Raw genomic sequence first — 72,089 nt, forward strand, 5'->3', positions numbered from 1 at the left:
AGTCCCAAAGGTGGAGACTTTATGAGCATAAAGGACTCCATGGACCTAGATCTGTCCCATTTCAGTGATATTTGTGTTATAGATCCATAAAGTTTCCATCTTGGTCGTTGATATGAGGTCATGCTTGAATTATGAGCTTTCTAGAGTTGGGAAATGGAATGTTATGGGTGTTAGTGACTTGTCCAGCCATACAAAGGCTTAAAGTCACCAACTTTATGGATTAAGAGGCTTAGAAATGGTCAGATCTAAAAGTTGGACGTGGGTCTTAACTGTTTAAGACCTCAAGAGCTAAGGAGTCTGAAACTGGGAGTTACGTTGGGCATAATCCCAGTACGCGCGACGTAGGGGGTCGCGTTCCCCGTTTCTGTGAGGTCGTCGGGTACGCCCAGCGTATAGGCTTGGTACGCGCAGCGTAACCCGGAGAGTTAACTTTTGTTGACTTTTAGGGTTTGGTCAACAATTGGACTTTTGGGACCATTGAGGGGTAAAATGGTCTTTTAACCTTCTGAGAGGACATAGGAAGGGATTAGTCTAGCCTTGAGAGTCGTTAATGATTTGAAATAATTACTTTATGTGATTAGGCGGGGCTAGGTCGTTGTTTCGAGATTCAGGGATATCGAGCACGTGAGTTACTAGACATCATACGAGGTGAGTCTTCTCACTATACTGTACCTGGAAGGGTACTTATGTGTGACCGGAAGGTTTTGTATGCTATGATGTATGTGTTATATGCGGTTATGTGATATGTATGTGCTATGTATGATTATGTATGATATGGACCGGAAGGTCAAGAGGTTACGGACCGGAAGGTCGATACGGGTAGGACCGGAAGGTCTACCGGGATTTGGGACGGGAGTCCCCTGAGACACATGGATCAGAAGATCCTACAGAGTTGTGGCATGTGGTATTTTGGGGAACTCACTAAGCATTTATGCTTACAGTTGTTATGATATGTGTTTCAGGTACTAGCGAGGACCGTGGGAAGGCGCCGTCATGATCCGTACACACTTATGGAGTTTATGTTATTGAGATTCTGGGACATGTTTTTGTTATGACACAGTGACACATTATGTTTTGTGATTATCATGTGAATGAAAGTATGATTTAAAAATGAAAAATTGTTTTGAAAATTTACGTTGTTGCAAGTTGGTATCAGAGCCTTGGTTTGAGGGATTCGGGTGCATCTTCGGATGGATCTGAACTCAAACTGAGGAATTGAGAAAGTTTTTCATAAAATAAACAATTTTTCTAAAAGAGTAAAAGATTTTGAGAAAGGCAGAAGGAAGCAGTGTGTACGATCAGCCAGCGCCTGAACGGTGATTTCCCAAAATACCCTTACATTACGTGTTATGAGATATGTTATGATAAGATATGCATGATAGAGTTGGCTAGGTATTCATATTAGGACTAGAGTGGCCTGATTTTGGGATGCCTTAGCCTAGGAAGATTTTTGCTGCTATGTGATGCTTGAGAGTGAGTAGATAGCAGTGAGGAGCTTATAAGAGGTCTACCGAAGGGTAGCCTACGCCAGCGAGATGTAGGGTACTTGTGATCTGGGATCCATGGAAGAGGACTTAGAGTGAATGTTGTTGCGGTGTGGACGGTAGTATAGGGCCCGTACTACTGAAGACACTGGAGCAGTGCGCACCCTAAGTAAGAATCCTTTGGGTACTAAGGAACAAGTAGGGTTGAGTTATCGAGTGCGAGTATGCTCGAGCGAGTCTCTAATATTATTATGTTGTATTTCAGAGACATCATGGTTGGGACACGCCACAGACCTGAGGTGAGCATCCACGATGAGGTGGCAGCGGCGATTCGAGCCGAGATTCCAGAGATGTTTGGGTCTATCAAGACCACATTGATTGAGACGTTTGATGAGCGGTACGCAGCGGTGACTGAGGCTGCGGCTGCTGCAGCTACTGCAGCTGTGGCTGCTGCCAGACCTCAGGGAGGTGACTCGTTGTTGCTTCGAGAGTTCAGCAACACGAAGCCACCAGAGTTTGATGGGACGCAGGATCCGATCGCTGCGATGAGATGGATTTCTGATATCGAGGGATGCTTCTATACGTGTTCATGTCTGGAGCATCTGAGGGTACGGTTCGCGTTGAACCAGCTCCGCTTGGGAGCGAAGGATTGGTGGAAGTCGTGACGGCGAGCTTCACTCTTGCAGAGATTTCAGCGGTGACCTGGGAGAGGTTCACCACCATGTTCAGAGACGAGTATGTTCCCCCGGTGGAGAGGGAACAGTTGGTTCAGGAGTTCTTGACCCTCAAGCAGGGTACTGATTCTGTTACGGTGGTTACCAGGAAGTTTCATGAGAGGGCGATGTTCTGCCCTGAGCAGGTGTCTTCTGAACAGGCACGCATGAGCCGGTATTTGGGCGTTTTGAGGAGGGACATTCGAGAGTTCGTGTCGAACTCGACTTACCGGTCATTTGCTGAGCTCCAGGCAAATGCCCGGAAGAGGGAGATTGAGTTGGAGACTCAGGCCAGGAAGGAGGCCGAGTCTCAGAGGATGGATCGGCGGCCGGCACAGTCTCAGCCGGCAACCAAGCGGGCCAAGCCCGCTGATACGAGATCTGGAGGCCAGAAGGACCGCACTTGTAGGAAGTGCGGCAAGGGACATGATGGGGTCTGTCGATCGGGTGCTTGCTACAAATGTGGCAAGGAGGGGCATATCGCCAAGGATTACCCCAAGGGATTTATGGTTTGCTTTCATTGCAACCAGACTGGCCATCGGAAGGCCGAGTGCCCGCAGTTACATCAGGGATCAGCACAGGGATCTGCACCTGCTGCTAGGGTTACCGAGGTTCGGCCAGTAAAGGCTGAGGCACCGAAGGCTCGCGGGAGAGCTTTCCAGTTGACAGCGGAGGAGGTCCGTGCAGCGCCCGATGTTGTGGCTGGTATGTATTCTTTATTTATTTATGTTGAGTTGAGATATTGTGCTTATATGATGATATGCGTAGGTACTTTTCTTGTGAGTTCTGTACCTGCCTTAGTGTTATTTGACTCGGGTGCGAGTCGATCGTTCATGTCGATAGCGTTTAGTCGGCACATCAGTAGCAGACGAGAGGCGTTGAGTCGACCTCTGCGAGTTTCCATAGCTGACGAGCGAGCGGTATATGCTACGGAGGTGATACGAGGATGTGTACTCGAGATCTTCGGTGTTGAGTTCCCGATAGATCTGGTCCTGATAGCGATGGGGGACGTGTGTGTCATAGTGGGCATGGATTGGTTGAGCCGATTTGGGGCTGTTATAGATTGCGAGCGATAGTTGGTGATGATACGAGACCCTAGTGGGGGAGTACTTACGGTGTACGGCGAGGGTACTCGTTCTGGGACAGCGTTTTGTTCGGCTGCCAGAGCGAGGCAGAGTTTACAGCATGGTTGCAGTGGGTTTGTAGCCTATGTGATGGACACACGAGGGGCCGCTGAGGGGCCAAGTTTGGTGGATGACGTTCCGATAGTGCGCGAGTTCCCGGATGTTTTTCCCGAGGAGTTGCCGGGTGTGCCTCCCGAGAGGCAGGTAGAGTTCCGCATTGATTTGGTTCCGGGGGCAGCGCCTATCGCCAAGGCGCCTTATCGCCTTGCGCCGCCAGAGATGCAGGAGTTATCCTCGCAGCTTCAGGAGCTGCTGGGGAAGGGGTTTATTAGACCGAGCAGCTCCCCCTGGGGAGCACCGATCCTTTTTGTCAAGAAAAAGGATGGTTGACACCGGATGTGTATTGATTACCGGGAGTTGAACAAGTTGACGGTCAAGAACCGTTATCCATTACCGAGGATCGACGATTTGTTTGATCAGTTGTAGGGAGCGTCTTGGTTCTCCAAGATTGATCTGAGGTCTGGATATCATCAGATGAGAGTGCGTGATGAGGATGTCCAGATGACGGCGTTCAGGACTCATTATGGGCATTATGAGTTCGTGGTGATGCCTTTCGGGCTCACCAATGCACCAGCAGCGTTCATGGATCTCATGAACAGGGTGTGTAGACCGATGTTACATCGTTCGGTGATCGTGTTCATCGACGATATACTGGAGTATTCGAGATTTAGAGAGCAGCACGAGGAGCATCTGAGAGAGATACTCGGGGTATTGAGGACGGAGAGGCTTTATGCCAAATTCTCCAAGTGCGAGTTCTGGTTACGGGAGGTCCAGTTCTTGGGGCATCTCGTCAACCAGGATGGGATTTTGGTCGATCCAGCCAAGATCGAGGCGGTTATGAGGTGGGAGGTGCCAAGATCACCCACCGAGATCAGGAGTTTTCTGGGATTGGCCGGCTACTATTGGAGATTTATTAGAGATTTCTCCAAGATCGTCGTGCCTCTCACCAGGTTGACCTGGAAGGGTGTTGCTTTTTCATGGGGTCCGGAGCAGCAGACCTCGTTTGAGACACTTCGCCAGAAGTTATGCGAAGCCCCTGTGTTAGCCCTCCCGGAAGGGATGGAGGATTTTGTGGTGTATTGTGACGCGTCGATATCGGGGTTGGGTGCAGTACTTATGCAGAGGGGGCATGTGATAGCGTATGCATCGAGGCAGCTGAAGCCTCATGAGACGAGATATCCCACCCACGATTTGGAGTTGGGAGCAGTGGTGTTCGCCCTCAAGATCTGGCGTCACTATTTGTATGGGGTTCGGTGTACCATATACACGGACCACAAGAGCTTGAAGTATTTGATGGATCAGCCCAATCTGAATATGCGTCAGAGGAGATGGTTGGACGTGGTAAAGGATTACGATTGTGAAATCCTGTACCACCCGGGCAAAGATAATGTTGTAGCTGATGCGTTGAGTCGTAGGGCGGAGGGTGCCCCGATTCGAGGCACTTGTATGAGATTGACAGTGATGACTCCGGTGTTGGACACCATTCGGGAGGCCCATGCAGAGGCTGTGAGACCGGAGAACCGCAAGAGGGAGCGGGTGATCGGGCAGGTGCCTGAGTTCGTTACCGATAGTCGAGGGCTGATAACCTTTCAAGGTCGGATTTGGGTGCCGTATGCAGGCGGGGCACGTACCACTTTGATGGAGGAGGCGCATAGATCGAGGTTCTCGATCCATCCCGGGGCCACGAAGATGTATTTGGACCTGAAGAAAGATTATTGGTGGCCCTGTATGAAGAGCGATGTCGCGTGGTTTGTCGAGAGGTGCTTGACCTGTCGCAAGGTTAAGGCCGAGCACCAGCGTCCGCATGGCAAGTTGCAGCCGCTTGAGGTTCCCCAGTGGAAGTGGGAACAGATTTCCATGGATTTCATCACCAAATTGCCAAGGATCGCGAGGGGTGTCGATGCAATTTGGGTGATCGTCGACCGGCTGACGAAGAGCGCGCATTTTCTTGCTATCAGTAAGAGCTCTTCTGCTGAGAGGTTGGCAGAGTTGTATGTGAGGGAGGTGGTATCGCATCATGGGGTACCGATCTCGATTGTGTCAGATCGAGACGTACGTTTCACTTCCATGTTCTGGAAGAAGTTCCAGGAGGAGTTGGGTACAAGGTTGCATTTCAGTACCGCCTACCACCCCCAGACGGACGGACAGAGTGAGCGGACGATTCAGACGCTCGAGGACATGCTTCGAGCATGTGTGTTGGACTTCGGAGGAAGTTGGGACACGTACTTGCCGTTGGCTGAGTTTTCCTACAACAACAGCCACCATTCTAGTATTGGTATGCCTCCCTTCGAGTTGTTGTATGGGAGGAGGTGTCGGACTCCCATTTGTTGGGGAGAGGTAGGACAGCGTGTGATGGGTAGCACTGAGATAGTGCTGCAGACGACAGAGCAGATACAGCAGGTTAGACAGAGGTTACTGACGGCTCAGAGTCGTCAGAAGAGTTATGCAGATCGGCGACGATCCGAGCTGGAGTTCCAGGTGGGGGACTTCGTACTCCTGAAAGTGTCCCCTTGGAAAGGAGTGATCCGATTCAGGAAGAGGGGCAAGCTGGGGCCCCGGTACATCGGTCCGTTCATGGTGACCACGAGGGTGGGCAAGGTAGCATATCGGTTGGAGCTACCTGCGGAGTTGAGCCAGATTCATGATACCTTCCATGTGTCTCAGTTGAGGAAGTGTATAGCCGACGAGTCGGCAGTGGTGCCGCTGGAGGACATTCAGGTGGATGCGAGCCTGAATTATGCTGAGAGGCCAATCGCGATTGTGGATCGAAAGATCAAGGTTCTGAGGAACAAGGAGGTGCCCCTGGTTCAGGTTCAGTGGCAACATCGGAGGGGGTCTGAGCTGACCTGGGAGACAGAGTCAGAGATGCGGGAGCAGCATCCGGAGTTGTTTTCAGCATGAGACTTCGAGGACGAAGTCTGGTTCTAGTCGGGGAGAATTGTAACATCCCGAAATTCAAGTACAACTATTTAACACTTCTCTTTTGTCAAGTTGTCAAGATTAGCCCTTGAGTGGAAATTGTAGCAAATGAGTACGCTGGGCGTACTCAAGAGTACGCTGCGCGTACTCATGCCCTTATTTTGGACGCGGACTCGCCTAGGTACGATGGGCGTACCCAGGGTTACGCTGGGCGTAGTTGGCCCAGGTGCAAAACCCTAATTGTGGCTTGAGGGCTATAAAAGGAATGAGATGGTCTTGTCCCCAGCCACCATCCCTCAGAGAGAAACCCTAGAAGAGCAACTTTATCGTTCTAAAGCTAGTGTGTGTGTGTTCTTGAGCAAGAAAGTGCCTTTGTGTGTTAGTAAAGAAGAATAGGAGGTTCTTATGGAGGCTAGAAGTTGGAGTACAAGCTTGGATCTGAGTTCTACAGAGGGAGGAGCTTCACTTGGAGGTATAAAGCTCAAAGCTTTCCTTGTTATTTTTTATTTGTGCTTTATGGACCATTTCTAGGGTTAAAGTCCCAAAGGTGGAGACTTTATGAGCATAAAGGACTCCATGGACCTAGATCTGTCCCATTTCAATGATATTTGTGTTATAGATCCATAAAGTTTCCATCTTGGTCGTTGATATGAGGTCATGCTTGAATTATGAGCTTTCTAGAGTTGGGAAATGGAATGTTATGGGTGTTAGTGACTTGTCCAGCCATGCAAAGGCTTAAAGTCACCAACTTTATGGATTAAGAGGCTTAGAAATGGTCAGATCTAAAAGTTGGACGTGGGTCTTAACTGTTTAAGACCTCAAGAGCTAAGGAGTCTGAAACTGGGAGTTACGTTGGGCATAATCCCAGTACGCGCGGCGTAGGGGGTCGCGTTCCCCGTTTCTGTGAGGTCGCCGGGTACGCCCAGCGTACAGGCTTGGTACGCGCAGCGTAACCCGGAGAGTTGACTTTTGTTGACTTTTAGGGTTTCGTCAACAATTGGACTTTTGGGACCATTGAGGGGTAAAATGGTCTTTTAACCTTCTGAGAGGACATAGGAAGGGATTAGTCTAGCCTTGAGAGCCGTTAATGATTTGAAATAATTACTTTATGTGATTAGGCGGGGCTAGGTCGTTGTTTCAAGATTCAGGGATATCGAGCACGTGAGTTACTAGACATCATACGAGGTGAGTCTTCTCACTATACTGTACCTGGAAGGGTACTTATGTGTGACCGTAAGGTCTTGTATGCTATGATGTATGTGCTATATGCGGTTATGTGATATGTATGTGCTATGTATGATTATGTATGATATGGACCGGAAGGTCAAGAGGTTACGGACCGGAAGGTCGATACGGGTAGGACCGGAAGGTCTACCGGGATTTGGGACGGGAGTCCCCTGAGACACATGGATCGGAAGATCCTACAGAGTTGTGGCCTGGAAAGGCGTATGTGTGGCATGTGGTATTTTGGGGAACTCACTAAGCATTTACGCTTACAGTTGTTATGATATGTGTTTCAGGTACTAGCGAGGACCGTGGGAAGGCGCCGGCATGATCCGTACACACTTATGGAGTTTATGTTATTGAGATTCTGGGACATGTTTTTGTTATGACACAGTGACACATTATGTTTTGTGATTATCATGTGAATGAAAGTATGATTTAAAAATGAAAAATTGTTTTGAAAATTTACGTTGTTACAGCACGTCATGGAGTGCCTGTTTCGGTAGTATCAGATCGAGACGTCCGGTTCACTTGCAGGTTTTGGAAGCGGTTCCATGACGAGATGGGGACTCGTCTCCTTTTCAGCACCGTTTTCCACCCTCACACGGACGGGCAGAGCGAGAGGACGATTCAGACTCTCGAGGACATGCTTCGGGCATGTGTCCTAGATTTTGGTGGCAGTTGGGATACGTACCTTCCATTAGCGGAATTTTCGTATAACAACAGTTACCACTCCAGTATAGACCGGCCTCCCTTTGAGATGCTCAACGGGAGGAAGTGTAGGACCCCAATATGTTGGGGCGAGGTCGGTCAGAGAGTCATGGGGAGCACTGAGGTGGTGCTTAAGACCACAGAATTGATACAGCAGGTTCGTAGCCGGCTCCAGACTGCTCAGAGTCGGCAGAAGAATTACGCCGATAGGAGGCGTTCTGATTTGGAGTTTCAGGTAGGCGATATGGTCCTCCTGAAAGTGTCACCCTGGAAGGGTATCATCAGGTTCCGGAAGAGGAGCAAGCTGGGCCCCAGATTTATTGGTCCCTTTAGGGTTTTGGCCCGGGTGGGTCGGGTTGCTTATCGGTTAGATCTTCCAACAGAGCTTAGCCAGATCCACAACACTTTCCATGTGTCTCAGTTACGAAAGTGTTTGGTGGATGAGTCAGCAGTTGTACCATTAGAGGATATTCAGGTTGACAGCAGCCTGAATTACATCGAGATACCAGTTGCGATCTTGGATCGGAAGACGAAGACCTTGAGGAACAAGGTGGTTCAGCTAGTGAAGGTGCAGTGGCAGCACCGGAAGGGTTCGGAATGGACATGGGAGACCGAGGAGGAGATGAGGGAGCATTATCCGGAGTTATTTTCAGATTCAGTAGCAGCAGACTTCGAGGACGAAGTCTAAGATAAGTGGGGGAGAGTTGTAACGCCCCGTTCCTGGTATGCATTTAAAACGTTATTTTCTTTTATTTTAGAAGCTACTCGACGAGTCAGTGGCCCTAACTCGTCGAGTAGCAGCGAATTAGCACATGAAGTAGGTGTGGCGACTCGACGAGTCCATATTTCCGGACTCGGCGAGTCCGCCAGTCTGGATGAAGCCCTAATTTTAGGGAGTGTACCCTATTTAAACACCATTATAGCCCCAAACCAGCCTCCTTCACCTCTCAGAGACTTATTCCCGAAACCCTAGCCTCCTAGAAGTGTGTGTGAGTGATTTTTGCCCTTGTGAAGGAATCTTGGTGCATTGTTGAGCAAGAAGAAGAAGGAGAAGGTAGAAGAACTCAAGGAAGAAGAAGTAGATCCAGATTATACTCCTCTTTGGCCATCCTTTCTGGTAATAAAGCTTTCATCTTGGTTATTGTATTGCTAGATCTAGTTTGTCCCCAAATTGATGGTTTTGAGCTCAAAAACCCCAAATCCCTAGTGATGAAGCCTTGTAATCAAGCCATATCTCGGATCTAGCTTCTCTTGAGTTCCAGGAGCTCAAGAAGGCCACCTTTTGGCAGTCATGGCCTTGTTCTAGACAAGTAACCCCCATTATAGCCAAGTTTGAGTGTTATTGCTTCATTGCATCATAGATACACGTAAAGTTAGCAACTTTATGTGTTCAGATTGTCCCAAAAACCCAGATCTATGAATTAGATGCACTGAAACTGATTAGAATCGATTGAATAGAAACTGCATGCAAAGGACTCGGCAAGTCGTTCTTCGGACTCGACGAGTCCGATCGCGAGTCTTAGATTCCCTGATTCAGTAGTAGCGAGTCCGTTAGTGAGTGGAGTAAAGACTCAGTGCGTTAAGACATGGATCTGAGTGTAGAGGGACTCGGCGAGTCCAAGGCAATCTCCTTACCCGTAAGAACAGACTCGACGAGTTGTTCATACAACTCGGCGAGTCACAGACTGGACGCGTTCATATGATGAAGGAGGACTCGACGAGTTGTTCATACAACTCGGCGAGTCAGATGAAGGTTGACTTGATGTTATTATAGAAGGAGAACTCGTCGAGTCTTCGCTAAACTCGACGAGTAGAGTCGGGAAGGGGAGTAAAAGGAAAGATAGGGACTCGACGAGTTGGCGGCCCAACTCGGCGAGTCAGGTCAACAGATTGTTGACTTTGACCAGGGGGTAAAATAGTCATTTTACCCTAAGATTAGTTATCAGTGTCTGATTAAATGTCTTTTGGGAATTGTAGCCGGGGAGTTACCGGAACAGCAGTCAGACAGTTCCCGAGGAGCATTTCAGCAGCCAGCCTTACGAGGTGAGTTTTCCTTCCAGTAGGAACGGGTCTACGGCCACAATGCCTGCCCGTTTAGTTAGCAGTAGTTTCGGACTACAGTCTGATGCAGTAGTTCAGTATGCTTGGTGTCTTTGTGATACAGGCATGGTATGTGTTATGTGTTCCGGACTATGGTCCGATACAGTATGCAGTATATGTGTTCATATTATATGTTATGATTATGTTATGTTATGTTCAGTCAGTTCCGGACTTCGGTCCGATGCAGTTCCGGACTTCGGTCTGATGCAGTGGGCAAGGTCCTAGTTAGTTCCGGACTTCGGTCTGATGTAGTGGGCAAGGCCCTAGTAGTTCCGGACTTCGGTCCGATGCAGTGGGCAAGGCCCTAGTCAGTTCCGGACTTCGGTCCGATGCAGTGGGCAAGGCCCTAGTCAGTTCCGGACTTCGGTCCGATGCAGTGGGCGAGGCCGAGTATGTGCTTTATATGTTATGGTATGGTATGTGGTAGTTTGGGGGAGCTCACTAAGCTTCGTGCTTACAATTTCAGTTTTGGTTTCAGGTACTTCAGCTAGCAAAGGGAAGGGCTCGGGATGATGGCATGGCACACACCACAGTTTTAGCCTGGGAGTTAGAATCTGATATTTTGATATGATCTTGACACTAGTTTTGATTTGATAAATTTATTATGACATTTTGAGATACACGATTCATGGTTTTATCTTTTAATAATTGATATTATGGTTTAATAAAGTTTTTAAACAAAAATTTTGGGTTGTATTTTTGGGATGTTACAGACTCGACACTAGTTTTAGAAGGGAAGATGAGGTGTGTACAGTCAGCCGGAGCTTGGACATGAAAGTTGTTCCTAAAATACCCATGTTTATTGTGTATATTTGTTGATACGAGAATTGTTAGAAATTCATGCTAGTGGATAGGTTAGGGATCTTTTAGGAATTGCATGTTAGAGTTACATGATATTTTTGATGCCTTATAGCCTAGGTATTTTCTAATAGACTGATTGTTTGACTGTTGATTGCTTTATGTTATATGAAACTAACATTACTACTGTAGTTGTCTAGTGTATGCATCATGGTTGTACATAACTAAGATTTAATAGCCCGAGAATGTTTGATTTATCCTTATTTCCCATTACTTGTCTGGTTGTGGTCTTAGGGTATGATCAATTATTCGACTGTCTATCGAATCCAGTGTTATGTATGATTAGCATACACAATGTGACTGCAGAGTTAGTGAAGGTTTCAAGAGTTGGGTGTGGATTGTTAGAAGGTCAGCGATAGTGACGATTCGATAGTTAATCTTGAGAGAGTAAGTATAGGGAGTATGTGTACCCTAGTTTCTTGGGGCCTATTGGCCCAAGTGATTCGTGAGATACTTCGAGACAAATACGGGTAGGTGTGGAAGGTTGTATGGGCCCATACTACTGGAAGCACAAGACCCATATGCGTATCAAGGAAGTCACGAGTTCTGAAGGTTGGGTGGTTGAGTAATGATGTGTTAGGGTTCGTTATAGCCCAACCTCATGGTGTCGGTCTTTTGGTCATGGATGCTCTCGATTAGGATGGAGTTGGTGCTTGTTCGGGCCCAAGTGGCCATGACAGTTTAGGCCTAAAGGGTACATATATATACATGTTAGTTGATATTAAGGTGTCGAAGAACTTGTTAGAAGTAGTGCCAATATGAGTCGTGGGACTCTTGTAGGAAGCGAATGTGATGATCGACCTTAGGATTGCAGCCCGAGGATGGGCGGTCGGCCGATGAAAGGGATGTCGTCCGTTACGATGGGGTTATGTTCTTCCAGCCTCCCGTGTTTGAGGGAAAACGGATTGGATGTGTGTCAAACGATAGATGAAAGAAAGGGAGGGTGTTCTCCACATCAGTTTCTGTCGCAAGGGGGTATTGTTCAGGTCGTGGTGAATTGTTTCTGTCTTACAACAAGGGAATATTCTAGGCTCATCCCTTCTTTTGGTTCGGTGGCCTAGGTGAAGGTCATGTCGCAAGTCGGATATGTGACGCAGTTTTGAGATGATCATGGTGTATCCGAGGAGGTTCGAGATGTTCTTGATTTGGAAATGAGAGTCTTATTATATTCTGAGTTTGTCAAAGTTTGAGCACCTATAAGGAATTCTTGAAGCTTCAGGGGAGAATAAGGTTGTGGGTAAATTCTTCAATGCAAGTTTTGGTTATGTGAAGTTCGGTTCGTAAAGTTTCTTGTCAACCTCATGCATTTGAGTTTTGTTACTAAAAAACACCTGAACAAATCAAATACATGCATGGTCTTCGAACCATAATGCATGTGATGGAATCATGCTCAAATGCTTGATGTTCAAAGTTCAATTGCTAAAAAGGTTTCAATGTTCATAAAGGATTTATTCACAAAAAGATATCTAAAACTTCTTTCTGTCCAAACATGAATTTTTTCAGAATCCCAGTGATATAACAAGATGATCTGGAAATTCTATGTATTAGTTCATTTTTCTTGATTTATTGTAATTTGCAATTAAAATAAGGGCATAAATCATATAAAATACTTCCTAAGGCCCATAAATTTTAGGAAACCTCTGAGATGAACTATTCAACAAATAAACACCTTTCTAGGAGTTTGAGCAGTTTATACAACTATTTGCTATTAATTTCAATTTTATTTTTGTTAAACCAAAATAAATAACAAAATCGGGTTATGAGTTGTAATAACCACATCTAATATTTTTCTCAGCCTATTTACTACACATGACACTTACAAATGTTTTTGGGAATTTTCCATGGCATTTTTTCTATTTTTCCGCGATTTAATGTATATTTAAAGTTTTAAATTGGGGAAAAATAGCTAAACATATAAAAAAAATTCATGGAAATTTACTAGAACTTCCTTTCTGATATTAAGACAAATATAAAAAGTTTAACCATTTTATCTACTTTTTACTAATTTTCCACGAGTAATGCTTATTTAAGGAAGTAAATAAGGGAAAAATAGATAGACTATTCTAAAAAATATAATAAATTACCAGGAGAACCTTTATTAAATTTAAACGAAGAATAAATTTTTTGATGATTTTTATTTCTTGTTTAATGTTTATTTTTAATTTCTTGGTATTTAACACGCTTAAATTATACAAATCGGGCTTTACTGATCATAAATGACTTTTAATAACTTTCCCAGTTTATGGACATTGTAAATAAGTTATAAAATGTTTTTAAGAATTTTTCATGACAATTTACTATTTTTCCGTGATTTTATGATTATTCAAGAGAAATAATTGTGAAAAATAGTTAGACGTATCAAAAATTACTAAAATTTTATATTGAGGTCCTTGACTTCAGTTAAAACTGGAATAAAAAGTTTGGAAATTTTAGACATGTTTTGGTTGGATTTTGAATAATTAACCTTTGAAACACCTCCTAAAATGTTATAATTATATTAAAATTAACATTTCAAAAATGGGAATTTCCACTTAAATTTGTTATTTGACAAATTGAATCATGGAAAACTAAATTTTACAGAAAAATGTTTGTAACTTATACAAAGCCTAATGTTGACACAATATTGGCATACTTCTATGTAAAAATTAAGTATACTAGTGTTAGATTTCCGCCTAAGGACCCACTAGTGTTTAATATTATCGTAGGGCATTGGTAGTAGTTCGAGTGGAACACCAATTCAAGTCACCGCTAATACAATCTTGATTTATAGTGAGTATTCACAACCCCTATTTTTGGGTTTTACGCTTTGGGGTGGAAAAGCATGTCGTATAATCAAATATGTTCATTGTACTTGTTTTAAATTGTACCAAATGTTATTGCTATGCATGTGTATGAAAATATTGATTCATGAGGCCTTATCACATCAAGTCCCTGAATATTTCACACAACTCGTTAACTCTTTTAAGTCAATGGTCATTATAGATAACGCTATTTAGAGGTAGACAACTCCTCACTCACCCGTTTCGTGGAGTGCATATTACCATATTCTTTCTTTGTTAGCGATAGACATAGATTTCAAGAGGGCACCCTCGGTCATTAGGTTTAGTTGTGAACTCATGGTTTAATCACTATGCATATACGAACGTATTTCTCATGTAGCAATGAACTTTGTTTCTCATGTTAGCAATGAACTTTGTTTCTCATATTAGCAACAAGCTTTGTTTCTCATGTTAGCAAACAACTTTATTTCTCATGTTAGCAACAATCTTTTATTTATGTAAACCTATTCTTGATTAAAAACTTGTTATGTTATAAACATATGAACTCACCAACTATATGTTGGATTAGATGTCTAAGCCCATAACTATTATTGGTATGTACTCGACCCGAGAGTAGCATGGTCCATTTGGGTTGCATAACACCAGGACAATTTGTTAGGATGGACTCTTGAGAGAAGGTTATATATGATTTATTAATATATTATAAGTTCTAATATATTAATATGAAATCATATGTTTTAATTAGTATTGATCAAGAATTAATTTGGAATTAATTTAGTGATCAAAAGAGACTAATTAAATCTATGGGGACTAATTATGGTAATTAGTTATATTTATATGTGTTGGGCTTATGATTCATGTTGGACCAAGTTTATGTATGGATACATATGGAGTTCGGCCACATGAACCATGGATCATAAAACCCATGGGTATGGATTTTGGTTTAACCCATGACCCTTGGAATCCTACATATAAATAGGCCACTCCATAGCCAAAATCGTGACTTGTAGTTCTTGGAGCTCATGGAGTTGATTTTGGTGTGGAAGGAATTCTCTCTCAAGAGCCACCTTTGTCCTAGGTGAGTTGTGAGCCATTTGAGGCATTCATACTTTTGGTGCTAAGCTCTTAAGGCCAAATACAACAAGGTTTCAAGCTACATAAAAGGTATGTCATCCCAACTAGTATTTCATATTGATTATGTCAGTTGCATGCTAGTTATAGGCTTAATACCTTGGAAACATCATTGCATGTATAATTAGTGAAAACATAGATCCAAGGTATTTAGGGTTGTATGTGCACCATAGGATGTTGTAGTATACAAAGCCCAACAGTGGTATCAGAGCCATGGGTTGTTTTCAAATTATACTTGATGCTACTTGCTGAAAAAAGCTGAAAAAATCAAATTTTTTGTTGTCTGGATCGGGGACTCGACGAGTCCATTGAGTGACTCGACGAGTCCATGTGTAAACTCATCCAACTCGTCGAGTTGGTTCTTGCACTCGACGAGTTGGAGCCCCTGATAGCATATATTCGAGTTTTTTGGCCTGTTTTGGATTAGAATCATTACCACAAAATTGTTTTATTCATAAATTTGATTTCGATGTTATGGTAATGATGATTCTCATCCAATTAAAAGATAATTGTCATAATTTCAAGATTTGTATTAGTTTATATGTTTATGCTAATTTCTTGAAGATTGATGATATGAATTATCTTGTTCTTATGAGTTAGTTTAGATTAATAGACAAATTATGTGATAATTGGTTTTCGATTCAAATTGATCTAAAAGTTGTTCATAATATGAGTTTTTGTAACTTGTTCTCAAGTTATATGAAAAGTCTCATTTATGAATTTTAAAACTCATAAAATTTCCATAAGTTGTGAAAATGAAGAGTCTCATTTTGTAAATGTTTTTTAAAGTCTTCCATAACTTGTCCTCAGGTTATGGAACTAGAAGAGTTTTTTCATTAAGTTACTTTAAACTCATAACTTATGGAAATCAAAAGTTTTTGAATTGTTCAAAACTTGCCCTCAAGTTTTGGAATTTGTAAAGTTTCCCCCCATGAATACTTTAATTCCAAGTTAAACCCTTAGAATTTTAATAGTTTAAAATTCAACCCTTATACTATTATAATATTATAGGTTTAATATTTATATATATGTATAAGAGTAAGTCAGTTTTACCGTTAGTAGGCCTCATTCACGAAGCCAATCTATAAGGGGGTATAAGGTTATTGCCTATAAAATGGTAGTTTAATGGGTGTCCACTCTCACCCACCGCTTCCTTGACTGGTGGAAGGTCGTTAGCCAAACGGGTAGGATAGGACATTAATTCTCCCTTCATTAAAATTATAATGATAAATACTAAGTAACTAAACTCTTATAAATTCCCAATCTTAGTTACTTAGGAAAATGTGAATTTGGTGCTAACCCATGAAATTGCACTTTACACCTTGTTAAGTCGTTAGTGGAGCGTGTGTGGTTAACCGGCACACTAATCTGGGACTGACAATGTGTGGCAAAGGGTAGGTTGATTTTAATAATAGATCAATGGAGCGTGTGTGGTTAACCGGCACATTGATTAGGTGGTTGTAACATTAAGTGTACAAAGTTAATTTGCATGGTTATTCACTCCTTGTTTGTGATCCTCGGCATCCCAGTCACAAACTTGAAGGGCACAATCGAGATTTAAACATGCCATTGAATAGTTCAATGAATCTGAAAAGATCTAGGAGTTTCAATTCATTCAAAACCTATTGTTAAATTTCGCTTTTCATGGTGAAAATTGGTAAATCGTCATTTACCTATCTTCAAATATTTTGTAGCTTGGATTACGGCATCCCTCTTCCAAGTTATAAAATATTGTATTGGGTCCTAGCCTTAATATTTCATATTGGGTGTTATATTAAGGACTTAAATCAACTAAACTTGAATTTCTCCCTCATAGATGTCTAGTTATGACAACTATAGTCTTCCTTATCCTTTTGGATAAAGATATCCTAATGAAAAGGATATCCCAAATGGCGATCAAGGTGAAAGATTAATTCCTTTGTTGTGCATTAATGGGACTGGAAATCATATTTCACCTCCTCCAATTGTTCTCCCTAACCCACAAGTTCTTGAATAGTTCAAGGTCATTCAATCCCTATTGGCAAGCAGTGTCTATATGTACTCACATCTTGGAGATAAAGTCTCATATTGACAAGCTGGGAGAGTTGGGTGTCGAAGTCTAAAGGAAGTCGACTGTTGACTGGATTCTTCAATCGCTTTCCGAGTCATATAGTGAGTTCATTAAGGACTACTATGTAATAGACCACGACATGACCCTTAATGATCTTATCTATTTGCTTGTTGCTGCTGAATCAGCAATGATTTGGAGCACTGGTAAAGCAAATTTGATTGGAAGATCTACTTTCCAAACTTCCATGGACATTGACAATGGTAACATTAGAAATCCATAAAAGCTTTATCTTCCCAATGGAAAAGGATCGGCCATAGTCAACCCGGTTGACCAAATGGTAAAGAGAAAGGCTAAGTCTGAGATAGTCTCATGTACCATTACTAAAGAGTCCATATGTTTCTATTGCCAAAAGAAGGGGCATTGGTTGCGAAGCTGCCTTATTTACCTGAAAGTTCACTAGGATGGTAAAAGTCGAAAATTTGACTATGCTTCAGGTAAAGTCCACTATCTAACTCTGTTAGGTTCCTACTTGGAGATTCTTATTACATGATGTCTAAGGTCGCATTTTGATGTTTTGTAGAATCAAAGAAAAAAAAGGAAACTTAAAGGAAGAATAAGCTAATTCTGATCGTGAAGAGATGAATTTCGATCGCATAATCTGAAGATCAGAATTTTGAGCTGCTGCTTAAGAGTGATGATAGATTGCTTAGGAATACATAACAACATAGTTTTCATTTGTATTTGCATTGTAAGGAAAAGTTTTTCCGCAGTGTTATAAATAAAAGAAAATTTTTGAAATTTATTTATTTTTAAGTTTCCTTACAATGGCATTTGTGAAAATTGTTGTTTATATGATTCCATTAATAGCAATATTGGAAGATGGAGTTGATTCTTTCGTTTCTGGTAGCGTCAAAATTTACCAAATAAGGAAAGATTCTCATCACCCAAGTTTCAGTTGGATAGAAACTTGGAATCATGTAACTTGTATTGTATGATGAATGAGAATTTTTTCATCTTTGGGAAATTAAGACTAATTCCTTGTTCACATGTATATGTGAGTCAAGTGAAGGACTAGGAGATCAGGTACACTTGGTTGTGGGATGATCACGTCCACCACAAAGAACGATAAGTTGATTCGTCATGATTTACTGAAGTTTAGTAAATATGGTTATGCTTACAAGATTAAGTATGATTCTGAAACATTTGAAAAGTTTCAATGTATAGCAGGACGAATGAGAAGAATCAAATTAGGCAGAAAGATAAAAGTTTCTCCAATCTGGAAAGATGGGAGAGTACTTCAGTATCATGTTTTATGATCATATTAATGATTATGAAAAACCATATCACAATTGATCCTCTAAGGACATCTTAGTGCATTTATTTGACTAAGAATAGGAATCATGAATTGATGAAATAGTTTAAATCAAAAGATGAATCATACTTCGTTCCAAAATTGAGTCTTAGAGTAATACTCCAAGATTGTAACTCGAGTGACATAATCTTAAGAAAGGTTTAAAACACTTATCAAATGTAGAGTGAAATGTTTCCTACTCTTGTACATTTGAAATTGGTAAGTTGTGTTGTTTTGAATAAAACAAAGACCGACTAAGGCCAATTGTGTGAAGTGTTTGTCTTAATAAGATTTTGTACTAACTCTTGAATATTTGTTTTGTCAAGGAATGGTTCTTGACAAGAGAAACATATATGTCAAGACGTTAGTGGGAGTCTTAATGATCTTGAAAAAGTTTCAAGAACTAATAAAAAATAAAACATGTTATTAATCACTAGCACACGACTTGAGGTTTATAACCTATCGTGTTGACATATTCTTGTTTTTGTGCCCATTCCAGTTAAAGTTGACTATGCATGTGATTTTTATGAGTTATCAGTTCTTTGCATAACTACTTGGAAGCAATGGTAAGCCCTTGTGCTGCCAGGTGGCAAAAAGTTAAGATTAAACAAGTTCAGTTCATATGAGTTTGGATTTGTCACTAACCTTGTCTTGTGATTATGGTTATGACAAATTTACATGGATATGAACACATACACCATAAAAATCTAAGTGTCATAAGGTTTCTCTCCAATTCATGAAAATGATAGTGAGGAAACGCTTTCACTAACTAGATTTTAAGTAGATAGCGATTGTGATATTTGCATTCTCAAAGTCGTTAGTGGAGCGTGTGTGGTTAACCGGCACACTAACATGGACTAGTGAGAATGGCAAAAGGTCTAAACATTATGATTACGGAATCCCTCTTCATAATTGTTTAGACACACATGTGAGCTATCTAAGGAAAGGCGTATGTTTTTGGGAAGCTTAGATAAAGTCTTATCGAATCATCTCGTATTAGAAATCTGAACTTTGGTAAGAAAGTCAATAAGTATTGATTTCTAGAAGTCCAGCTGATTTCTGATTACATGTCAAAGATAGTGGGAGCATAAGTGTTATGTTAATAATTATCATGTTAGTGAGAGCATGATTATTATGTTAGGTGTTGCAAGTTAGCAATGTTAATTATAGAAAACATAAGTGTCAATTTGCAAAGTTGCAGGGTTTGAAAAGTTGTTTTTCTATAATTAAGGGAGAGGAATTCATACTTCATTTCAATTCTAAAAGATTAGATTGGGATTTTAATCAAATTTAGTCAAGTATATATATGAATGTTATGTTGGAATGGTTCAACATAAGGAAATTCTATATATGGAAATATTATTTGCGTTCTAAAATTCGATTATGATTACAACATCCCTTTTCATAATTCGAATTATGAGAACATGGCAAATAGAAAAATATTGTAGCGAAAGACTGGTCTAGTATCATGTCTTTATGTGAGACATCATGAATCGTGTCCCATATGCTTCAGATATAGGATCGATTACATGTGTTGTAATATTCATCCGTTCTGAATTTTCTAGATGCCTAGGGCATTAAGAGGAAAAAAGGACCAGAACTGTATATGACTAAAATGATTAAGTAATTGTCGAGGACAATCTGAGGCTTACCAAAGATTGGTTACTCATGGATAGTTGGAAGTATAGTGTAAATTTTGGAAGGACCATATTGACAAATTCTGAAAAGAGGCGACTCTTGTTCAGAAGTGTTAGTCAAAATGGGAATATGGAAATGTTTCCGTAGGTGGAAGTTATTCATTAAATCTGTGTAAGATTAGAAAACTTAATGCAAGAAGGATGTTCAAAGGAATGTACTTTGAATGTGAGACTTCGTTTCCATGGAATTTCTCTCCATTGGAATACTTTGTAATGTCTGTTGCCAAGTCTTTGTGACTTTTGTGCATATTCATTACAAGAGGATCATTGCATATAAGTTTAGAATCTGACAGATTTCTGTAAATGGCAAAGAATCTTGTATTCTTACATTTATCGTAAGGATTTGGAATTGTGAAATGAGCATCATTGAAATGTTTTCAATTGAACTATTCCATAAAGTAAAGACCATAGACAAACATAGTGTGCATGCTTGGATCATGGCATAACTATTGTTTTAATTAGAGTATTAAGTTGATAAATCGAAACATTATACAATGAATAATGAGTAATCAATATGACTCAAAAGTGTTTGGGCCATATAGGATTAATATTATTATTGTGTTTCACTTTGCATGTTTTGACTTCCCGAATAACTAGGTTATTCAAACCATCCACAGTCGATCATACTTTGGAAGTAGGTATTGAGGCAAGACTGTCATGAATGGGTCTGTAATATGTCTAGGTGTTTTAGACATAGCTGCAATATTCATGAGTGCTCCTGGAATAAGATTCGAGTATCGGATTAAACTCATGATCATTTGAATCACTTCATGGATTTTATCACGAGTGATCATGAGACGATAATATCTTATATTCTTCAAACTGAGAGATATGAGTTGCAGTCTACAAGTCGGTTGCACATTGATAATGTGAAAACGCACTAGTAACTTGGTGTTATAAAACGCATTGTTGTGTGTGATTTGATGAGTAAATAGAGCAAGAATATGAGTCGAAGTTTATCCATTCCTTTTACCCTTGGAGGGATAAAAGTGATATATGTGGGCCCCTCGATGATTTAGTGATGACAAACGTAAGTGCTCGGCCGGGCCTGGACTGATTTGATTTGTTCAATTAGTCAGTCGTCATAAATCGGAAATCAGGAAACAACAGATGGACATATAGAATGATTATAATCCATGTCTCAGTCCATATGATATCTAGAATGGAGGAATATATGATCCCTTATCTAATGGACACATCATTGACTAGGTCAGAGTTCGACAACAGTTTTAAGAGCTACGATTGCTAGTCGGGATTTTGGAGTTGTATTTGCAATAATAGTTTTAGACTTATCCAAGTGGGAGACTTTTGGATTAGATGTCTAATCCCATAACTATTATTGGTATGTACTCGACCCGAGAGTAGCATGGTCCATTTGGATTACATAACACCAGGACAATTTGTTAGGATGGACTCTTGAGAGAAGGTTATATATGATTTATTAATATATTATAAGTTCTAATATATTAATATGAAATCATATGTTTTAATTAGTATTGATCAAGAATTAATTTGGAATTAATTTAGTGATCAAAAGAGACTAATTGAATCTATGGGGACTAATTATGGTAATTAGTTATATTTATGTGTTGGGCTTATGATTCATGTTGGACCAAGTTTATGTATGGATACATAAGAAGTTGGGTCACATGAACCATGGATCATAAAACCCATGGGTATGGATTTGGGTTTAACCCATGACCCTTGGAATCCTACATATAAATAGGTCACTCCATAGCCAAAATCGTGACTTGTAGTTCTTGGAGCTCATGGAGTTGATTTTGGTGTGGAAGGAATTCTCTCTCAAGAGCCACCTTTGTCCTAGGTGAGTTGTGAGCCATTTGAGGCATTCATACTTTTGGTGCTAAGCTCTTAAGGCCAAATACAACAAGGTTTCAAGCTACATAAAAGGTATGTAATCCCAACTAGTATTTCATATTGTTTATGTCAATTGCATGCTAGTTATAGGCTTAATACCTTGGAAACATCATTGCATGTATAATTAGTGAAAACATAGATCAAAGGTATTTAGGGTTGTATGTGCACCATAGGATGTTGTAGTATATAAAACCCAACACTATATCCATAGTTGACCCTCATTTTACATGTTTTTTAGGGCATAATTAATAAGTGATCATAAAGATTCATCATCATAGAGCATGTTGCATCAATTGGAAATGTCGTTTTTGGGAATTATCTTTTAAACAATGTTATTTTGGGAACTTGTTTTATTTGTATTTTAATTATGATTGAACTTGGGTTGTAAACTTAACATACTAATTCTATGGTGATGTTATCTTTAACTTTTGCAATGAAACCTATATTGTTGTCATGTCTCGTGATTCCACTTTAGCGGGGTGTGACACGGGCCTTACCTAATCATACATAACGAGCCCAAACCAACCATACATAATGAACCCATCCCAACCATACATAACGGGCCCAACCACACTCCATTTCCAGGGGCTACATCATGGTCTTCCGTACAATTTTCAGGGACCAAATCTTGGTCTTTCATGCATTACATAAAGTCATATGAAGTCAGAGATCAAATAGACAGTCGAATAGATAATCCACCCGAGAGAGAAAAATCAGACAAGAACATCGCAATAAGGCATTAGACCAAGAGTTCTCAGGATACCTAACTTAAAATACATAGAACCAATGCTATCATTACCACATAATCACGTAACATATACACACAACATATACTAGCATATTACATACCCTTAGCAACTAGAATTCCCTAGTTTCCTGCCATTGACCACTTCTCAATTAAGTCATTCGCTGGTAAATCATATACAATCCTGATAACTGGCATTCCCCAATTACTCTACCAAACATAACTCCTAACAATATCATACGATCAACAGACAAAACCCTACCAGTCTAGCATACCAATACATCAATTGTTCTAAACTACACATGCATATCAAGGAGTTATCTTAGTCAACTGGAATACTTGTACTCTAATAGTACCTCTATCCTACCATGCAAAAGGTATACAATATGATACATGGCATAATGAGAAACTCACCTGAACCGAAGAAGCACAACAACATTCTCACTCATTGCACTGATCAACATCGTGAACTGACTAACACCAACACAAGATAAATCTGAAAGGTTTTATAGGTTACAAAAAATCATGTCGCGGAAAATAACTTAACTCTTAAGTTCATATGCAACCTAATTGGATCTATGTTTTCACTATTGAAAGATATAAACTATGAACATCAAAGAACCCTATGGAAACCCTAGTATTTTTGAAAATCATAAGAAAGATAGGGTTTACATACCTTTTGATTATTCTTGTAAAAAATCAATCAAATCCATCTTTAAAAGCTCTTGGAAGCAAGCACCAGAAGTCTCGTGCCTCTAATGGTTCACACCTAAACCCTAGCAACTAAGGAAACTTGAAGATAGAGGAGAGGGGAGGTAAATTTTCATCTATTATCTTGGGAGGAATGATGGCCAAAAATGTGATGCCAAGGGACACTATTTATACCTGATACAAGGAGCCTTGGAAACTCTGATTTGAATATAATATTATTATTTCAAATTTGGTAATTATCCAACTCCTTAATTATCTTTAAGAATTAATCCAAAATCCTATTTATCCTTAAAAACCTTCCATAGCCTATAGAAGGTACCGAAACCTCTTTTGTTCAACTATTGAACAATTACAGCTTCAGTCCTTGCACTTTTAATTAAACCAATTAATCCCAAAATTAATTCTAATTAATTTCTGATTAATTCTTAATTAAATAATACTATTTGTAACACCGTAATTTTTCAAATAATTTTTCATTTTAAAATCACATGATTCTCATAACACATTTCATAAAAATCTCATTGGTTTAAGTTACAAAACACAACTCCATAATTGTTTGATTAATAATCCAGGATCCTCAAAACATAACTCTTTCACGGGTGTGTACAATCAAGCCGGTGCCTTCCTGCGATCTTGAGAAACCTAAAACACATAACACATAACACAGTAAGCACGAAGCTTAGTGAGTTCCCAAAAATACCACACACACAGCTCATTAGCCACTCGAGGCTATATCACTGTAAGACCCTCCGGTCAATGTGTCTCAGTGGGACCCTCCAGTCCCACGGTTCGTTGGACCCTCTGGTCCGGTCTGTAAAGCTCCGCATAGCATAAATCACAAAGACATAATGCACAACATAAAACATAAAGTAGGATAACATAATACTCAATGTAAGCACATAAGACCCTCAGGTCACACATAAGTACCACTCTAGGTAAAGTATAGTGAGAAGACTCACCTTGTAAGCAGCAAGCAATCACCCTCGAACTCGAATCTCGAACTAGCCACTGCCTAACACATAGGGTAAATATCTCTAATTAATACTCGATTCTCAATTCTCAATAACCAAATTTTATTCTTCTCTCTTTAACTCTTGAATTGGGTAAAAGACCATTTTACCCCTCCATGGTCTCCATTACTCATGTTGACCAAACCCTATCGTCAACAGAAGTCAAACTCAAGTCAACAGTCCATGTTTGACCCGACTCGCCGAGTGCACTAATGCGACGCATCGATTCCACTCGTTCCTCATAAGTCTCGTGAAGGTCTAGCTCGTCGAGTTAACCCCTAACTCGCCGAGCTATTGCACGGTCCAGCTCGTCGGGACAAACCCTAACCAACTCGTCGAGTCAGTTCATGGGCTCGGCGAGTCCCTTTGATCTGATTTCTCATCCAGACGATTTAAGGCAGATCTATAACTCTAAACACTAGATCTACTATCCTAAGGCTCGATTGTCACGTAAAGCTTCGATATTTACGCTCATACATGGTGGTTTTTGTAACGCCCCGTTCCTGGTATGCATTTAAAACATTATTTTTCTTTTTATTTTAGAAGCTACTCGACGAGTCAGTGGCCCTAACTCGTCGAGTAGCAGCGAGTTAGCACGTGGAGTAGGCGTGGCGACTCGACGAGTCCATATTCCGGACTCGACGAGTCCGATGAAGCCCTAATTTTAGGGAGTGTACCCTATTTAAACACCATTATAGCCCCAAACCAGCCTCCTTCACCTCTCAGAGACTTATTCCCGAAACCCTAGCCTCCTAGAAGTGTGTGTGAGTGATTTTTGCCCTTGTGAAGGAATCTTGGTGCATTTTTGAGCAAGAAGAAGAAGGAGAAGGTAGAAGAACTCAAGGAAGAAGAAGTAGATCCAGATTATACTCCTCTTTGGCCATCCTTTCTGGTAATAAAGCTTTCATCTTGGTTATTGTATTGCTAGATCTAGTTTGTCCCCAAATTGATGGTTTTGAGCTCAAAAACCCCAAATCCCTAGTGATGAAGCTTTGTAATCAAGCCATATCTCGGATCTAGCCTCTCTTGAGTTCGAGGAGCTCAAGAAGGCCACCTTTTGGCAAGCCATGGCCTTGTTCTAGACAAGTAACCCCCATTATAGCCAAGTTTGAGTGTTATTGCTTCATTGCATCATAGATACACGTAAAGTTAGCAACTTTACGTGTTCAGATTGTCCCAGAAACCCAGATCTATGAATTGGATGCACTGAAACTGATTAGAATCGACTGAATAGAAACTACATGCAAAGGACTCGGCAAGTCGTTCTTCGGACTCGACGAGTCCGATAGCGAGTCTTAGATTCCCTGATTCAGTAGTAGCGAGTCCGTTACTGAGTGGAGTAAAGACTCAGTGCGTTAAGACATAGATCTGAGTGTAGAGGGACTCGGCGAGTCTACGCCCTGACTCGGCGAGTCCAAGGCAATCTCCTTACCCGTAAGAACAGACTCGACGAGTTATTCATACAACTCGGCGAGTCGGATGAAGGTTGGCAGGATATCAGTAAAGAAGGAGAACTCGTCGAGTTTTGGTTAAACTCGACGAGTAGAGTCGGGAAGGGGAGTAAAAGGAAAGATAGGGACTCGACGAGTTGGCGGCCCAACTCGGCGAGTCAGGTCAACGGATTGTTGACTTTGACTAGGGGGTAAAATAGTCATTTTACCCTAAGATTAGCTATCAGTCTCTGATTAAGTGTCTTTTGGGAATTGTAGCCGGGGAGTTACCGGAGCAGCAGTCAGACAGTTCCCGAGCAGCATTTCAGCAGCCATCCTTACGAGGTGAGTTTTTCCTTCCAGTAGGAACGGGTCTACGACCACACTGCCGGCCCGTTTAGTTAGCAGTAGTTCCGGACTATAGTCCGATGCAGTAGTTCATTATGTTTGGTGTCTTTGTGATACAGGCATGGTATGTGTTATGTGTTCTGGACTATGGTCTGATACAGTATGCAGTATATGTGTTCATATTATATGTTATGATTATGTTATGCTATGTTCAGTCAGTTCCGGACTTCGGTCTGATGCAGTTCCGGACTTCGGTCCGCTGCAGTGGGCAAGACCCTAGTCATTTCCGGACTTCGGTCCGATGCAGTTCCGGACTTCGTTCTGATGCAGTGGGCAAGGCCCTAGTTAGTTCCGGACTTTGGTCCGATGCAGTTCCGGACTTCGGTCCGATGCAGTGGGCAAGGCCCTAGTTAGTTCCGGACTTCGGTCTGATGCAGTGGGCAAGGCCCAGTATGTGCTTTATATGTTATTGTATGGTATGTGGTAGTTTGGGGGAGCTCACTAAGCTTCGTGCTTACAGTTTCAGTTTTGGTTTCAGGTACTTCAGCTAGTAAAGGGAAGGGCTCGGGATGATGACATGGCACACACCACAATTTTAGCCTGGGAGTTAGACTCTGATATTTTGATATGATCTTGACACTAGTTTCGATTTGCTAAATTTATTATGACATTTTGAGATACACGATTCATGGTTTTATCTTTTAAAAATTGATATTATGGTTTAGTAAAGTTTTCAAACAAAAATTTTTGGGTTGTATTTTTGGGATGTTACAGTTTTGCTCCAATCTACCAACACATGTTCTCACAAGGTGTTAAACACCATACTCCTCTCATGGATGAATAAAGTTGGGACCTTTGGGATCTAGGGACCTCACAAGGTCCAGATCTGAGGTTTAAACCTCTTGATAACTTAGTATTCTCGAAGTCCCAAATAATATGTGATGAAAACCCTAACTTCTCAAACTCATGAGATCCAACTAATAAGATGAGAAAGGTGTAGACTTTATACCTTCTACAGAAGCTCCAGGTGAAGAAATGCTAGATCCCATAGCCTCTTCTCGTTCCTTGCTTGTTGCTCACTCCTTTCCTTCCAAAGATTCACCAAAAACACTTGATATTAGCTCAAGCACTCTCTCTTATCTTCAATGGCCGCTAAGGGTTTCACACAGGAGAGTTGGGCAGCTAGTGAGGCACATTTGAGGTTATAAGTCTCCTTAAATAGGCCCCAACCCCGGGAATTTAGGGTTTCCTCGCACAACACCAACTCGGCGAGTCAGCACACTGACTCGTCGAGTCCGCTCATTAAACCCACGCGGATGACTCGACTCTACTCGACGAGTTGGACTCACAACTCGTCGAGTCGCTCCATAAATCTCAGAATTTACTCTTACAATGATATATCTAAAAATCCGGATGTTACACTATTTCTAATTAATATATTATTCTCACAATATATATTAGTAAATAATTTATTTTTATTTATTAATCATATAATGAATCAATAAATCAGTCTCTCTCTCTAAAAGTCACCCTATTCAATTACTAGGTTTGAGGGCAACCCAAAAGGACTTTGCTAATAATTCAAGTACATACCAATTTAGTTATTGGTTTAGACACCTAATCCAACAAAATCCTCAATTAACAACCTAAATCCTTCAAGTTAGACCCAAAGTGAAACTGGTCAAAAATCAAAGGTCAACGGTCAACCCAATCAACCATTACCACGACGTGGTGACCTCTTAGCCACGCCGTGGGCATGTCCAGACAAAACAGTCGACATGAAGGACATCACCACGTTGTGCGCCCTCCTTGGACACATCGTGGGCATGTCAGGACAAGCAATCGTGCATCTGGACTCCACCACATCGTGGGCCTTCCTTGGTCACGTCGTGGTTACTGGCAGATCACTCATTCCCTCATTACTAGCTTAATCCTTACATATCTAGGCTCGCACTTCAGATCTAGTCCTTATCATAGACTTAATGGATAATGTTTCTAACTTTATCCATTATGGCCTTACCCCAAATCAAGATCTACAAACCTAAGTCCATTAAGTCCTTAATATGACCAAAACTTATGCGTGTGATCAAGAACATTCAAACTAAGACCTTTTTCTCACTTAATCAGAAGCCCATGACCACTAGGGTGTTACAATGATCTCTAGAGTTCTCCAAACTCCAAGAGCGTCCAAGAAGGGACCAAAACCAACCAATAAAAACCATAACTGTAACACCCGGTTTTGAAAGTGTCCGATTGTGTCTTCGGAGGCCAAGGGTATAAGCGTAATCTGACGATTCGGTCTTTTATGGGTCTTGGGTTTTATTCGAAAGGTTTTAAGGCTTGGGTGTAGTTAGGAGCGTAGGGCTTCTTGCCACCTTTTCGTGGATATAAAGTTCGTCGGAAACGGACTTAGAAGGAAGAAGTTATAGTACTTTGAAGTTGTTGGCAGAATTGGTCCCTGAATAGAAAAGCTTGCATTTTAGCCCATGCATACAAGGTGGCAGCCAGGTGAGTACGCCCAGCATAGTGTTGGATAATGAAACGCGGGTCCGAAAGACGTACAACCAACGTATAGGGAGTACGCCCAGCGTACGTCTAGGATCTCCAAAACCCTAATTTTTAGGGTTGGCTCACTATTTAAAGCACCTTAAGTCCAAGGGGGTGCGCCTTCCTTTCATTCTCAGAGCCTTAAACCCTAATTTCGAGTGGTAGCTTCATCCAAGAGTGTTGTGAGCATTTTGGGTGGTTTTTGGTGTATTTTCACGAAAATGGAACTTGTTGCAAAGATTGGAATCAAGGAGGAGCTTATGGATCTGGATTTTGGGACTCATTCTCAGCTTGATGAAGGTATAAAGCTTGGAACTTGATCATTCATCTCTTAGATCTACAATTTGTGAGTTTTTGTTCATTTTGGTCCCAAGTATGAGATCTAGTGGTCTTGATTTCATTCCAGGAGCTTTGAGTTGCCCCTCTTAGTGTTTCTGAGGTTCAAGGTCCATAAAGTTGGCACCTTTAGAGTTTAAGTCCATCTATGTTGGAGTTTGAGCCATTTCCATGAAAGTAAAATGCTATTTGGTCTTATTGGGGGCATGCAAAGTCACCGGGTCAGTGACTTTATGGGTTTAGACATTATGTGGGTCTCAGATCTATGGTTTGGACTTATGAATTAAGGCATTAAGTGCTTAATGGCATAAGTGAGATTAGAGGGTAGTACGTTGGGCGTACAAGCCAGTACACGCAGCGTACACGCCATTATGCGAGTACGCGCAACGTACTGCTGGGTACGCCCTGCGTATTCAGCCAAGTTGGATTTCAGACTTTGGACTTCGGGTTGGGGATAACTGTTTGGGCCTAGATTCTTGGGCCCTAATGGACCATCAGAGTGATTGTGTTCTGGACTAATTGAAGAATTGGATCTTAGGTTAAGGCCCAATAAGGAGTGTGGGCCCAATTTGGAAAATTGGGCCATTCACGGGCCTTTATGGATTTTATGGTTTCAGACTTTGTGTTTTGGGCCCTGTTGGGCCATCAAGTTTTGGGGTTGATATTTAGTTGTAGACTATTGGGTTTGGGCCCAATTTAGAATTGGGCCATTAAAGGACTTATGAACATTATAGTGTCGGGCTTTTGTTTTGGGATTAGGCCTTAGTTTTGGATCATACTGGGGGGGTAGAATGATCATTTTACCCCATGCATGGATTAAGGATTATAGTATGGGACCCAATTGCTAATTGGGTATATTGATTGGTAGTGACAGCTCCGGAAGCTGGCGGGGCAGCAGCTAAGGAATTCATGCAGGAAACTTCAGCAGTGTCAGGTGAGTCTCCGCACCTGCTCACCATACCAATGGGTCTAAGGCACCAAGGCCGACCCATTTTATGATATGTGGTACAATAGTTGAAGTTGTATTATGTGACATGTTAGCTGGTTATGTGTTAGGAAGTATGCTAGTGGTATATGTGGTATGCTTGTATGAAAGACCATGGGAGAGCCCATGACACCTAGATGTAAGACCATGTGGAGAGCCCATGGCTTTCCTATTATGTTGTAGTGTTTATTGTAGATTCGCTACTGATATGTCTGGTATGCATGTATATGTGGTATGCTAGTGATTATGTGGTATGCTAGTTGTCTTTGTAATACTTGCATGGAAGACCATGGGGGAGCCCATGACACGTGGATGTAAGACCATGTGGAGAGCCCATGGCTTTCCTATTAAAGACCATGGGAGAGCCCATGGCACTTAGGTGTAAGACCATGTGGGGAGCCCATGACATCCTGGAGTAAGACCTTGGGGACGAGCCCACGACATCCTTATATGTTGTATGCATGACTTATATGGTTTATGTAGCTTTTATGGCTAAAATTCATGGGTTTGGACTGCAACCGACACCATGTCGTGGTGTCCATCTAGACACGCGCCCCAAACATGCCATGCCACGTCGTGGTCATCCATTTACCACGTCGTGGCATATGGTTTTCCTCAAAAACAATATCTTTGACCCCATTAAGTATTCAACTGATCCATTATGGAAAACAAATGTCACACAATATGAGATGACAAGAAGGTTGATACTCTCTGGATCTAGCTTCCTCTAAAGATAAGCAGTTTGTACCAAATCCCGATCCCGTACCGGAACCGGTACTGAACCGTAGCAAATTTAAAAATATGGGACGGTACTCGATACTCCAAAATCACAAAATTCGGGATTCGATACCGTCGATACTGGTACTAGTACCGAAAACCGATACCGGTAATGTTAATTCGGTACGGTACTCGGGATTGACTTTCAATCAAGTTCGGTATTTGGGAAACCGGGAATGGTACCGGTCAGTACCGGTTCCGTCCCACGCTCATCCCTAGCTTCCTTTGCACCAAAACCACTTGCTTCTTCATCAAGCTTCATACCAAAGGCACCAAAAACACATGAAAAATGAAAGGAGCCTAGGGTTTCAAGCTTCTAGAGTTTTTGGAGGATGATGAAAGCTGATAATAGAGAAAACCCTAAAAGTTAAAGTTAGTGTCTTTAAATAGGATTCAAAACCCGAGACCCATGGTTTTGGGCTATGGCAACGACGCGCCACAAACCTTTTAAGGACGCGTCGCGGCTTATGGCGCTGCCACCCGTCGTGAAGTCAATTCCTTCCCCAAACCCTCTTTCTTATTTCCTTAAAATTAATAAATAAACTAGCCCGCAAAATAGGCATTACAAACGTTTATTATAATTTTGTTATATTTAATAAAATGGTTGTTGAATACAATAGTTAGTATATACAAGTAATTTATTTTGGTTATATTTATCTTGTAATATAATTTATAAAATTATTATAAGAAAAAGTATATGTAAAATTTATAAAAAAAACTAAAAAATATATTGTTTTAAAAGTATAAAAAGAAGAATACATATTAAAAGCAATATAATAAAATATAGAAGTTACGTTTTCCTTTTATTTAAACTTTTATTTATCAATTTGAAGTAAATATTTTCTTATATTGTTATCAATCTAATATAAAAAACAGTGATGTCATTTGTAAATTTTTTAGTTATACACTAAAATATTACAGACCGGGCGTAAGAAAACTGTTTAAGGCGGTGGTTGCTTCTTCTTCGCCACCGCTCCGAGAGGAAACCCGATTTACATGGACGAGAACAAGCAAAAGTGCAGCCGCTCCTCAACGCACTCCTCTTCTCGTTTTTCTCATGTAAACAATCTGGATGATGGTTGTTTGATGCATATCTTCAGCTTCTTATCTCCAATCCCAGGTACACTTTCTTTTGTATTAAGTTACAAACCCTAATTTTTCATCATCTATCATCATTATTGTTGTAGTAACAAATTGTTTCCTACGCGACTAGTTAATTCACCCATCTGCTACTTCTGTTGCAACAATTTCCCCTTTTGCAACTTCTTAATTGACAAATTTAGCGCGCATTCTTCAACTTTTACTTGTCATATCGATAATTAATGAGTTTTAACCTGAATTAGTTGTATGGAATTGGCAGAAGATTTTGTTATGCTAGTCATGTTAAGTTTATATTGTAGATCTCTGTTAATGGTTGTGCATCTTGGTAAATTGGGAGTTTTTAACAAGAGTTTTCAGTTTTTTTTTCGAAGAAGAATTACAATGAAAGTACTTCTCCTTCTAACAAGTTTAAGAATTTGAGTTTTCTGTATGTGTCAACAAATGAAATTTTGATGCTTACTTCTCCATTTGTAAAGATTTGGCACTTAATACTTAATAGTTAATACTAACACACATATTCTGTAATTATAATAAATCAACTATCTTTAAACCTAAACTCGTTATTGGTAAGGATTGGTTTTCCTACTATCAACATCATTTGAGCATGAATTTGGTGTATGATTCCTAACAGTTACATCAAAAATACTGTGCAGATAAGTAAGTTTGATAGTACTGACCAAGAAATGTATCTTAACTCCATAAAGACACTAAAGTCCTTGTTAATCTTTTCAAATCAGTATAAATCTCTATATAGGTGGAGACCAAATGAGTGACCAGCCACTCGACTCTCTACATATTTTTTTGTTAATATATTGATTAAAATATGCATGTCTTTTAGATAAGAATATTTAAAATTAAGTAAGCAAGAACACAAGTAGCTTACAAATGCTTACATCATGCTTATTAAGGTGCTTACAAGTTCTATAGCATTGGAACAAGTCACCCAAGCATAGCATTACAAAGATTAGTTCCCAAGTTACCCTATACATAGTATCTATACATAGACATACAAGCTGTCAAGATCTTAGATCATGTTTATTAAGGTGCTTACAAGATTTCACAACATAAGAATAAGTCATTTAAGCATAGAATCCATAGCTTGGTGTCCAAGTAAACCTATAACTAGATTCTATAAGTAGATGTACAAGCTGTTCAGATTTTAGTTAAGCTATAAGATGACTAGTGAAGGCCAAGGGAAATGATGTGCAACCTTTTTAAGAGATAAGATAAAGCAAGTACAATATGTGTCACCTTCTTATGAATGTAGCATGTCTAAAGCTTAGAGGACAAGGGATGTAATGCACATAATTCACCTATAAATAACCAGCCATATTAAGCATTTTTCTTCATTCCAAAATTAAAATCACTCTCAATTAATTAGTAGTAAGTTGAATATTTTGGAAGCACAAAAGTTTAAGCTTAAAGCAAAGTGAGTATTTTTGTGATTTAATGAGATGCATACATGCTATATTTGTTACATACTATTTTGCATGCTTAGTTGCTAAATGTCATAAAGATATGTTTTAGTATATTATCAAGATAGCATGAAAAGTTTTATACATGTCAAGTTGGCCATTTAAATACCCATCGTACGAGGTATAGAATGAAGGATCGTCTTGCAAACGGATCTTATGGAACAACCTTCTAAGGACCCCGAGGTTAGCTAATCTCTTGGTAGTTTGACCTACTTACATGTAGTTATGAGATCTCAAAGGAATGTTTCAAGCATGTTTCAAGAAAGAATGCATTAATTGTTATTCTTGCATTAAATATTTTATGCTAAATAACCAAAACCATTATTACTCACTAAGCTTAAAGCTTATGTATTCTTGTATGTATCTCAGGACAAAATGGGACCACATGAAGTAGTTTTTTTTTTAAAAGAATAAAATTTGGATGTAACATAAGTTGTTAAAATAGTACATTATGTTTTTCCGCTTACAATAAACCTTTGAAATAAAGATATATTACTTTAAAGACTTTCATAAAAGGGCAATAACAAGTTAGGTGATGGTACCCGTAGGAGTGGGGCGTCACAAGTTGGTATCAGTTTGGTTACATTTAGTTCCAAACTAAAACTTAGCTTTTAGGAAATGACATTATGCGGCGTTAAGGAGTTTGAAACAATTAACTCTAGAGATTACTAACATGTCTCTTCAAAGTGGTAATTACGTTGTGTTTATGAGACATGACTTGACAAACTTTTTAAGGTTATTTTCGATGATGTGAATAAGGAGGGCATTAACGTCTTTTGCAAAGACGAGGACTAGAGGGAGTCCTGTCCCACAATTTTGTCCCATTGACATCGGTTGATTCGTGTGACGCCCCGATCCTGCGGGTACTGTCATCTAACTTAATTATGCCCTTAATGAATATCTTTTAAGTAATACATCATTATTTCATCAAAAGTTTATTATAAGAAAACTTGACAAGCGGAAAAATAAAAAATACTATTTTAACATGTATACTACACCTAATTTTATTAATTCAAAATAGAAACTACTTCATGTGGTCTCTTAACTCCTTTCCTGAGATACATACAAAAATACGTAAGCTTTAAGCTTAGTGAGTAGTTATGGTTTTGATTATTTAGCATAAACATTTAATGCAAAAATAACAATCAATGCATCCTTTCTTGAAACATGCTTAAAAGTATTTCTTTGAGATCTCATAGCTACATGTAAGTAGGCAAAACTATTGAGAGATTAGCTAACCTCGGGGTTTATATAAGGTTGTCCCATAAGGTCTGTTTGCAAGATAACCCTTCATACAATACCCCATACGATGGGTATTTAAATGGCCAAACTTAACATATATAAAACTTTCATGCTATCTTGATAACATACTAAAACATGTCTTTAAAACATTAAGCAATAAAACATCACAAAGTAGTATATAACAAATATAGAATGTATGCATCCCCTTAAATCACATAAGTGTTCACTTTGCTTTGGCTTGAATTTTTATGCTTCTAAAACCTTCAACTTACTACTAATTATTTGAGAGTTGGGGGTCGTTTGATAGTTGCTGATTGGGTTAGAGCTGACTGGGTTAAAAGCTGATTGGGTTAGAGATGCTGACTGAGTCCACATCTGACTGAGTTTATGTTGTTTGATTATTTCTCTGACCGATTATGCTGAATGATAAAAATGACCATATTACCCTTTTGTTGTGTCTTTGCTGGATAAAATAATTATAAAAATACAAACGGTCGCATAAAATCCAAATTAAACATAAATCATTTGAACACATGTACAACATAAATAATGCATAAATCTGATTTCTATCATTTCTTTACCAACATATACAATATAAATTTTGATTTCATAAGCATATAAATTCTGATTTCATACAAGATCATACAACATTTCAATAAATTATGATTTCATACAAAGATCTTACAACCTTTCAACAATTTCTGATTTCATACCAACATGGACAACATATCCAGAAAAAAAAATAGGATTCTACCAACATATTTACAACATATTCTGAAGAAGCTCCGTCAATGTCTGATTTCGTAAGCATATTATATAATTTCACACATCATCCCTTACGATCCTTGTCAACTGATTTCAGAAAAAAAAAAAAAATCGGGTTTCATACACATGGTTTGATTTCATAATCTCAAATTCGTATTTCATACATAAATGTTGTGGAGGATCCTTCCCAACTGATTTCAGAAAATAATCAGCCCTTACAATCCTTCTCAATAGATTTCAGAAAAAAAAAGGGTAAACAAGAGTGAGGCGTACCTGAGTTGTTGTGGAGGTGGCCGGTGGCGGCTATGTAGAGGTCACTGGTCGAAGGAAGCTCAGATGCACAGTGAATTTATGTCGATTGCGAAGCTATTTGTGATTACAGAAAAAAAAAAACAAAAAAAAAAGAAGAACGCGTTACCTGCTTTGGTGGTCTACGCCGGCAGAGTCGCCGGTCGGAGATGCTGACCAGGAGTAGAAACTCGCCGGTGGGAGATGCTGAGGAGGATGCGACGATCGTTGATGCAGCTTTGTTTTTTAAGCGTGCGGTTTTTCTTTTTAGGTCTAGACTCTAGAGGCGAGGGCAGATAAAAGAAAAGAAGGCGTGGGCTTTTTTTTCTTCCGGTCAGCCAACTCTTTGAGGCTTACCCGGTAAGCTATTTGGGTCAGCCTTGCTGACCGAGTTAGCATAAATATGAAACTATCAAACACTCTGACTGCTTACCGAGTCAGCAGTCAGCTCTTACTGGACCCGGTAAGTTCAAATCAAACGGCCCCTTAGTTTAGTTTTGGGATGAAAAATGATTAACATGGCTTGTTATTTATAGGTGAATTATGTGCATTACATCCCTTGTCCTGTAGGCTTTAGACATGGTACATCCATAAGAATGTTACACTTTTTATACTTGCTTCAACTTATCTCTTTAGAAGGTTACACATCAATCTCTCAATCTTCATTAATCATCTAACAGCCTAACTAAAATCTGTACATCTAGTTACAGAGTCTAGTTATAAGTTATATGTTAACGTGGACACTAATATATGTGATTCTATGCTTAAATGACTTGTTTTATGCTATGGAATCTTACAAACACCTTGGTAAACATGATGTAAGATTTGGACAACTTGTATGTCTATGTATAAATACTATGTATATGGTAACTTAGGGACTAATCTTTGTAATGCTATGCGTGTTGACTTGTTTTAATGCTCTAGAACTTGTAAACACCTTAATAAGCATGATGTAAGCATTTGTAAGTTATTTGTGTGCTTGCTTACTTAGTTTTAATTTTGTTGATAATTAAAACTTCTAGCATTTTTTCTATGACAACCATTTCCTAATTGTTCTTAACAGTTGTTTATGCTTTTCCATTGTACAAGTAAGTCATATATAGACTTTAGACCTTAACTTTATTAATCATATATATATATATATATATATATATATATATATATATATATATATATATACACTGAAAACAGTACCTGTGTGACATTCACACTCTAAGTATAATAATTAATAGTGTTAATGACAAACATAACAACATACTTTCATTGACTTGTTTATATATCATCTTACTTTCATTTCTTCCTATTACAACTTTGTACTTTCAAAACATATCCAATTATAGCAATGTCATATAAATACAAAACAATTCTCACTTGCCATAATTACGTAGATAATATCCTATTAAGAAAAATGTGAAGGTACAAATAGACTTTTCAATTTACAATGCCTTAATAAAAAATATAATGAAAGTAAATAAAAGTAGGCTTAATATATAATGTTAGATTTTTTGCTTAATATATGCAGAAATATGATTTCATATGGTGTCACATATTGCTGTTGAGTTTGCAGATCGGTATAACACAGCCCTCGTTTGCCACAGATGGCTTTTCTTGGCGTGTCATCCTGGCCTCTGGTTGCGAGTTGACCGGGCGGTCAAAGGGTTAAAAGAACCTGGCGTCTTTCCGAGCATCGAAGAAGCTGTTTCTGCTGCAAGGTTTGTAGTTTGTTGATTACTGTGTTTGGCATGCATTAGACTGGAACCGAGACCGAGACTGATGTCAATACGACAAATTATAATTTTTTGTCACGCCCAAAAAAGGTGAATCAAGGTGGGGACAGATCTCTCTTATGTGCAAAAGACGAGAATGCCCTCCTCATCCTCGTCATCGAAAATAGCCTTAAAAAGCTTGTCCGGTCCAGTCTTGTCTTACGTAGGTTACATTTGTTACACAAGATGGAACTCAATGGGAGTATGGGACTTAACAAGCTTTCTAGGGTTATTTCTGACAATGAAGATATGGAGGGCATTCATGTCTTTTGCGCATATGAGAGATCGATCCCAGTCCCTTGTAACAAACAGGGGCTTTAATTTCATAAATATTAATTCAGACTTGTCGTAACCACTCAGGCCAGGGGACACGATATTGATTGGAGCAGGAGGGTTTCATTCTGCTTCAAATATTCAAATAAAAAAACCACTGTGCTTGGTATGTTATGTAATTTGTCAAACTTTTCATTAGGATTGGAATCTTTCCCCTTTTCACATATATCTGTTATCATTTTGCTTCCACCTTCTAGACATTGTACTTCCTTTTTCTTATAGAAGCATATCTCGATAACAATATGATATGTTGGTAATTGATATACATATAGACATATGCACAATATATATACAATTGATGAATTTAAAGAATCTCATACATATAAAATTGATAGACCCTTGTTGAATCTATCGTAAACCCCAGACATTGTAACACTCTTACTAACAGAAATTCTTGATAATATTCATAAAGATAGTTTTCTCACAATTCTAGAGGTGAGAGTCTCTCCAAAAGATGAACAAAGTTCTCTTAGATTAATTCTTAGCTACCCAAATGATAAGAAAAACTAGCTACTTATACTCTTAACAATGGACCACATGGATAGACAATAATTCTCATACAGAGAATGTTGTCCCCCGCCACAACTGGACCACCTGCAACGATTATACCCTAGACACAAACAAACAAATACTTAAATAAAAAGACGATTCTACCCTTATACCCCTAGGCTATAACCCTGTAAATTTAAGGCTTAACAATACCGGCGGCCCAAACTTTCACGTTGTCCTCAAGGTGAAGGAAAGAATGGGTTACGCTTGTCGTCTTGATCATGTGTAGTTGCAAAGAGGAGAGGTACACCCAAAGCAACCAACCATGCAGGTATAACATTAGTGACCCGAGAAAAGAGACAAAAAACCCCTCAAACTTCTTCTTGAGAGACTCCTGCTGCTGTTCATCATCTGTTTCTCTCAGCTTTAGCCAATCGTTGGTTCTTTTTATCGTGTTCTTCATACCCCATGGATCATTAACCCACATATCTCTCTGCCTTGCAGCCCACACAATTATCTTAACAGCCCTATCAGCAAACCTTAGTGTATTTTCATGGAAATAACCAACAGACCATATCCGAAATCCCAGAGATTCTTCCAAACGTGGGACATAAACACTCTTTGTAATCAGAACTAATAACCCACAAGCTTGCATGGCTAAAATCTTTTCCATTAACACCCCAATTCTTACACCAATATTTCTGTTTTTGCCCTCATAAAAATCTATAATATCAACAACAGACTTCGTATCAAGTTCGTATGATGAGAACGACAGGGAGAATACATGTAGGAAATATTGGACCATTCTCTCCTCCTTGTTAGAGATCTCTTCCTTGATCACCTTCTCAACCCGTATGAACTTGTACTCATCATATCTGTTTTCTTTTTCCACGAGCCTGTTTTCTTCCTTTACCACAACAATATCAGGTTGATGTTGATATAAATCATAAAATAAACCTTCAGCTACGAACTTACTGTCACAGGAAGTGATAACTGGGTTACTGTGTAAATCAAAAACAGGTTCCTCCTTACAATCCCGGTTTTTGAGAGAAGATACCGGAGAGTGGATGATTGAAGTTCAACCATGACCCATTTAACACCCAATCAGATTGGTTCAATTCATTGAAATCTCGACACTCATTGCAAGCATTTGAAACTCTAAAAGCAAATAAATTTCCAGAAATATCTATCAACTTAACAAAAATTTCTGAGAATTCTGAAGTACCTAACCTCACTGTTATGAATGGACCTTGGCGAGGAACATGCTTCACTTTCCCTTGATTCAGAATCGAATTAGACTTCCATGGTTTAAGATGGTCAACGTTCCAACAAAAATTTCCACGACGAGTCAGATACGAGAAGCCCAAGTCAAGAGAGACATCATCATGGTTTCCACAGTCGTGCTGCTTTCTATTTGAATTTGTTTCCGTCAATGTTGTTGACAAGTTCTTAGCCGGGAAGAATGGAGAAGACGCGTTGGAAGGAGCGATCGTAGTTATGGGGTTTTTAGTAACTAAATGTGGGCTCAATTTCTCCTTGACCTTAGTTGCTAAACCCATCGTCAGATCCAGATTAGGTGAGCCCGTTACTTTAAATTCGGCCCAAATTTTTTTTTGAAGCCCACCTTTGTGTTGACCTAGGTGTTCCGTTTCACAGCCGTCGCTTAACGGAGCCGCTATCTCCCAATGATGCTGTGAGTATTCCGTTTGCTTCCTGATCTGAGAAAACACACCACGTCGCCTGGTGGCTCCCGTTTCTAAAGAGTTTTCTGTTACCGGAATTTCGTCATTTGAATTCGTCCCTAGCAGAGTCGCCATGTTCAATATCTGGTGCGATCCTTCCTGGTCCAGAGCTGATTTGCTCATTACTCCTCCCTCTGATTGAAATATCACCGGTGATGGTCGTGGTGGCAGCAGTGGTGGTGAATACAGTGGCGGCAATGGTGGTCTGTGGCAATCGACCAAAGGCATCTCAGGTTTTATAAAAAATTGATTCGAGTCTCCTATGTTTAAAACTGTGACCTCTCCTCTGTTCTCGAGCTCTAGAGGAGGTTGTGGATACAGTGGCAGCGAAGGTTGTGTCGGCAGCAGCGTTGCTGTTGGAAACTGCGGCGGTGGCTCGGATTCCGATTCCGACTCAGAAACTTCCAATGATACTTCTACTTCCTCCTCTTGGACCTCTTTCTTCTTCTCTTTCAAAGTAGAGTAATAAACTTGACTCCATTTAGCCTTCTCAGCCTCCATTCCTTCCTCTGAACTTCCCCTTCCTACTCCAGCAATTCCTTCTACTCTCTCAGGCACTTTAGCCATGGTTGTTCTCAGTTCCTCCTGTTTTTTCCTCATAACATCATGCCTTTGCTGAAAGGTATCCCGTCTCAGATTCATCTCCTGAATCTCTCTACCCTGAGAGTGGAGTTGGATCTGCATTTTCCCCACCTGTTCTTCCACTTCTTTGACAGCAGCAACTTCCTTTGATGCTCCTCCGATTGGAGCAGGAGCTCTGATACCAATTGATAGACCCTTGTTGAATCTATCGTAAACCCCAGACATTGTAACACTCTTACTAACAGAAATTCTTGATAATATTCATAAAGATAGTTTTCTCACAATTCTAGAGGTGAGAGTCTCTCCAAAAGATGAACAAAGTTCTCTTAGATTAATTCTTAGCTACCCAAATGATAAGAAAAACTAGCTACTTATACTCTTAACAATGGACCACATGGATAGACAATAATTCCCATACTGAGAATGTTGTCCCCCACCACAACTGGACCACCTGCAACGATTATACCCTAGACACAAACAAACAAATACTTGAATAAAAAGACGATTCTACCCTTATACCCCTAGGCTATAACCCTGTAAATTTAAGGCTTAACAAAAATCCATGTATTCCAAATTAAAAGAGACATAGGCTTTCACTTTTTTACTTATTTTAATTTATTTGTAATTATGACGTATGTACCTCATTATAAACCTTATAAGGGTAAATACAAGAAATAACAACGTTCTTTCATTTATATTTTTATTATAGCATCTTTCTTTCATTTATTTCTTTCACATCATTATACAAAAAAAAAAGGTCTTAGCAAGTCATTGTACTTTGAAAGTTCAACCATATATATCATTGTACTTCCACTTTATTTATCATACTTTGAAAAATCTACTCACATCAAGGTTATCGATAGCGATAGCGAGAAAATAGCGACAACCCACCTATACGCTACGTAGCGATAGCGATGAAATAGCGACAGCTATTTCATGTTTTGTGATTTCTTATAAAATTTAACACTATATTTACTTGCACCTATGCAGCAATCAAAAATAACATAGAACTAACAAGTACAAGTTCTATTAAGCTAACATTAAGTTCCAAAAGATGTTTACCACAAAAGATTGGTTAGTTTTAGACTCTAAAGTCTAAAATTAAGTTCTAATACCACAAAAGAATGGTTATTTTTAGACTCTAAAGTCTAAAACTATGTTTCAGTACCACAAATCGATTTTGGTGAGGTGTGCTATTGTCGCTACTATCGCAGAAGTGAGAAATAACCCGCCAAAATCGATTTTGGTGATTTTGGCGTCGATCGTACAATCTTAGTCGATTAGAGGGGAAGACATGAAATTGACTGTACGATTGCCCGCCTAAACCTATTCCGAGCCTAATTGCTACGTTTCTTACCGATTTGAACAAAAAAAAAAATTTTTTTTGCCAGACATCGCTACACACGCTATTGCCTCGCTACAGGCATCGTAGCGACCCATCACAGCTACGCTACGCTATTCGCTATAGCGAGTGTAGCGATCGCTATTAACAACCTTGACTCACATTTAGAAGAGAAAATTGCTTTGTATTTAGACAACATTGTTATTTGTCGGTAGATATTTTAAAGTACAAAGTTGTAATAGGAGGAAATGAAAGTAGGATTCTGTAAGCAAATAATTTGAAGTGGATTGATCATTGATATTTCTTTCCTTTAACCCTTTGTTTATGTATAGATATAGATTTGTATTTGTATTATATCTGCCCCTTCCATCTTTCCACCATAAAACATTACCATTTTTGCATAATTCAATCCTTCAGATTGGAGGAGGTGACCTCCCTGATGATACCACACTCCTATGCTCTCGAGGATCTGACAGGTTTGTATATTTAATTTTTTTTTTCTAGCCGAAATTTAATTATAAGGTAATTTTTTAATCTCCAAGACTAAATTGAAAATATGATTCCTAAACAGTAAAGCAAAAAGATGGAAAAGAAAAAAAAAACATGGAAAAGTATAATGTTATAATTAGGTAGATGTAACAAAAAAAAGGAATATGAAAAATGAAAGTACATTGCTATTTCTTGCATTTATTTACAGCGCTTTGGAGTTTCTATCAACATGCAAATTGGCAAACCTAACCGTAAAAGCAGAACTCGGCTGCTGTTTGCTTCACAGAAGCGGTAGACTGATAATCGAAGACTGTAATCTCCAATGCGAGTCCAACCCTTTAGACTATCTCTCCTATGCCATCATCACCACCGCCGGTGGCGGCTGTGGACCACCACCACCACCGCCTTCTGCCGCCAAGATAGCCGGCAGCGATAGTGTGTCCGTTTCCCAAACTCGAATCATGGGCGGTGCGAAAGCCGTTTTGACTAGCGGCACACTCGCGTTGCAGCAAGTCCGTGTTATATATGCACGCACTTCTATGTGTTTCTGGTTCAATGTGGTTCACCAATTATCATGATATATCATTTATATACCGACATATGTTGTAAAATAATTTCGTTAGTGGAATGACAATTAATAGCAACGTATTTAGATTTATGTTTTTTTTTCATTGTAGTATTTATTTGTCTAGACGATTGTTAATTGTTGGTTTGTTGGAAATGGAATTGAATATTTGTCATGTGTTGATATGAGTAAAATATACAAATACATTGCTATTGTTGTTTTATTCATGCTCACAACCAATATGAGCATTGTACTTCATTTGTCACGTGTATTATAAGTAAAGAAAAATTTAATATTTGTCATGTGTTGATAACAGTAAAATGTACAAATACATTGCTGTTGTGGATGAACAAACATAATGTGATGTGTTATTATAGCAAAATCTACAAAAGCACATTACTATTGTAGGTGAATAAACATAGATACACTGACATTATGTGTAAATTTTTTTTTGTGTAGTTGGATCAAGTCATATTATTGGAATTATTAGGTCATACAAATCAATTTCCTGTCCTGTTATTCATGGCTATGGCTTTGGTTGTCTTCACGTTTCTCTTCCAATTTGCAACCATGGTGTGGGTTCTAAATTTTCAATATCACCGTGATCAAAAGAAAGATCATGAAATTAAATACAGACCTGATGCATCATTCGATTTCTGTTTATTTAGTTTGGTTATACAGATCGAAATCGCCATTTAAAAGTACCTAAAATGCATATTGCAAAACCATTAAGAAAAAAAAACCTAAATTCTTTCCTCAAACGGGTCCCTTAAAGGACACAAGTTGCCTGAATTTCTGCCAAGGCTTAACCCAAACAACCGCCACGTAATTGTTCTTTACGCTGCCGTCCTCCGCCGTGATTGTCAATTTGTAATTCATTCCGGCGACCACTTGGCTCTCTCCCTTGGTCACTTTTTCGAACTTGAGAGACGTATGGTCATTCTTGTTGTGCTCATCTACCGCAAATTTCCCGATGTCAACGACTGTAGGCGCGGTTACGTTGGGAATTGGCCTCCAACCGCCGGTGAGAGGTGCTCCTCCTAACGCCGCGGAGGAATTACAGAAGAGAAAAGGTAGGAGGAAGAAGACGAAGAGATTGTGCATTTTGTAAGGACCAATTAATTACCTGTGGGCTGTGGAATGGGGAATAGAAGAGGATTTCATAGGGCTCTGAATATCTGATCCTTGTTCTCTATCAAAATATTTCATACGCCGCTTCACCATAATTGTCTCCTACACGGCATGAATTGATTGGTTTTATTTATTTATTTATTGTTTATTATTATTATTTTTAACAATATTACATGACAGTTCAATGTGGTTTGCGAGGACTATATAATTAGGCGAACCGTTGAATGCATAAATAGAACTAGTGTTATACCTACTAGTTGATTTAAAAAATAGATTAATTTTATTTTTTTTACAGAATGAATGTAGTTTCTAACATATATATTAAAAATATTTAGATAAGTGACAAAATGTCTTTCTTACTAAAAAAAATATATTGTTCATAAAGGTCATCAAATGGGTTTTTCCTTACACATTGATGAAGTGAAGAAATAAAACTCATAATAGATAAATAATTATTAATAATCAACCCCATAATCGGTATGTTTGTTTTTGAATTTGCTGTTCTTTTTACCATTCAAATAAAAATACCATTGTATGTTAATTTTTTTATTTTTTATGAATTTGCTTTTCTTATTATGATTTAGATAACTCGAAAAGGAAAGCAGATATGCATATGTATTCACTAGTCATTTATCCGCGCATAGCGGCGGGCAGCAAATAGTGTGTTTCGGCAATTAGTTTATTTTCAGCCGAGAATGATTATTTTCAATTCAATCATTAGTTTGTTTTAGGAAACATGTCATATTAAAAATATTACACATCATATTGATAAATATCATTAAATATTAGTTTTAAATACAACGATTTTTTATTTTTTTCGACGAACAATGTATTCGTCACTTTTGTATATATTGGATATGTTTGAGAACCACTACATTGGAAGTAGTTTACGATAAGGCATATAGATGATTTGGTTAGCATCATTAGTTGCAATGTTTTAACGGTGTGTTCAATGTGTGATGCTATGACCAATATTAACTATAAAAAATATGATTACTTGTTTTAATATCTATTTACATTTTTTTCATAAATTTAAATTGATTTTTAGATAAAAAAATATAATTATTGTATCTATTATTTAATCAAGTTGATTCGTACACAACTGTTTTTTCTATAAACAATAATGACATTTTTTATTTGCGTATTGTATGACCTCTCTAAAACATAAATTATTATATATGACAAAAAAATGTTTTATACAAATCAACTTCCCTTATTTAATAATTTTGTTTTTAAGATTTGTATTTATTAATGTAAATTATCTAAGTATGTAATTAAATTTAAATATATTATATCTATTTGTTAGTAAACAAATGCAACTAAAAGAAATTATAGTTACTTGTTAAAAAATAAATACTATATTTGGATGTCATCAATTTACACGGATTCTCTATCCAAATTATACGCTCAATGACCTTCATCTACCTTTCCTTCACATAAATATGGTGAATTTTGAGTTTTGTTGTTGTAAAAGTTTATAGCCGACAATAAGAATAAAATGTTATTTAGACAAAGTGAAGATAATCAAAATATTTTAACGTGTCTCTTGATAATATATAATCATGTATTGCTTTTTATAACTAATTTCTCATGCATATATACTAATTACGTTTTGACATTAGTGGTCACTTGTGAAATTATTCTATTTTTAGTATGAATTTGAAGGTAATTTTTTGAGTAAATACAAAATCACATAGCATTACATCGTCAGTTGAATGAAATTAATACATTAATTCTACTAATTATAACATTTCACTACAAGAAAAAAGGTATTAGCGGCGACAAAAGTCGCCGCTAATAGCTTTACCGGCGACACGTCGCCGATATTGAGTCGCCGCTACTGCTTTGTCGCTATTGATCAAAAAGTCGCCGCTAATGCTCACTGTCACTGCTAATGATGATGTCGCCGCTAATGCTACATGTCGCCGCTAATATTCTTGTCGCCGCTAATGCCCAATGTCGCCGCTATTGCCTTTTTTTTTTTTTTTTTAAAAGTAGCCATTTTCGGCTGTCCAAAAACCGATACATAATAACGTTAAATGCAGAAAAACCGATACGTTAAATGCAGAAAAACGATTACATAACATCCAAGTTTTATAATACCATACATACACCAAAATAAATAACAAAATTCTTATAAATTTATATCATACTACAATCTCTAATAAAAGATAAATCTAATACGACGTGTCATCATCCCCACCACCGTTGTTCCCTCCTATAAGTTCCACAGTAGACTCCGGATCGTTGTTCCCGCCACCTATTAACTTAAACCAAACTTAAAATTATCAAATTAACAAACCACCTAACTAACATTAACCTTTTAAGTTAAACCAACAATCAAACTAACAAACCAACAAACTAATAATTACCAATTTATCTACAAATACACATTACATAGGAACTATTATAGTAATTTACTTTAAATAACATTTTCAATAATAGCGTCCTACTTGTTTTTTGTTTCTTTTTTCCATTATGACATTGTACTTTACACATTGTATACAATACACTCCAAATTGCATTCAAATACACACATACATACATTATACACAAACATATACTTTTTATACACATAAAACAACCATCAACACACTCCAAATTGCACATAAATACACACATACATATATTATACACAAATATATACTTTTTATACACATAAAACAACCATCAACACACTCCAAATTGCACATAAATACACACATACATACATTATACACAAATATACATACTTTTTATACACATAAAACAACTATGAACACAATCCAAATTGCATACAAATACATACATACATACATTATACACATATACATATTTTTTTTACACACACATATATGAAATACACACAATTTTCACACACATATATATGAAATACATACACATATAACATATTTCACACATATATGAAATACACACATATATACAAAATACACACACAAATGCACACATATAAAACAAATTACAAAAAAATGCACATGTGGTTCCCAAAACTTTTCCCTCTTTCAACTGGAGTCTTCGGTGCTGCAACAATGGTGGTGGTAGTTGATGCAGGTGACAGCAACTGCCGACGGCAGTGATGGTGACCAGAGAGGAAAAGAGATTTTTGAAAACAAAAATGCAATTAATCACAAACTCTTATGGAAATCGACATTAAAGTAGAAAGAAAGGAAGAGATGAGGAAGGAAACACGAACCCGGGAGAAGGAAATCGACAGCAGCAACAGTGTCGGTGGCCGGAGAGCGGAAGTTTTCGGTGGCCGGCAGTATCTCTTCTACTATATGTTGTTAAACGAGGGAGAATCGTTGGAGGAAAGGAGAATCGTCAGAGAAAATGTTGGAACAAAATGAGAGCAGTTTGAAGCAGAAAGAGGAAGCAAGTGGGAGTAATCTGCGTCAACCTTTAGCGGCGACACCCAATAGCGGCGACAAAAGAATCAATACCGGCGACATCCAACCTTTAGCGGTGACATACAAAGAGGGAAAAAAAGACGCATTTTTTTCGACCTTTAGCGGCGACAATTTAGATCTTTAGCGGCGACATAGTGTCACTGGTATTGGTTTTGTACGTTCCACGAGTTTCTCAGCCACTAGATTAGAAAAATGATCAAACGGTTGGTGTTCACCAGAACGTGAAAACGCGGATTCGGGTAGGTAGGCATTACCGGCGACACCAATAGCGGCGACAACCCCATTAGCGGCGACTTTTCGAAAAGTCGCCGCTAAAGGTGCTGTCGCCGCTATTAGTGTCGCCGGTAATGGCTGCATTTCTTGTAGTGTTTATATATTGCTTTATATCTGATTTTATTTAATAAATGGTATAACTACCATGAAGTAGTCATTTACGTAATAACTATAAAATACTAATAACTTTTACATATTGTCTTATCAGTTTAATTTTATTTAAGAGAACATAACTAAAAGTTACATTTTCATATATATCTAAAAACTTTAGATCCATCGTTGCCCTATATATTTTATCTTTTGCCTACCATTGTTAAAAATAAAAAGCTTAAACAATGACGAAAAAAATAAAATAAAATAGAAATCAGCACATACGACTTGCAATGTTTGTTATCATATCTGTGGGAAATTACAAAACTCAGAATTTACCACAGGGTTAAGTTGTGTAGTTCCATTATATAATAAAAACTTAAGACAGATAGAAACAAAACATCCCAGAAAATAAAAATAAAAGAGAAATAGCAAAATTTGCTTTAAAGGAAATTTCAGACTGGCTTCTATACAAAAAGCAACCAAAAAGTCGATCCATCCACATGACCACATCATTTTCCATGATAGTTTAAACTAACACAAATTCTGGAATTCATATTTTGGGACTTATTCATCAACATTGCTTTGTATAACCGCAAGGAGTAATGAAGACGTAAAATCTTTTTCAGCTTCTCTTAGTCATTTATTTCCCGTAATTTATTCTACATCCTGGTCAATCTTCACATAAGAAGACAAAATATATTGAAAATATCGACATATCCTATTGCTTTTGAAAAGGAGAGAATAATGTGTTATACTTGATTTTTGTGACAAACCAAGTGAAAGGCTCATGAACCTAATGCGTTTGATGTTGTATCATAGAACCAAGAAAATAACTTCAACTCAAAGTCCATACAAACAAAAATACAATTTACATGCGGTTAAATTAAAAAGTTTCAGTATAAGCATATAAAAACACTTAAGATGCATAAAAACTTAAAGATTACAAAGAGGTAACACAAACAAATGTTCATATAAGCATATAAAAACAAGTTACAAGTGATTAAAAGTTTCAAAAACCAAATGTGGTGTTTAATACAACTTGATAACCGAGAAGATATGCCTTACGACAATATGTGATCCGTTTCTACCAACCATCAGAATAAAATGCCATGGAACATGAGGTCTATAGAGAAAATATGAAAGAATATAAATTAAAAAAAAATCGGGACAAGAGGATTTTTAGATCTATTTTTTATAAGGAGTCCATGGCACACAAATTGATTAGATTTAATAAGCAGTATAGTTTGTACAAACAGAAGTAGTTATGAATTAAAATAATGTAGAGAAGCTTACCATTCAATATATTTTTGTGTCTTCAGGAGCTTATCAACAAGAGCTTATCAACAACCTGCAGATCCATAGCTCGTGAGTATCCGTTTTGACTATATCATGGATAACTACAGCATCACCACCAGCATATCACAAACAACCTGTCATTTCCCTACAAACCAAATCAAAAACTTTAAATGATGTAGTCATGGATAAATCAAGAAAAACTAGTAATGAAAGAAAAAAATATTAAAATCTAAAATATAAACACACAAGTACATACCTAACCAACAACATTCATGCTCCATTTCATAAAATCTGATTTCACAATAGCTCTAATGCTTTGTAGATACTCTGTTTCACACAATCAACAACTTAGAAGTGTTAAAAACAATAATAACATCATATATTTAAAGCATCCTACCATAAGTTAAAAGGGCCTTTCCATTTCACGCGTACTTGAAAGACCTTTGACACACACACACACACACACACACACACACACACACACACACACACACATATATATATATATATATATATATATATATATATATATATATATATATATATATATATATATATATATATATATATGGTAGGTTATAATGTGGATGACATCTATTGTGTGGTCTTAAGGATAATTATAGACCAATAGATGAAAATACTAAATAGCTTTGATCTGAGGGTCTATGATATTACAACGGAGTAGCATGCACCATATAATAACATAATTTTTATTTAAAGGGTATTTTAGTCAATTGAGCTAGTATTAAAAAAGGAAAAATTGTAGATTTTAGGGATAATTGATTATCTTAATTTTAAAAATATGATTTTATATGATAATGATTCTCTTATTTCGGGTATTCTTAGAGAATAAGTTTATGAGTAAGACGTTCATTCTGACAGAATATGCTTATAAATGTGAAATCTTTTTTTAAATAAATTCCATTATTCGGAAAATGTAATACTAAACATATATTATCAAGATTAACACCTTGTAGCGAGTAATAATGATTAAGAATACCACAACTAATTATTAAAATTTACATTCATTTTTAAAGAATACGATTATAAACAAGAATTACATTCATTTTGAAAGAATACAACTAATAATGGTTAAAAATATTTATTCTTAAATAATAAAAGCAAGAATTAAAAATTGAAAAAAAAACATTGAAGCCTAAAAAAACATTAATACATTCTAAAAGAATATCGTTGACAAGAATCAATTTCTATTATGTGGTCTATTCTTCAAGCATTAGTTTCCAGGATGCACTTGATCTTTGCAGAATGTAATAATTCTGACAGAATCCACTTGATTTGCATTTCTGAGAAAAAGAAAGATGATCAACCATTTGTATTCGGATAAAACAACAATCAAGTATAAATAAAAACAAAACACCACATGTAAAATTAAATAACAATCAAAACACAAATTAATATTCTTTGATTATCAAAACACCAATTAACCGATGGCGTGCAAAGATAGAAAACATTTATGCACATTAGGTTGATATAATTTGTTATTGTTTTAATTATATTTCATGTATTAAATAAACAACATACAACAAAATAACAACAAAAATGACGTCAAGTTGCTCTCAATTATATAGGACAAAATATATATGTGAATTGTATTTAAAAAAAAACAACTCTATTATTAGCTATGAAAATACAAGTACCCTAATATCCTAATATGGAATGAAAAGAAGAAAAGAAGAAAGAAAAAAAAAAGATGCAGACGACATAGAGATAAATGCTTTCACTCTTTTTTTTTCCTGCTAAAGCACACTTTCCACAACCCCAACTATTTTCCAATAAACAACACAAAACAATCTCACTAACAATTTCATCAACCCATTAAAATCAATTAATTCATTTTTGAAAAACACATATTTATATTTGTAATTTAAGAACCTTAAACCAAACATGAAGCACCATATATATGTGCCATATCAGGCATAATCGTTTCAAGCACCTCGAAAGAAATCAAGAAAGTCAAGAAACAATGAAAAACATGTTACCTTAATTTTATGTTTCCATGGCATTGATCATCAGTGGGTACAAACAGCCGACCCATTTTTTCTCCTTCTCTCTTACTATGTATAAGATTTCATCCAAAATAAGATAGAAGGTCTTCAAAAAAACGTGGTGATGGGGATTGACGGCAATCCAGATGATGTTGAGGGTTGTCGATGTTGATTAACATGGTGAGGGGTCGGTGGTATTTTAGGTTTTAAAACTGATTTCCCTTATTTAAAGGAATAATAATTTTTTTTTTAATTATTTACCATAATTAGATGTAGTTAATACTACTATTATACCCTTATATTATTTATTAATGATTTGTTTTTTCTTTTATTTTTATTGGTCCCTACGTCCATACAATATATGTTCATCCATATATGAACCTAGCTCTCTCTCTCTCTATATATATATATATATATATATATATATATATATATATATATATATATATATATATATATATATATATATATATATATATATATATAAAAGGATTTATTAGGTTTCAAATCAAAAGGATAATACAATGCATGAATGCATCCTTAACAAATAAACGTTACATGTATAGAAACAGAGAATGGAAGTGTGAATGCATCCTTAACAAACAGAGAATGGAAGTGGAGAGAAAGAGGCTTATTGATCCAATGTACAACACATCTGCATCTGCAACAATAAAATGCAGTAATCAATTTGACTTATTTTGAAGTAGAAATGACAGAATTGTATTTGAACATTTTCTAGAAAGAAAACATGACTCTTAGACAAACAGCTTCTTTTATTTCACCCGTCGACCATCAAAATCCATCCAACGAACCTTTGGAAAAACACATCTTCCACAGCCTCAGAATACCATCGGACCTCCCTATTCGCATAACAAACCACCCACCTTTTTCCACCATCATCACAATCGAAACCTACCGCCACAACCAAACTTGTAACAAAACAGAACACCACCGTGAGCCATAGTCGAACACCTTTACTCGAGCCACTATATAGCTACCTGTTACATCGTGAAGAACTCCACAACCTCTTTCAGTCGATCTATGCTTCACAACCATAACCATTAACATAAGAAATTCACCAAGCCAAACAGCCGATAACGGCCACAATAAATATTCAAAAAATCAAAAAAAAATCATAAACTCATGCTTCTCTTTTGCATATACAGATGGGAAATAATAATAAGAAAACTAAAACGAATCTAGTAATCACAAAGAAAACCTAACGGAAGGTAGATGAAAATGATAGTGTTGAAGCTCAATTACAGAGATGATGGTGAATGAAGCAACATGTTGCGAGTGAAGAAACGTCTAGGTTCTAGAGGAGGGGGGATAAAGTGGTTTAGGAGAGAGAGGTTATATTTCAAAACTTGAATTCACATGAGAGAATGAAGAAGACCTTGAATATCTATTTGGATGAAAAAATCGGTCAAAACCTTGGAAGAGAAGATTTATAGGAAGTTTGTTTAAACTTTAATATTATTTTATTAGTAGTTAGTTGTATAATTAGCTTAATGGTTTGGACGTCTTAAAAAAATATTATTATTTTATTCAATCTATTTTTAGAAATAGTAAGATTTCTTTTATAAGATAGTATAGATACATATTTAAACCCAATATATCACCTTATGTGGTTACTCAAAAAGTATGATAAAATGTTGTTAATATGAGTAACTACGACTAAAATCTTGTTACAAACCTTACAAAATACTTAGACTTGGTCACCTAGTTAGAATCGGTAAACCATTAAAATTATAATGAAATATTTATAACTAAAAAACATCATTAAAAATCAACAAAACTTACTTAAATTTTTGTATTTCATTCAAAAAGAGTTCAATTACTCAACTTTTAGTTGGCTCCGTCATTTTATAAAAATATTAGTCGGCATAATCTTCATAGATTCACTCTTCATAACAAACGGGAAAAAATAGATCAAATCTTAGAGTTTTTTAAAAATCATGGAACATTGAAACACTAATATGATGCAATCTACAAACTACAAAAGTTATAGATGAGGAATACATGAGAGCATGCGTATTCTTTTTCCTAAATATGGACTACAAGACTTTCTTTCGAACCATCTTTGGTTGCAATAGTACTTGACATACATTAGACTGAATGTTGCTGTGATTAAATAACAATAAAAAAAATATATAGGGTATTACCCGTAAGTTGTAACACTTTATATACACTAATAATAACATCATATAAATGAATCACCATAAATACTTATAAGTCTATTACAGAAAAATAACCTTGTTCATCAAGTTTGTGATATAAATGAATCACCATAAATACTTGTAAGTCTATTACAGAAAAATAACCTTGTTGCATCAAGTTTGTGATGTTATTCAACATGGCTGCAAAACTATCCTTTCGTTTGGAGCCATCTTATCTTGCAAATATAACTACATCCCCTTTCAAACGAAATCCAAAAAACAAAGTAAATCATAAGAAAAATACAAAATAAGGTGTCGTTATTTCTTAATTCGTTTAAGTGGGTCTATAACGCATAATAAACTTATAATGAAAGTCAAATGAATTGAAACTATAATAAATAAAGGTTTCCATTCCATTATTTTGATATACATAGAGTCAATTATAAACCACATCCCAAACTCCCCAAAAATAACATATTCATTAATGTATTATAAAAGAGGAAGTATCAAAAAGCCATTTTTTTGGCCGAAAAACAACAAATTATTTTTTTAAGAGAAAAAACAACACGTTAACACCAAAATGCAAATTTCATATTGTATAAATAAAACTTGTGAAATACTGCCTTTTAAAACCTCTCTTCTTGCCTGTTTAATCTTTCAAAAGGACAATGTTCCTGTTCGTGAGTTGTTTCACACTTTTAAGCATAATTAAAAACAAAACAGTGGTTAATTCCAAAAAAAAATTTATCACACTTTCCTTTGTTCTCGTTCCTTCACATTGCCCGAGGAGATCGAAAATCTAAAATGGTTGGCTAAAAAACACCACATTTTATCATTTAGACACCATATATATTTTTAAGGTATTTTTATTGGTTGAAATTGTATCGTTTTCTGAAAAAGATGATTATAATTAGTTATTAATAAGTTGACTTTTGTTAAATGCGTTTATAGAGGGTGTTTAAAGGGTGTTTTAAAAGCAGCGTCCTTTTTTTATTGTCACACCTCCTCCATTATTACATTTTAGGTAAAAAGATAAGAATTTGATAATTTTTCCGTCCAAAAGTCTTTTTATTTCTCTCTTTCATTATTAGATAAACTAATCATTATTGTTTAGGTGAAAGTAATAATTATTTTAATATTTATTTAAATATATTATTTTATCTATGTCATTTAATTTTATTTATTATTATATTTATATTTATGATTTGAAATTTATAATAATTTATTAACATTTTATTCGTTTATATTATATAATATTCAATATTTTATATTTTTTTCTATTTTTTTATAATGACGTCATAAATATAAACTAATAAAACATTAAAATATATTCAAACGTCAAACATTTTTTGTTTAAATCTGTTGTTCAACAAATATTCAAAGATTTTTTTAACTATAAAAAACGATAAAAATTTAAAGATTTTTTGATTATATAAACAAACAAAACGTAATATATTTTTTTAAACAAAAAGTCATATTTTTTTAAATTCGTCGTTTGAAACAAGAATAAGTTTCAAAAATAAAATTTTGGAATAAATACAAACAAACAAAATTTAAAAATATGTATTTGACCAAAACGTTAAAGATTAAAAAAAATGAAAAAAATGTGCCAAAAATATGAAACAACAACATGCGTGGTCAATTTGTGAAGTAGTCAAACATAACTATTCCTAAACGAGAGGGGATTTAAAGTAGTATACTAATATTCAAACAAAATGTCAAAAAAAATATAAAAGAACAAAACGTCAAACATATTTTTTTACGTTAAACAATGTCTTTAAACAAAATGTCAAAATAATATATTTTTAAATCATAAAAAAAGGCAAAAAAAAAAATAAATTAAATAAAAAAAGAGATTAATAAAAGAAAAAATGGTTTAGGTCATTTTTGGTCACTTAACTTTTGGTTTTGCGCTTATTTGGTCACTTAACTCTTTTTAAGTTTTAAAAGGTCATCAAACTTTTAGCTTTGTGCTCATTTAGTCACTTAACTTTTGGTTTGGTCACATTTAGTCACCTAACTTTTAAAATTGTGCTCATTTAGTCACTAAACTTTTAAATTTTTTCAAAAGTTTAGTGACTAAATGAGCAGAATTTTAAAAGTTAGGTGACTAAATAAGCACAAATCTAAAAGTTAAGTGACCAAACCAAAAGTTAAGTGACTAAACGAGCACAAAGTCAAAAGTTTGATGACCTTTTAAAACTTAAAAAGAGTTAAGTGACCAAATGAGCACAAAACCAAAAGTTAAGTGACCAAAAATAACCTAAACCCAATAAAAAATAAATAAGCTAGTATATATTAAAAGAAAATTAAAAAAAAAACATAATGATTACATAATCATTAGTTATTTAAGGAAAAAAGTAAAATGTAATTATTAGGGGGTATGGTTAAGTGGAGAGGGGTAGGGATAATTAAAGCCGAAAAAAATATATACTCTAATTTAATGACATGATGTTACTAAAACTCTCTGAGTAAATAATAAAAAAAAGAAACACAAAGGGCTAACTTGCTTTATTGGAATTTGTAGAGCCCATTGAACCATTTTGACAATTGCATATGTAAACTATGGAACACACATTCTATTTTTTTTGGAAACGGCGAGATATTATTAAGCCACAGCCTAAAAGAACAAGACAGGACAGAAAACAAACAAAACAGACACTACATAATGTTAAACGGATAGACACACCACTCCACCCAAATACATTTTACAAAGCGCCCTCTATGCTTAACCGAACTAAAGACAAGAGAAATAACATTATCAAACACACCCGCCTTAGAGATACACACCTTGTTGCCTATTGTTTCACGCTCTCCAAATACACCACATGTATCCATAGAAAATGGCCAAAATAACTTTACGTTTCTTCAGACAATTACCCCACTTGGAAGCAAAAACGATAAGCTCTCGGATGGAATCGAAATTTCGCTGAGGAATATTGCACCAACCCAACAATCTACTGTAGAACATCTCGAGCCCAAGAGCAACCACAAACAGGTGAATCCGCATCTTCAGCCTTCCAAGCACACCATAAGCATTCGCTACTATGGACAGAAACACCTCTCTTAGCGAGAGCACAAGCAGTAGGGATTCTACCGATGCAAGCCCGCCAAATGAAACAATTTATTCTTAAAGGCACCAATGAAATCCAGATCATAACATTATACATCTCAACCGTTAGGAAGAAATCTATCAACGACCTAAGATCATGCACATAGAACTTGCCATCAAGAAACAAGGGCGATTTCCAAACATCAGCGGAATCTCTAAGCACGAAAGTCGACACCTCATCTTTCAAGGCCTGAAATTCGACAATTTCCACCTGTTGCCTTGGCTGCCTCTTCCACTCCCAACCGCCTCCTCTATTACATAGCTGATCGCTAATACAACACGATTTCCTTTTATCTAAGCCAAAAATATGTGGGGTACCTTGAAGCGAGATTCCCGCCCTCCCTCCAGTTATCGAGCCAAAAAAGAATGTCCTTACCGGACCCAACTTGAGGTTCCAAAACAGAACAAAGAGATATACCGATGCCTTCAAATGCGAAGATCGTCTTTGTGATGTTATGCCAAACGCCTGGAACGGAACAAACTCTATTTCTAAAATTGGTTGTATAACCAAACACAACAGATATTATTTGGTGCTATAATCAAACACGAAAAAAACTAAAAAAACAAGGGTAAATGTCACTATAACCCAACAATGTTATATGTTATGGTTTAAAAGGTCCTTATATATATATATATATATATATATATATATATATATATATATATATATATATATATATATATATATATATATTTGCATTTTAGGGGAACGAATTGTTAATTTACTTCTACTTAAAGCCATTATGTTCAAACTGAAGGGGTGAGTCGGTTAACCTCGTCCTAGTTACCATGTTTTAAGCCCACCTCATCTAAAAATATGCCAACTAAGATTTAACATAACCTTATCGTTAAATGAGATTGCCCTACAAAACCTTTTATAAAGAACAACCCACTGTCTTCTTCCCCTTTTTGTCTTACTGTTCCCTTAAAGACTCGATACCATGACCGTTTATATGAAGATCAATGTTCACTTTGCTGGGTTTTTTACTAGGTACCCAGTAATTAGTCATACAGATGGATCAGAACAAAGTTTTGAGGATATCGATATTGCTGGAATGGACAGGAACGCGTTTGTGGGGTTCCTTGAAAGATTTTTTCCAAACGAGAGGTGTGTGAATGTTTATTTTTGCATGTCCAAAATAGAGTTTCCTAATGGATTGAGGATATTAGCTAATGAAATAGATTACCATGAGTTCATCGAAGTTAGGTATGTTGTTGGTTGTGTTGTGGATGTATACATGGATCATTTTGGTGTGAATATACATCAATGGATTATCGATGAGCAAGTTGATGTAAGCAGTGTGGAAGGCAACCATTATGGTGTAACTTAATTTAATGAGGAAATGCATGTTGATGGAGTTGTTCAAAATGACCCGGATGAATTGCAAGGTAATATACACGATGACCTTGAACATGTAGATTGCATTCCAATGACTAAGACCATGAATGATGTGTTTTTGAGCAAGCTATACCCCAAGGTGTAGTCAACCCCAAACAGTCCACCTCATGAGGATCTATATGTTAAGATGGATGACAATGAGGCAAATCTTGATGAGGTAACTACATATAATGAAAATGTGCATTGGAAAAAACAAAGACATGTGTTAGGTATGTAATTTGATAGTCCAAAACAGTTAAAGCATATGTTATGTAATTATGCTATTGCTAATGGCTATTAGTCGTGCTACAAAAAAATGATAGTAGAAGACTTTTAGTTAAATGTTGTTCTGAGCAGTGTAAGTTTAGACTGTGGGCTTCATGGATGAGTGAAGAACATTCTTTCCAGATCAAGTCCCTAATAGATGAGCATAATTGTGTAAGGAATTTCAAAATGGGTTCAATTGTTAGCTATGCTTGGATTGGCAGCCATTTCACAACTAAGTTCTTACATAAACCAAAAAAATGAGCGTTGGGCTGCTTAGGGAAGAGGTCAAACGGACTTTTGGCATTGATTTGAGTAGGGTCGGTGTAGGAGTGCAAAAAAGCATGTTATTCAGTTACTTGAATGCACCTTTGTTTAGCACTATGTAAAGATTAGGCCATATGGTGAGGAGATAAGAAGATCAAACCCTGGATTAACTGAATGAATGTCAAGAGTATGCCAGATGGGAAGACATATTTTAGTAAGTTTTATGTATGTTTTGATGGAATAAAACATGGCCAATTAGGTAGTTGTAGAAGAGTAATAAACACAGATGGTTGTTTCCTAAAGGGGTTGTGTACCGGAGAGTTGATATGTGCAGTTGGAAGGGATGTTAATAATAATATATTCCCAATTGCATGGGCAGTTTTTTGTATGGAAAAAAAAGAGAATTGGAAATGGGTTTTGGATAATTTAAAAGATGATTTAGGAATGGCAAATGGTATTGAATTTACATTGATGCCATATCAACTTAAGGTATGTGTCTTACTTGTATTTGAAGGGTTTTGAGCATTCTAACACTCCTAAGGTGTACATTCAACCCTAAATACCTTGGATCTATGTTTTCTCTATTATACATGAAAACTTTCATTTTCCAAGGTATTACCCTAACTAGCATACAAAACTTTGATACTTGGGTAATAAAACAAGTTAGATAACATACCTTTTGTTGTAGCTTGTTGCTTGGAGCTTCAAGAGCCTAGCACCAATAATGTGAATGCCTCAAGTGGAATCACAAATCATCACTAACACTTGGAAGCTTGGAAGAGGACTCTTTAGCTCAAAAAATCGGTCACACTCTTGCAAAGACTCTAGGTGCCAATTTCATGAACCAAAGGGCTTCTTATATAGTGTGGCTACATTAGGGTTACACCATGCAAACCCTAATGTGCATGTCTTTCCACATTCCTCATGATCCATGGGTTTTAACCTCCATGGAGTATCCATGGGTCACTACATGGGTTTAGCCCAACATAAGGAATCATAGATCATTAGCCCACTTTATAAGAATGAATGATTTACACAATCAATCCCTATATATTTTAATTAGTCTCTTTTGATCACAAAATTAATTCCAAATTAATTCTTGATCAATACTAATTATATAATATGATTTCATATTAATATATTAGAACTTATAATATATTAATAAATCATAATTATCCTCTTCTCAAAAGTCCATCCTTCAAATTGTCCCGGTGAAGTGCAACCCAAATGGACCATGCTACTCTCGGGTCAAGTACATACCAAATATAGTTATGGACTTAGACACCTTATCCAACAGTGTCCCACTTGGATAAGTCTAGTAACTATAGTTGCAAGTATGACCTCAGAATCCGACTAGCAATCGTGGCTCTTAAATGCCTTTGTCAAACTTAGACGTACCATTTTAGACAAGTGATCATAGAATCATCTGTTCTCAAGATATCAGCCGAACAAACACATGGAACATAGTCAATCTTTTTGTCCAACAGTTTTTTCCCGATTTCTGATTTGTTTGACATAGAACTTAATCGAACACATCAATTTAGTTCTGACCGGGCCCGACACATAGGTCAAAAAAAAATCATCGAGGGGCCAAAGATATCTCTTTTAATCCTTCAAGGACTAAAAGGAACAGATAAACTTTGACAGTATATGCTTGTACTAACTATTCACTGAACCATACACAACAGCACGTTTTATAACATCGAGATACCGATGCGTTTCCGTACTATCAATGTACGACCAACTCATAGTCAACAACTCGTATATCTAGGTTTAAAGATAATATGATATTATCGTCTCACGATCACTTGAGATAAATTCCATGAAGTGATACAAGTGAGCGTGGGTTGAATCCAATACTCCGACCTTATGAGCACTCATGAATGTCATAGCAATGTCTAACCATTTATGACAATCTACAAGCCAAATTCATGACAGTCTTGATTCAATACCTACTTCCAAAGTATGATCGACTGTGGATGGTTTGAATAATCCAATTATTCTGGAAGTCAAAACATGCAAAATGAAACAATAGTAAAACAACTGACATGAGACAGTACCATACTAGTAAATAAAAACACCTTTTATTTAAGCATCAAATGTCAATTACAGTTTCTCTATTACAAGTTTCGAAATAGCTATCTAATCATTAAAACTAATATCATCCCTCAGCCCAATGCGCCTCGCATGTTGTAAATGCTTAACCCTACCCAGTCCATTTGCCATATTTCATAGTCATGAAACACAACAATGGCTAGCATAACCCTAATAGACTTAATCTTTGCTATTGGTGAGAAGGTCTCTGTTGGATTAGTGTCTAAGTCCATAACTATATTTGGTATGTACTTGACCCAATTGGCATGGTCCATTTGGGTTGCATGGCATCATGCATTTGGATAAACTAAAATGAGAGAAATAACACTTAAGGTTTATTAATATATTATAAGTTCTAATATATTAATAAGATTATTTAATTAGTATTGATCAAGAATTAATTTGGAATTAATTAAGTGATCAAAAGGAGACTAATTAAATATATGGGTTGATTGTGTAAATCATCCATACTTGTATAGTGGGCTAATACTCCATGGATTATCAAGATTGGGCTAAAACCCATAGGATGCTCCATGGTGTTTTTGTACCCATGTATCATGGAAATGAAAGGCCATGACAATTAGGGTTTACATGGTGTAACCCTAATTGTGACACACTATATAAGCATCTTATTCTTCCCAAAAATCGGCCACTATGAAGGAATGGTGAGGGCTAGCCGATTTCATGAAGTGTCTCATTTCTCTCAAGTTATTCTAAGTGTATTTGATGTTGTGTGAACCATTTGAGGTGTCACACTTGGGGCACTAGGCTCTTAAGCTTCATGGAATCAAGCTACAACAAAGAGGTATGTAATTCTACTAGATTTTATATTACATGTACTTTATATTATGCTAGTTAGAACAATACCTTGGAAAAATGATATTTTCATGTATAATAGAGAAAACATAGATCCAAGGTATTTAGGGTTGCATGTACACCTTAGGAGTGTTAGAATGCTCAAAACCCAACAGTGGTATCAGAGCCTAGGCTTGTTTTCTTGTTATACTTGCAAAATTGGCTGAAAAATCGAAGTTTGTTGCTGTCTGCTCAGCAGACTCGCCGAGTCCATGAAGGGACTCGACGAGTCCTAGGCTAAATTCATCCAACTCGCCGAGTTGGTTCATGCACTCGACGAGTTGGACCCCCAGACATCATATCTTCGACTGTTTTGGCTGGAATTGGACTAGGAACATTACCCTAAGTTGTTTTTCAACTTATAAACTTGTTTTTGATGTGGTAATGTTCATGCTAATCCAATTTCAAAGATAATTGTCAATAGATTCGTGTTTTGTATTAGTTTAATGGTTAGGCTAATTACATGAAAAAGTTTGATTGAATTATCTTGTTCTTATGAGTTGCTTAGATTAATAGAAAAGTTATGTGAAATTGTTGTTTTCAATCCAAATTAATCTAAGAGTTGGTTCTAAAATGTGTTTTTGTAACTTGTCCTCAAGTTATATGAAAAGTCACATTTAAGATTCATTAAACTCATAAATATTTCCATAGGTTATGAATAAAGAAAAGTCATATTCTTTTATTAGTTTAAAGTCTTCCATAACTTGTCCTCAAGTTATGGAACTTGAAGAGTTTTTTGAATTAAAACTACTTTAAACACATAAGTTATGGAATTGAATAAGTTTTGAATAGTTTCAAAACTTGCCCTCAAGTTTTGGAATTTATAAAGTTTTCCCTTATGACTACTTTAATTCCAAGTTAAGCCCTTAGAATTTTAAAAGTTAAAATTCAACCCTTATACTTTATAGTATTATAAGTTACTAATATATATATATATATATATATATATATATATATATATATATATATATATATATATATATATATGTATAAGAGTAAGTCAGTCTTACCATTAGTAGGCCACATTCACGAAGTCGGTCTATAAGGGAGGTATAAGGGTACTGCCTATTAAATGGCAGTTTAATGGGTGTCCACTCTCACCCACCGCTTCCTTGACTGGTGGAGGGTCGTTAGCCGAACGGGTAAGACAAGGACTAGAATTCTCCCTTCATTAAAAGTATTAATGATAAATACTAAGTAATTAAAATTTTATAAATTCCCAATCTTAATTACTTAGGAAAATGTGAATTTGGTGCTAACCCATGAAATTACACTTTGCACTTTGCTTAACTCAGTTAGTGGAGCGCGTGTGGTTAACCGACACACTAGCTTGATTCAACAAGGTAGGCAAAGGGTAACTTAATGGTTATCATAGTATCGATGGAGCGCGTGTGGTTAACCGGCACATTGACTGAGGGGTAAATATTAAGAGTACCAAAGTATATTTGCATGGTTATTTACACCTTGTTTTGTGATCCTTGGCATCCCAGTCACAAATTTGAGAGGGCACAATCGAGACTGAAACATGTCATTGAACAGTTTAATGAATCTCAAAAGATCTAGGAGTTTCAAATCCAAGTAAAACCTAATTAAATTATTTCGTTTTCATGGTGGAAATTGGTGAATCGTCATTCACCTACCTTCAAATATTTTATAGCTTAGATTACGGCATCCCTCTTCCAAGTTATAAAAGTATTGTGTTTGGTCCTAGCCTTAATATTTCATATTGGGTGTTATATTAAGGACTTTAGATCAACTATCTTGAATATCTCCCAAAAGATGTCTAGTTCAGACATCTATGATCTTCCCAAATCTCTTGGAACTTCACTTCCTCCACCTCCTCCAATTATTCTCCCTAACCCACAAGTTCAAGGTCACTCAAGCCCTATTGGAAAGCAAGGTCTATCTGTGATTGCTGATGGGTTATGAGCACTACATCATTCCTATGGTGTACATGCAAACCCTAAAGCTTTGGATCTAGTTTGTCTAATAAACATGCAATAATCCTCCAAAGCCATAAACCCTAGATCTAGCATATAATAATCAATATTATCATAATATAGGGTTTAGATCTTACCTTTGATTGTTACGTAGTAATAACAATCTATTCCTTCTTGTAATTGGCTTCTGAAAGCTTAGTGTCACAAGTGTCACACCTCTAATGGCTCACAAACACCAAGAGCAAGAGGATGACTTAGGAGAAGAGAAGGAGGCACCAAATAACGTCCAAGAACCCTAAGGAAAGCTTAACCATGTTTTTGGTGCCCTAGGGGTCTCTAAATATGTGAGGCTATTAGGGTTTTGAACTAGGAAACCCTAATCTGACTGCTTAGGCCTTAAGCAGCACATGGACTCCTCCTTTAGAGGCCTTGGACGAATTCTAATGGGTTTCCCCATAGATTTCGTCAACTCCATCCTCTATGGAGTCCAATAGCCCAATATCCAACTATCACACAATTGACAGTTCTAGTCCCCTTTATTTAATTAATGTCTTTTAGCCACAAAATTAATTATTATTAATTCTTGACTAATATTAGTTAAACAATATGATTTCACTTTTAATATATTATTCATATAATATATTAATAAATCATAATTATTCTCTTTCTCCATAAATCATCCTATCAAGTTGCTTTGGTGAAGGCAACCCAAAAGGACCATGCTCGCAATCGGGTCAAGTACATACCAAAATAGTTATGGGCTTAGACACTAATCCAATAGTCTCCCACTTGGATAAGTCTAATAACTATTCTGCATATGACTTCAGATCCTGATCAACAATCGTAGCTTTCAAAAACCGCTGTCAACTCTGATCTTATCAGATACGCGTCCTTTAGATAAGGGATCATATATTCCTCCATTCTAGATATCGTATAGACTTGAGACATGGATTGAAATCATACTCTCAGTCTATGTGTTGTTTCCCGATTTCCGATTTATGACGACTGACTAATTGAACAAATCAAATTAGTCCTGGCCCGGCCGAGCACTTTATGTTTGTCATCACTAAATCATCGAGGGGCCCACATATATCGCTTTTATCCCACATTGGGTAAAAGGAATGGATAAACTTCGATTCAATGCTCGCTTGTACTCACTCACCGAATCACACACAACAATACGTTTTATAACACCAAGTTACCGGTGCGTTTATATATTATCAATGTGCAACCGATTTGCAAGATACAACTCACACATCTCGGTTTCAAGAATATAAGATATTATCGTCTCACCAATCACTCGTGATAAAATCCATGAAGCGATCCAAGTGAGCGTGGGTTTAATCCAATGCTCAAATCATATTCATAAGCACTCATGAACGTTGCAGCAAACCTTTGCTATGTCTAATACACTTTAGACAATGTACAACCAATTCATGACAATCTTCTTTCATACCTACTTCCAAAGTATGAGCGACTGTGGAACGTTCGAATAATCTTATTATTCAGGAAGTCAAAACATGCAAAGTGAAACACAATAATAATCGAATCCAATATGGTCCCAAACTTTTGAGTATAAATAAAACTCCTTTTATTTAGTTACCATATTGATTACACAGTATTCATTCTATAATGTTTCGAGTAATCAACTTATTACTTGAATTATAACAACAATTGTCCCATGCTCTTAGCATGCACACTATGTTTTTCCTATGGTCCTTACCTTGTGAAATAGAGCTATTGAGAACATTTTCAACAAAACGCATTTCACAATTCCTAATCCTTATCAATTAGTGTAAGATTACAAAATTCTCGCCACTACTAGAATATGTTAGATTCTTACACTTTATGCAACGGTCATTTCGTAATGTCACGGCACAAAAGTCACCAAGACTCGGCCAATGAAATTACAAAATGCTCTATTGGAGATTGCTACAAGACAATTCCATAGATATGAAGTCTCACATTCAAAGTACATTCCTTTGAACATCCTTGTTGCATAAAAGTTTCTAATCTAGACATAAACTCTTAATGTCCAACTCCCAATATGGAAACATTTCCATATTTTCCATATGACAACTAATTTTAAATAGAATCTTATTTATTCATAATAATGTCAATATGGTCCATCCATGACTATACTTCTAACTGTCCACAAGTGACCAATCCTTGGCGAACCTTAGATTATCCTTGACAGTTGTTTAACTAATTCAGTCAAATCCGATTCTAGTCCTCTTTCCCTCTTAATGCCCTAGGAATTTGGAAAATTTTAGAACGGTCGAATATTACAACGACATGATACTTTACCAGTCTTTTGCTATAATATTTCTATTTCTATTTGCCATGTTCTCACGATTCAAACTATGAAAAGGGATGCCGTAATCATAATCGAGTGTGAGAACGCAACAATTATTTCCATATATAGAATTCTCTTACGTTGAATCCTTTCAACATAACATTCATATATCTTTTTGACTAAATTTGATCAAAATTTATCGATCTAAACCTTTAGATTTGAAACAAAGTATAATATTATCTCCCTTAATTATAGCAAAACAACTTTTCAACCTATGCAACTTTGCAAAGTGAAACTTTTGTTTTCTATAATTAATATTGCTAACTTGCAATAATAATCATGCTCCCACTAACATGATGATTATATCCATACCAGCATAACATTTATACTCCCACTAGCTTTGACACGTATTCAGAAAACAGTTGGACTTCTAAAAGACAATACTTATTGACCTTCCAAAGTTCATATTTCCAATACGATGTGCTTCGATAATCCTTTATCTAAGCTTCTCAAATTCACACACCTTTCCTTAGATAGCTCACATGTGTGTCTAAACTAATTCAGAACTTATATTACTAAGTCCTAAATGTTCAGACTAACTGCCAAATCTCACAATTCGAACTATGAAGAGGGATGTCGTAATCATAATCGAATTTGAGAATGCAATTTACATAATCGCATGCAATTTACATAATCGCTATCTCCTTAAAATCTCTCTTAGTGAAATTGTTTCCTCACAATCATTTTCATGAAGGAAAGAAACCTTATGACACTTAGATTTTATGGTGCATGTGTTCCTATCCATGCAAATTTGTCATAAGCATAATCGTAAGATAATGTTTGCGACAAATTCAAACTCTTATGGACAGAACTTGTTCATTCTTAATTTCTTGCCATCAAGGGTCCCACCATTGCTTCCAAGTTATTTAGCAGCTCACTTATGCCAGTCAATGTACTTTCATTGATCAAGGTGTTTGCCCTTATGCATTCACTTGAGAACTCGTAGAACTCATATGCATAATCACTCAACTGGATTGGCACAAAAATAAAATATTGTCAACACGATAGGTTACAATCCTCAAATCGTGTGCTAGTGTTTAATAGGTTTACTTCTTAATTTGTTCTTGAAACTTTTCAAGATCTTTAGACTCCCACTGACCTCTTGACATATAAGATTCTCTTGTCAAGAAACATTTCTTGACAAACAAATACTCAATAGTTAGTGTGTGTCTTTATCAAGACAAACCTACACACAATTTGGTACTAGCTGGTCTTTGTCTTATTCAAGACATCACAACTTACCAAAATGTGCTAGTGTAAGAACATTCATACTTAAGATTATGTCACTCAATTCACAATCTTGGAGTATGACTCTAAGAATTGATTTTGGTACGAAGTACGATTCATCTTATTGACTTAACCATTTCAACAATTCCCATTCCCCTTGTTAGCCATACTAATACACCAAGATTGCCTTAGAGGATGAATTGTAATATGGTTCTTATAATTTTTTAAGACGATCATAAAACACGATACAAAAGTACTCTCCCTTCTTCTTAGATTGGAGAACCTTTTATCTTTCTGCCTTATTGTTTCTTCTTATTCGTTCTGCCATTCATTGAAACTTTTCAATGATTCAGAATTACACTTTATCTTGTAAGCATAATCATGTTTACTAGACTTTTAGTAAATCATGACGAATAATCTTATTGTTATTTATGGTGGACTTGACCAGTGCACAACATTGTGAACTCGATCTCCTAGTCCTTCACTTGACTCTTTGTCAAGGAATTGGCCTTAAAATTTCTAAGTACCAAGATTTCCATACATCACATGATTCAAATCATATGATTCCAAGCTTCTGTCTAATTGAAACTTGGGCGATGGGAATCTTTCCTTACTTATAAAATCACGACGCTACCATAAATAACATAACTAAGAATCACATCCACTTAATATTGCTTATAATAGAAACACACAGACATCAATTTTTACAATTTCCATTGCAAGAAAATATAAATAAGATAAAATCAAATTTTATTTTATTGCAGAAAAAATATATCCTTACAATGCAAACGAAAACTATGCTATTACATATTCCTAAGAAATGTATCCTAACTCTAAGCAACAGCTCAAAAATCCGATCATTGAATCCATGCGATCGTAATCCATTTCTTCGCGATCAGACTCTGCTCGCTCCTTCCTTTAAGCTTCCTTCCTTTTCTTCGATCCTTCAAAACATCAAAATGTAATCTTATCACATCATGTATTAAGAATCTCCAAATAGGAACTTAATGGAGTTAGAGAGTGGATTTTACCTGAAGCAGAGTCATACATCTTGAATCTCCCATCTCTTAGATCTCTCAGGTAGTCAGGGCAGCTTCGTAACCAATGCCCCTTCTTCTGGCAGTAGAAACATATGGACTCTCTGGAATGGCACACGAGACTATCTCAAACTCAGCCTTTCTCTTGCGTAGAGAAAAGTTTTCTGGACTTCCAATGTTACCATTGCCCATAGAGGGTTGGGATATTGATTTACCAGACAAATTTGTTGACCAGTGCGCCAAATCATTTCTAATTCAGCAGCAATAAGCAAATAAGTCAAATCAATAAGGTTCATGTCGTGGTCCATCATATAGTACTCTCTAACGAACTTACCATATGATTCGGGAAGTGACTGAAGAACCAAGTCAACATCCAACTTCCTTTAAACATCGACACCCAACAATCCCAATCTATCAATATGTAACCTTTTATCCAAGACATGAGCACATATAGACTTTCCATTTTCGTGTCTTTTGCCAATAGGGCTTGAGTGACCTTGAACTTTTCAAGTCTTCGAACACGTGGGTCAGGGAGAATTATTGGAGGAGGTGGAGGAAATGAAGCATGATTTCCATTTCCACAATACAATCGTGGAACATCATCTTCACGTGGAAAACTTTTTCCAACGGATTTAGGAAGACCATAGTTGTCAGACTTTGACATCTATGAAACGGGAGAAAATTCAAGTTTAGTTAATTGAGTCCTTAATAAAACACCCAAATGAGATATTAAGGCTAAGACCCAACACGATATCCTACAAATTGGAAGAGGGATGCCGTAATCTAACTCGCAGAACATTTGAAGGTAGGTAAATGACGATTTACCAAATTCCACCATGAAAAACGAAAAAAAGGTTAAGTTTTAAATGAATTGAAACTCCTAGATCTTTTGAGATTCATTGAACTTTTCAATGTCATGTTTAATCTCGATTATGCCCTTCATTTGTGACTGGGATGCCGAGGATCACAAATAAGGTGTGAATAACCATGCGAATGTACTTGGTGCCCTCAATGTTACAGTCACCTAATCGACGTGCCGGTTAACCACACACGCTCCATCGATCTATGAAAAACATCAAGTCACCCTTTGCTACCAATGCCAAACCCAACTTAGTGTGCCAGTTAACCACACACGCTCCACTAATTGTCTCGACAAGGGTACAAAGTGTAATTCCATGGAATTGCATCGATTTCACTTTTTCCTAAAGTAACTAAGATTGGGAATTTTGTAACAACATTTAGTTACTTTATTCATTATACTTTTAAAGAGGAGAGGGTTTGCCATATCCTACCCGTTCGGCTAACGACGCTCCACCAATCAAGGAAGCGGTGGGTGAGAGTGGACACCCATTAAGAGGCCATTTTATAGGCCATAACCTTATACCCCCCCTTATAGATCGGCTTCGTGAATGAGGCCTACTAACGGTAAGACTAGCAGTTTAAGTTATACATATATATAATATCAGACTTTTAATGTTATATATAGTATAAGGGTGTATTTTACACTTTTAAAATACTATGTGGGTTAATTTAATAAATTATACCTTTTAATTTAATTAAACATAAACCATGTCATTATGGATTTATTAACTCTCTTTTAATTATACTTTTAATTAAATTAATAAAACCATAAGGGTATAATTTGAACTTTTCAAAACTAGGGTTTTAGAATTTAAAATTTCAAAAATTAAACTTTTAACCAAAGATTTAAATTCCAAAACTTGAGGGCAAGTTTTGAAACTTTTCAAAACATTAGGGTTTAGAATTTAAAATTTTTTCAAAATTAAACTTTTAATCAAAAATTTAAATTCCAAAACTTGAGGGCAAGTTTTGAAACCTTTCAAAACAATTAGGTTTAACTATTTAAATTTCAAAACTAAAACTTTTAAGGTTCAAATTTAAACTATAAAACCTAAGGGGTGTAAATTGAAACTTTTCAAACTTACTAGGTCAAATATTTGACTAATAATAATCCTATATTATCCATATTTAACCAAATCCATCAATTTTGATGAGGATAACCATTCCAAACTTAAAAATTCAGATTTTGGCAAGAAAAACGAGTTTTGGCAATTATCCTCAACAAAATCTGGCAGAAAAATCGAAAATCCCGAAAATCTTTCTGTCTGACAGCTAAAATCGCCGAGTTCACATATAGAACTCGTTGAGTTCATCCAACTCGTCGAGTTTCACATGGAAACTCGTCGAGTTTCACATTGGAACTCGTCCAGTTTATCAGACAGAAAACCCAAAAAAACGATTTTCAAGCAAGCAATGAACAATTAAGCATCAAATACATCAATCAAACAGCCTAGTCTCTGATACCACTGATGGGTTATGAGCACTACATCATTCCTATGGTGTACATGCAAAGCCTAAAGCTTTGGATTAGTTTGTCTAATGAACATGCAATAATCCTCCAAAGCCATAAACCCTAGATCTAGCATACAATAATCAATATTATCATAATATAGGGTTTAGATCTTACCTTTGATTGTTACGTAGTAATAACAATCTATTCCTTCTTGTAATTGGCTTCTGAAAGCTTAGTGTCACAAGTGTCACACCTCTAATGGCTCATAAACACCAAGAGCAAGAGGATGACTTAGGAGAAGAGAAGGAGGCACCAAAAAACGTCCAAGAACCCTAAGGAAAGCTTAACCACGTTTTTGGTGCCCTAGGGGTCTTTAAATATGTGAGGCTATTAGGGTTTTGAACTAGGAAACCCTAATCTGACTGATTAGGCCTTAAGCAGCCCATGGACTCCTCCTTTAGAGGCCTTGGACGAATTCTAATGGGTTTCCCCATAGATTTCGTCCACTCCATCCTCTATGCAGTCCATTAGCCCAATATCCAACTATCACACAATTGACAGTTCTAGTCCCCTTTATTTAATTAATGTCTTTTAGCCACAAAATTAATTATTATTAATTCTTGACTAATATTAATTAAACAATATGATTTCTCTTTTAATATATTATTCATATAATATATTAATAAATCATAATTATTCTCTTTCTCCATAAATCATCCTATCAAGTTGCTTTGGTGAAGGCAACCCAAAAGGACCATGCTCGCAATCGGGTCAAGTACATACCAAAATAGTTATGGGCTTAGACACTAATCCAACAATTGCATCTTGGAGATGAAGTCACATATTGACAAACCGGGAGAGTTGGGTGTCAAAGTCTTAAGAAAGTTGGATGTTTAATCACTTTCTAAGTCAAATAGTGAGTTTCCTTGGGTCTACTATGAAACAGAATGTGACATGACCCTTAATGATCTTATCTATTTGCTAGGTGCTGCTGAATCAGCAATGATTTGGAGCACTGGTAAAGCAAATTTGATTAGAAGATCAACTTCCCAAACTTTCATGGACTTTGACAATGGTAACATTGAAAATCCAGAAAAAGCTTTCCCTTCCCAATGGAAAGGGATCGGCCATAGTCAACTCAGTTGACCAAATGGTAAAGAGAAAGGTTAAGTCTGAGATAGTTCTGTGTACCATTCCCAAAGGGTCCATATGTTTCTATTGCCAAAGGAAGGGGCATTGGTTGCGAAGCTGCCCTAACTACCTGAAAGATCTGAGAGAAGGTCTAGTCAAAAAGTTTGACTCTACTTCAGGTAAGTCCACTATCTAAATCTATTAAGTTCGTATTTGGTGATTATTATTACATGATGTGACTGGGTCACATGTTGAAGTAATAAGAATCTAAGAAAGGAGAGGAAGCTTAAGCTGATTCTGATCGCGACGATAGATTTTGATGACATGGTTCGGTGATCAGAATTTTGAGTTGTTGCTTAAGAGTTGTGATAGATTGCTTAGGAATAGATAACAACATAGTTTTTCATATGCACTTGCATTGTAAGGATAAGTTTTTTCCGCAAGTTTTAAAATAAAAGGAAAATTTTTGATTTTATTTATTTTAAGTGTACTTACAATGACATTTGTGAAAAATTGTTGTTTATATGGTTCCATTGATAGCAATATTGGAAAATGGATTTGATTCTTTCGTTTGTGGTAGTGTCATAATTTACCAAATAAG

At 36.9% G+C, this 72,089-nt stretch overlaps 2 protein-coding genes and 1 long non-coding RNA gene across 4 annotated transcripts; 1 reads left to right on the top strand and 2 right to left on the bottom strand.

The window, feature by feature from the left end:
- The first annotated feature begins 31,866 nt into the window (after positions 1–31,866).
- SKIP5 (SKP1/ASK-interacting protein 5) lies at positions 31,867–43,325 on the top strand. Its single transcript, XM_079084981.1, has 5 exons — positions 31,867–32,089; positions 37,408–37,552; positions 37,967–38,045; positions 42,512–42,570; positions 42,792–43,325. Exons 1-5 carry the CDS (start codon positions 31,966–31,968, stop codon positions 43,159–43,161), a joined length of 777 nt encoding a protein of 258 aa, XP_078941107.1. The 5' UTR covers positions 31,867–31,965; the 3' UTR covers positions 43,162–43,325.
- A 425-nt stretch (positions 43,326–43,750) lies between these two features.
- Positions 43,751–44,374, bottom strand: LOC145166062 (cysteine proteinase inhibitor 1-like). Its single transcript, XM_079084993.1, has one exon. The coding sequence runs from the start codon at positions 44,250–44,252 to the stop codon at positions 43,905–43,907; it is 348 nt and encodes a 115-aa protein (XP_078941119.1). The 5' UTR covers positions 44,253–44,374; the 3' UTR covers positions 43,751–43,904.
- Positions 44,375–48,996: 4,622 nt separating this feature from the next.
- Positions 48,997–49,794, bottom strand: LOC145166078 (uncharacterized). Of its 2 annotated transcripts, XR_013740347.1 has the most exons (4): positions 49,746–49,794; positions 49,605–49,675; positions 49,346–49,493; positions 48,997–49,175 (listed from the first exon to the last, which is right to left on the bottom strand). It is a non-coding gene; the product is annotated as an uncharacterized LOC145166078 (long non-coding RNA). The 2 variants fall into 2 exon arrangements; XR_013740346.1 differs by lacking the exon at positions 49,746–49,794 and having other exon boundaries at positions 49,605–49,686.
- Positions 49,795–72,089: the final 22,295 nt, after the last annotated feature.

This window comes from Lactuca virosa, chromosome 1 (assembly GCF_052849685.1).
Source record: "Lactuca virosa cultivar CGN04683 chromosome 1, Lactuca_virosa_CGN04683_v6, whole genome shotgun sequence".
Classification (NCBI taxonomy): Eukaryota; Viridiplantae; Streptophyta; class Magnoliopsida; order Asterales; family Asteraceae; genus Lactuca; species Lactuca virosa.

What these genes read in the sequence shown, in the direction of transcription:
- LOC145166062 (XM_079084993.1), bottom strand. Translation starts at nt 44,252, where the DNA reads ATGCACAATCTCTTCGTCTTCTTCCTCCTACCTTTTCTCTTCTGTAAT.
- SKIP5 (XM_079084981.1), top strand. Translation starts at nt 31,966, where the DNA reads ATGGACGAGAACAAGCAAAAGTGCAGCCGCTCCTCAACGCACTCCTCT. An exon ending in CTTCTTATCTCCAATCCCAG is followed by an intron (nt 32,090 to 37,407) that starts GTACACTTTCTT and finishes TTGAGTTTGCAG; the next exon opens with ATCGGTATAACACAGCCCTC. An exon ending in TGCTCTCGAGGATCTGACAG is followed by an intron (nt 42,571 to 42,791) that starts GTTTGTATATTT and finishes ATTTATTTACAG; the next exon opens with CGCTTTGGAGTTTCTATCAA.